Genomic DNA, 72,089 nt, shown 5'->3' with positions numbered 1-72,089 from the left:
TGTGCGGGCAGGGACACTGAGGGGGGAGTCAGAGGGAGGTTGAGGTCAGAAACACTGAGGGAGAATTACAGGGAGGGTGCAGACAGGGACACTGAGGAGGAATTACGAGGAGGGTGTGGGCAGGGACACTGAGATGGAATTACGGGGAGGGTGCAGACAGGGATACTGAGGGGGAATTACAGGGAGGGTGCAGACAGGGACACTGAGGGGGAATTACAAGGTGGGTACAGACAGGGACACCGAGGGGATATACAGTATGCACACATACATAGAGTTAAAAACCCCTCTCTAGGTATGATTGCACTACATGTCCCAGCAAATCCAGTTGACAAGGTGTGCTGGGACTTGTAGTCTCAACACAGCTAAACAGGCAGTGACTGGTCTAGATACCTCTCCATACAGAGCTCTTTGTAAGCTGTGATCCAGACTGACAGGATAGACCATGCAGTGCAGCTACGGTACCCCCAGAAAATGTACAGGTAGTGGCTGGTGTTTGGTGACAGACCATGTGGGACCAATGAGATGGGGAGCGGATGAGGAAGAGGAGGTGCCTCGCCTCTCCCCATACCTGGAAGTGCCCCGCTCCCCGGCTATATTTACCATCATTGTGACTGTAGTCACAGAGAGTGTCAGAGTGCAATACGCTTCTGAGAGTCCGGCAGTGGATGAGCACTGCTAAGGGATGTACTCAGTGAGTACTAGTGATGTGCACCGGACATTTTTCGGGTTTTGTGTTTTGGTTTTGGATTCGGTTCCGCGGCCGTGTTTTGGATTCGGACGCATTTTGGCAAAACCTCCCTGAAATTTTTTTGTCGGATTCGGGTGTGTTTTGGATTTGGGTATTTTTTTACAAAAAAACCTCAAAAACAGCTTAAATCATAGAATTTGGGGGTCATTTTGATCCCATAGTATTATTAACCTCAATAACCATAATTTACACTCATTTTCAGTCTATTCTGAACACCTCACACCTCACAATATTATTTTTAGTCCTAAAATTTGCACCGAGGTCGCTGGATGGCTAAGCTAAGCGACACAAGTGGCCGACACAAACACCTGGCCCATCTATGAGTGGCACTGCAGAGTCAGGCAGGATGGCACTTCAAAAAAATAGTCCCCAAACAGCACATGATGCAAAGAAAAAAAGAGGCGCACCAAGGTCGCTGTGTGACTTAGCTAAGCGACGCAAGTGGTCGACACAAACACCTGGCCCATCTAGGAGTGGCACTGCAGTGTCAGGCAGGATGGCACTTCAAAAAAATAGTCCCCAAACAGCACATGATGCAATAAAAAAAGAGGCGCACTAAGGTCGCTGTGTGACTAAGCTAAGCGACACAAGTGGCCGACACAAACACCTGGCCCATCTAGGAGTGGCACTGCAGTGTCAGGCAGGATGGCACTTCAAAAAAATAGTCCCCAAACAGCACATGATGCAAAGAAAAAAAGAGGCGCACTAAGGTCGCTGTGTGACTAAGCTAAGCGACACAAGTGGCCGACACAAACACCTGGCCCATCTAGGAGTGGCACTGCAGTGTCAGGCAGGATGGCACTTCAAAAAAATAGTCCCCAAACAGCACATAATGCAAAGAAAAAAAGAGGCGCACTAAGGTCGCTGTGTGACTAAGCTAAGCGACACAAGTGGCCGACACAAACAACTGGCCCATCTAGGAGTGGCACTGCAGTGTCAGGCAGGATGGCACTTCAAAAAAATAGTCCCCAAACAGCACATGATGCAAATAAATAAAGAGGCGCACCAAGGTCGCTGTGTGACTAGGCTAAGCGACATAAGTGGCCAACACAAACACCTGGCCCATCTAGGAGTGGCACTGCAGTGTCAGGCAGGATGGCACTTCAAAAAAATAGTCCCCAAACAGCACATGATGCAAAGAAAAAAAGAGGCGCACTAAGGTCGCTGTGTGACTAAGCTAAGCGACACAAGTGGCCGACACAAACACCTGGCCCATCTAGGAGTGGCACTGCAGTGTCAGGCAGGATGGCACTTCAAAAAAATAGTCCCCAAACAGCACATGATGCAAAGAAAAAAAGAGGCGCACTAAGGTCGCTGTGTGACTAAGCTAAGCGACACAAGTGGCCGACACAAACAACTGGCCCATCTAGGAGTGGCACTGCAGTGTCAGGCAGGATGGCACTTCAAAAAAATAGTCCCCAAACAGCACATGATGCAAATAAATAAAGAGGCGCACCAAGGTCGCTGTGTGACTAGGCTAAGCGACATAAGTGGCCAACACAAACACCTGGCCCATCTAGGAGTGGCACTGCAGTGTCAGGCAGGATGGCACTTCAAAAAAATAGTCCCCAAACAGCACATGATGCAAAGAAAAAAAGAGGCGCACCAAGGTTGCTGTGTGACTAAGCTAAGTGACACAAGTGGCCGACAAAAACACCTGGCCCATCTAGGAGTGGCACTGCAGTGTCAGGCAGGATGGCACTTCAAAAAAATAGTCCCCAAACAGCACATGATGCAAAGAAAAAAATAGGCGCACCAAGGCCGCTGTGTGACTAAGCTAAGCGACACAAGTGGCCGACACAAACACCTGGCCCATCTAGGAGTGGCACTGCAGTGTCAGGCAGGATGGCACTTCAAAAAAATAGTCCCCAAACAGCGCATGATGCAAATAAAAACAGAGGCGCACCAAGGTCGCTGTGTGACAAAGCTAAGCGACACAAGTGGCCGACACAAACACCTGGCCCATCTAGGAGTGGCACTGCAGTGTCAGGCAGGATGGCACTTCAAAAAAATAGTCCCCAAACAGCACATGATGCAAAGAAAAAAAGAGGCACACCAAGGTCGCTGTGTGACTAAGCTAAGCGACACAAGTGGCCGACACAAACACCTGGCCCATCTAGGAGTGGCACTGCAGTGTCAGGCAGGATGGCACTTCAAAAAAATAGTCCCCAAACAGCACATGATGCAAAGAAAAAAAGAGGCGCACCAAGGTCGCTGTGTGACTAAGCTAAGCGACACAAGTGGCCGACACAAACACCTGGCCCATCTAGGAGTGGCACTGCAGTGTCAGGCAGGATGGCACTTCAAAAAATAGTCCCCAAACAGCACATGATGCAAAGAAAAAAAGAGGCGCACCAAGGTCGCTGTGTGACTAAGCTAAGCGACACAAGTGGCCGACACAAACACCTGGCCCATCTAGGAGTGGCACTGCAGTGTCAGGCAGGATGGCACTTCAAAAAAATAGTCCCCAAACAGCACATGATGCAAAGAAAAAAAGAGGCGCACCAAGGTCGCTGTGTGACTAAGCTAAGCAACACAAGTGGCCGACACAAACACCTGGCCCATCTAGGAGTGGCACTGCAGTGTCAGGCAGGATGGCACTTCAAAAAAATAGTCCCCAAACAGCACATGATGCAAAGAAAAAAAGAGGCGCACCAAGGTCGCTGTGTGACTAAGCTAAGCGACACAAGTGGCCGACACAAACACCTGGCCCATCTAGGAGTGGCACTGCAGTGTCAGGCAGGATGGCACTTCAAAAAAATAGTCCCCAAACAGCACATGATGCAAAGAAAAAAAGAGGCGCACCAAGGTCGCTGTGTGACTAAGCTAAGCGACACAAGTGGCCGACACAAACTCCTGGCCCATCTAAGAGTGGCACTGCAGTGTCAGGCAGGATGGCACTTCAAAAAAATAGTCCCCAAACAGCACATGATGCAAAGAAAAAAAGAGGCGCACTAAGGTCGCTCTGTGACTAAGCTAAGCGACACAAGTGGCCGACACAAACACCTGGCCCATCTAGGAGTGGCACTGCAGTGTCAGGCAGGATGGCACTTCAAAAAAATAGTCCCCAAACAGCACATGATGCAAAGAAAAAAAAGAGGCGCACCAAGGTCGCTGTGTGACTAAGCTAAGCGACACAAGTGGCCGACACAAACACCTGGCCCATCTAGGAGTGGCACTGCAGTGTCAGGCAGGATGGCACTTCAAAAAAATAGTCCCCAAACAGCACATGATGCAAAGAAAAAAAGAGGCGCACCAAGTTCGCTGTGTGACTAAGCTAAGCGACACAAGTGGCCGACACAAACACCTGGCCCATCTAGGAGTGGCACTGCAGTGTCAGGCAGGATGGCACTTCAAAAAAATAGTCCCCAAACAGCACATGATGCAAATAAAAAAAGAGGCGCACCAAGTTCGCTGTGTGACTAAGCTAAGCGACACAAGTGGCCGACACAAACACCTGGCCCATCTAGGAGTGGCACTGCAGTGTCAGGCAGGATGGCACTTCAAAAAAATAGTCCCCAAACAGCACATGATGCAAAGAAAAAAAGAGGCGCACCAAGGTCGCTGTGTGACTAAGCTAAGCGACACAAGTGGCCGACACAAACACCTGGCCCATCTAGGAGTGGCACTGCAGTGTCAGGCAGGATGGCACTTCAAAAAAATAGTCCCCAAACAGCACATGATGCAAAGAAAAAAAGAGGCGCACCAAGGTCGCTGTGTGACTAAGCTAAGCGACACAAGTGGCCGACACAAACACCTGGCCCATCTAGGAGTGGCACTGCAGTATCAGGCAGGATAGCACTTCAAAAAAATAGTCCCCAAACAGCACATGATGCAAATAAAAAAAGAGGCGCACCAAGGTCGCTGTGTGACTAAGCTAAGCGACACAAGTGGCCGACACAAACACCTGGCCCATCTAGGAGTGGCACTGCAGTGTCGGGCAGGATGGCACTTCAAAAAAATAGTCCCCAAACAGCACATGATGCAAAGAAAAAAAGAGGCGCACCAAGTTCGCTGTGTGACTAAGCTAAGCGACACAAGTGGTCGACACAAACACCTGGCCCATCTAGGAGTGGCACTGCAGTGTCAGGCAGGATGGCACTTCAAAAAAATAGTCCCCAAACAGCACATGATGCAAAGAAAAAAAGAGGCACACCAAGGTCGCTGTGTGACTAAGCTAAGCGACACAAGTGGCCGACACAAACACCTGGCCCATCTAGGAGTGGCACTGCAGTGTCAGGCAGGATAGCACTTCAAAAAAATAGTCCCCAAACAGCACATGATGCAAATAAAAAAAGAGGCGCACCAAGGTCGCTGTGTGACTAAGCTAAGCGACACAAGTGGCCGACACAAACACCTGGCCCATCTAGGAGTGGCACTGCAGTGTCGGGCAGGATGGCACTTCAAAAAAATAGTCCCCAAACAGCACATGATGCAAAGAAAAAAAGAGGCGCACCAAGTTCGCTGTGTGACTAAGCTAAGCGACACAAGTGGTCGACACAAACACCTGGCCCATCTAGGAGTGGCACTGCAGTGTCAGGCAGGATGGCACTTCAAAAAAAATAGTCCCCAAACAGCACATGATGCAAAGAAAAAAAGAGGCACACCAAGGTCGCTGTGTGACTAAGCTAAGCGACACAAGTGGCCGACACAAACACCTGGCCCATCTAGGAGTGGCACTGCAGTGTCAGGCAGGATGGCACTTCAAAAAAATAGTCCCCAAACAGCACATGATGCAAAGAAAAAAAGAGGCGCACCAAGGTCGCTGTGTGACTAAGCTAAGCGACACAAGTGGCCGACACAAACACCTGGCCCATCTAGGAGTGGCACTGCAGTGTCAGGCAGGATGGCACTTCAAAAAAATAGTCCCCAAACAGCACATGATGCAAAGAAAAAAAGAGGCGCACCAAGGTCGCTGTGTGACTAAGCTAAGCGACACAAGTGGCCGACACAAACACCTGGCCCATCTAGGAGTGGCACTGCAGTGTCAGGCAGGATGGCACTTCAAAAAAATAGTCCCCAAACAGCACATGATGCAAAGAAAAAAAGAGGCGCACCAAGGTCGCTGTGTGACTAAGCTAAGCAACACAAGTGGCCGACACAAACACCTGGCCCATCTAGGAGTGGCACTGCAGTGTCAGGCAGGATGGCACTTCAAAAAAATAGTCCCCAAACAGCACATGATGCAAAGAAAAAAAGAGGCGCACCAAGGTCGCTGTGTGACTAAGCTAAGCGACACAAGTGGCCGACACAAACACCTGGCCCATCTAGGAGTGGCACTGCAGTGTCAGGCAGGATGGCACTTCAAAAAAATAGTCCCCAAACAGCACATGATGCAAAGAAAAAAAAGAGGCGCACCAAGGTCGCTGTGTGACTAAGCTAAGCGACACAAGTGGCCGACACAAACACCTGGCCCATCTAGGAGTGGCACTGCAGTGTCAGGCAGGATGGCACTTCAAAAAAATAGTCCCCAAACAGCACATGATGCAAAGAAAAAAAGAGGCGCACCAAGTTCGCTGTGTGACTAAGCTAAGCGACACAAGTGGCCGACACAAACACCTGGCCCATCTAGGAGTGGCACTGCAGTGTCAGGCAGGATGGCACTTCAAAAAAATAGTCCCCAAACAGCACATGATGCAAATAAAAAAAGAGGCGCACCAAGTTCGCTGTGTGACTAAGCTAAGCGACACAAGTGGCCGACACAAACACCTGGCCCATCTAGGAGTGGCACTGCAGTGTCAGGCAGGATAGCACTTCAAAAAAATAGTCCCCAAACAGCACATGATGCAAAGAAAAAAAAGAGGCGCACCAAGGTCGCTGTGTGACTAAGCTAAGCGACACAAGTGGCCGACACAAACACCTGGCCCATCTAGGAGTGGCACTGCAGTGTCAGGCAGGATGGCACTTCAAAAAAATAGTCCCCAAACAGCACATGATGCAAAGAAAAAAAGAGGCGCACCAAGTTCGCTGTGTGACTAAGCTAAGCGACACAAGTGGCCGACACAAACACCTGGCCCATCTAGGAGTGGCACTGCAGTGTCAGGCAGGATGGCACTTCAAAAAAATAGTCCCCAAACAGCACATGATGCAAATAAAAAAAGAGGCGCACCAAGTTCGCTGTGTGACTAAGCTAAGCGACACAAGTGGCCGACACAAACACCTGGCCCATCTAGGAGTGGCACTGCAGTGTCAGGCAGGATAGCACTTCAAAAAAATAGTCCCCAAACAGCACATGATGCAAATAAAAAAAGAGGCGCACCAAGGTCGCTGTGTGACTAAGCTAAGCGACACAAGTGGCCGACACAAACACCTGGCCCATCTAGGAGTGGCACTGCAGTGTCGGGCAGGATGGCACTTCAAAAAAATAGTCCCCAAACAGCACATGATGCAAAGAAAAAAAGAGGCGCACCAAGTTCGCTGTGTGACTAAGCTAAGCGACACAAGTGGTCGACACAAACACCTGGCCCATCTAGGAGTGGCACTGCAGTGTCAGGCAGGATGGCACTTCAAAAAAATAGTCCCCAAACAGCACATGATGCAAAGAAAAAAAGAGGCACACCAAGGTCGCTGTGTGACTAAGCTAAGCGACACAAGTGGCCGACACAAACACCTGGCCCATCTAGGAGTGGCACTGCAGTGTCAGGCAGGATGGCACTTCAAAAAAATAGTCCCCAAACAGCACATGATGCAAAGAAAAAAAGAGGCGCACCAAGGTCGCTGTGTGACTAAGCTAAGCGACACAAGTGGCCGACACAAACACCTGGCCCATCTAGGAGTGGCACTGCAGTGTCAGGCAGGATGGCACTTCAAAAAAATAGTCCCCAAACAGCACATGATGCAAAGAAAAAAAGAGGCGCACCAAGGTCGCTGTGTGACTAAGCTAAGCGACACAAGTGGCCGACACAAACACCTGGCCCATCTAGGAGTGGCACTGCAGTGTCAGGCAGGATGGCACTTCAAAAAAATAGTCCCCAAACAGCACATGATGCAAAGAAAAAAAGAGGCGCACCAAGGTCGCTGTGTGACTAAGCTAAGCAACACAAGTGGCCGACACAAACACCTGGCCCATCTAGGAGTGGCACTGCAGTGTCAGGCAGGATGGCACTTCAAAAAAATAGTCCCCAAACAGCACATGATGCAAAGAAAAAAAGAGGCGCACCAAGGTCGCTGTGTGACTAAGCTAAGCGACACAAGTGGCCGACACAAACACCTGGCCCATCTAGGAGTGGCACTGCAGTGTCAGGCAGGATGGCACTTCAAAAAAATAGTCCCCAAACAGCACATGATGCAAAGAAAAAAAGAGGCGCACCAAGGTCGCTGTGTGACTAAGCTAAGCGACACAAGTGGCCGACACAAACACCTGGCCCATCTAAGAGTGGCACTGCAGTGTCAGGCAGGATGGCACTTCAAAAAAATAGTCCCCAAACAGCACATGATGCAAAGAAAAAAAGAGGCGCACTAAGGTCGCTCTGTGACTAAGCTAAGCGACACAAGTGGCCGACACAAACACCTGGCCCATCTAGGAGTGGCACTGCAGTGTCAGGCAGGATGGCACTTCAAAAAAATAGTCCCCAAACAGCACATGATGCAAAGAAAAAAAAGAGGCGCACCAAGGTCGCTGTGTGACTAAGCTAAGCGACACAAGTGGCCGACACAAACACCTGGCCCATCTAGGAGTGGCACTGCAGTGTCAGGCAGGATGGCACTTCAAAAAAATAGTCCCCAAACAGCACATGATGCAAAGAAAAAAAGAGGCGCACCAAGTTCGCTGTGTGACTAAGCTAAGCGACACAAGTGGCCGACACAAACACCTGGCCCATCTAGGAGTGGCACTGCAGTGTCAGGCAGGATGGCACTTCAAAAAAATAGTCCCCAAACAGCACATGATGCAAATAAAAAAAGAGGCGCACCAAGTTCGCTGTGTGACTAAGCTAAGCGACACAAGTGGCCGACACAAACACCTGGCCCATCTAGGAGTGGCACTGCAGTGTCAGGCAGGATGGCACTTCAAAAAAATAGTCCCCAAACAGCACATGATGCAAAGAAAAAAAGAGGCGCACCAAGGTCGCTGTGTGACTAAGCTAAGCGACACAAGTGGCCGACACAAACACCTGGCCCATCTAGGAGTGGCACTGCAGTGTCAGGCAGGATGGCACTTCAAAAAAATAGTCCCCAAACAGCACATGATGCAAAGAAAAAAAGAGGCGCACCAAGGTCGCTGTGTGACTAAGCTAAGCGACACAAGTGGCCGACACAAACACCTGGCCCATCTAGGAGTGGCACTGCAGTGTCAGGCAGGATAGCACTTCAAAAAAATAGTCCCCAAACAGCACATGATGCAAATAAAAAAAGAGGCGCACCAAGGTCGCTGTGTGACTAAGCTAAGCGACACAAGTGGCCGACACAAACACCTGGCCCATCTAGGAGTGGCACTGCAGTGTCGGGCAGGATGGCACTTCAAAAAAATAGTCCCCAAACAGCACATGATGCAAAGAAAAAAAGAGGCGCACCAAGTTCGCTGTGTGACTAAGCTAAGCGACACAAGTGGTCGACACAAACACCTGGCCCATCTAGGAGTGGCACTGCAGTGTCAGGCAGGATGGCACTTCAAAAAAATAGTCCCCAAACAGCACATGATGCAAAGAAAAAAAGAGGAGCACCAAGTTCGCTGTGTGACTAAGCTAAGCGACACAAGTGGCCGACACAAACACCTGGCCCATCTAGGAGTGGCACTGCAGTGTCAGGCAGGATGGCACTTCAAAAAAATAGTCCCCAAACAGCACATGATGCAAATAAAAAAAGAGGCGCACCAAGGTCGCTGTGTGACTAAGCTAAGCGACACAAGTGGCCGACACAAACACCTGGCCCATCTAGGAGTGGCACTGCAGTGTCAGGCAGGATGGCACTTCAAAAAAATTGTCCCCAAACAGCACATGATGCAAAGAAAAATGAAAGAAAAAAGAGGTGCAAGATGGAATTGTCCTCGGGCCCTCCCACCCACCCTTATGTTGTATAAACAGGACATGCACACTTTAACGAACCAATCATTTCAGTGACAGGGTCTGCCACACGACTGTGACTGAAATGACTGGTTGGTTTGGGCCCCCACCAAAAAAAGAAGCAATCAATCTCTCCTTGCACAAACTGGCTCTACAGAGGCAAGATGTCCACCTCATCATCATCCTCCGATTCCTCACCCCTTTCAATGTGTACATCCCCCTCCTCACAGATTATTAATTTGTCCCCACTGGAATCCACCATCTCAGATCCCTGTGTACTTTCTGGAGGCAATTGCCGGTGAATGTCTCCATGGAGGAATTGATTATAATTCATTTTGATGAACATCATCTTCTCCACATTTTCTGGAAGTAACCTCATACGCCGATTGCTGACAAGTGAGCGGCTGCACTAAACACTCTTTCGGAGTACACACTGGAGGGAGGGCAACTTAGGGAGAATAAAGCAAGTTTGTGCAAGGGCCTCCAAATTGCCTCTTTTTCCTGCCAGTATACGTACGGACTGTCTGACGTGCCTACTTGGATGCGGTCACTCATATAATCCTCCACCATTCTTTCAATGGTGACAGAATCATATACAGTGACAGTAGACGACATGTCAGTAATCGTTGCCAGGTCCTTCAGTCCGGACCAGATGTCAGCACTCGCTCCAGACTGCCCTGCATCACCGCCAGCGGGTGGGCTCGGAATTCTTAGCCTTTTCCTCGCACCCCCAGTTGCGGGAGAATGTGAAGGAGGAGCTGTTGACGGGTCACGTTCCGCTTGACTTGACAATTTTCTCACCAGCAGGTCTTTGAACCTCTGCAGACTTGTGTCTGCCGGAAAAAGAGATACAACGTATGTTTTAAATCTAGGATCGAGCACGGTGTCCAAAATGTAGTGCTCTGATTTCAACAGATTGACCACCCGTGAATCCTGGTTAAGCGAATTAAGGGCTCCATCCACAAGTCCCACATGCCTTGCGGAATCTCTCTTTTTTAGCTCCTCCTTCAATGTCTCCAGCTTCTTCTGCAAAAGCCTGATGAGGGGAATGACCTGACTCAGGCTGGCAGTGTCTGAACTGACTTCACGTGTGGCAAGTTCAAAGGGTTGCAGAACCTTGCACAACGTTGAAATCATTCTCCACTGCGCTTGAGTCAGGTGCATTCCCCCTCCTTTGCCTATATCGTGGGCAAATGTATAGGCTTGAATGGCCTTTTGCTGCTCCTCCATCCTCTGAAGCATATAGAGGGTTGAATTCCACCTCGTTACCACCTCTTGCTTCAGATGATGGCAGGGCAGGTTCAGGAATGTTTGGTGGTGCTCCAGTCTTCGGCAAGCGGTGGCTGAATGCCGAAAGTGGCCCGCAATTCTTCGGGCCACCGACAGCATCTCTTGCACGCCCCTGTCGTTTTTTAAATAATTCTGCACCACCAAATTCAATGTATGTGCAAAACATGGGACGTGCTGGAATTTGCCCAGATGTAATGCACGCACAATATTGGTGGCGTTGTCCGATGTCACAAATCCCCAGGAGAGTCCAATTGGGGTAAGCCATTCTGCGATGATGTTCCTCAGTTTCCGTAAGAGGTTGTCAGCTGTGTGCCTCTTATGGAAAGTGGTGATACAAAGCGTAGCCTGCCTAGGAACGAGTTGGCGTTTGCGAGATGCTGCTACTGGTGCCGACGCTGCTGTTCTCGACCAGCATACCGGTGCCGGGAGCCCGACCGCCGGCTTACCGACAGTGTGGCGAGCGCAAATGAGCCCCTTGCGGGCTCGCTGCGCTCGCCACGCTACGGGCACGGTGGCGCGCTACGCGCGCCACACTATTTTATTCTCCCTCTATGGGGGTCGTGGACCCCCACGAGGGAAAATAAGTGTCGGTATGCCGGCTGTCGGGCTCCCGGCGCCGGTATACTGAGCGCCGGGAGCCCGACCGCCGGTATACAGAAGACCACCCCCAGCAACACCCATATCCTCATCCTGGTGTACTTCAACAGTGACATCTTCAATTTGACTATCAGGAACTGGACTGCGGGTGCTCCTTCCAGCACTTGCAGATGGCGTGCAAATGGTGGAAGGCGCAAGCTCTTCCCGTCCAGTGTTGGGAAGGTCAGGCATCGCAACAGACACAATTGGACTCTCCTTGGGGATTTGTGATTTAGAAGAACGCACAGTTCTTTGCTGTGCTTTTGCCAGCTTAAGTCTTTTCATTTTTCTAGCGAGAGGATGAGTGCTTCCATCCTCATGTGAATCTGAACCACTAGCCATGAACATAGGCCAGGGCCTCAGCCGTTCCTTGCCACTCCGTGTAGTAAATGGCATATTGGCAAGTTTACGCTTCTCATCAGACGCTTTCAATTTTGATTTTTGGGTCATTTTACTGAACTTTTGTTTTTTGGATTTTACATGGTCTCTACTATGACATTGGGCATCGGCCTTGGCAGACGACGTTGATGGCATTTCATCGTCTCGGCCATGATTAGTGGCAGCAGCTTCAGCACGAGGTGGAAGTGGATCTTAATCTTTCCCTATTTTAACCTCCACATTTTGTTCTCCATTTTTTAATGTGTGGAATTATATGCCAGTATCAATAGCAATGGCCTACTACTAGATATACTGCGCACAACTGAAATGCACCACAGGTATGGATGGATAGTATACTTGACGACACAGAGGTAGGTACAGCAGTGGCCTACTGTACCGTAATGCTATATATTATATACTGGTGGTCAGCAAACTGTGCAAAACTGAAATGCACCACAGGTATGGATGGATAGTATACTTGACGACACAGAGGTAGGTACAGAGTGGCCTACTGTACCGTACTGCTATATATTATATACTGGTGGTCAGCAGACTGTGCAAAACTGAAATGCACCACAGGTATGGATGGATAGTATACTTGACGACACAGAGGTAGGTACAGCAGTGGCCTACTGTACCGTACTGCTATATATTATATACTGGTGGTCAGCAAACTGTGCAAAACTGAAATGCACCACAGGTATGGATGGATAGTATACTTGACGACACAGAGGTAGGTACAGCAGTGGCCTACTGTACCGTAATACTATATATTATATACTGGTGGTCAGCAAACTGTGCAAAACTGAAATGCACCACAGGTATGGATGGATAGTATACTTGACGACACAGAGGTAGGTACAGCATTGGCCTACTGTACCGTAATGCTATATATTATATACTGGTGGTCAGCAAACTGTGCAAAACTGAAATACACCACAGGTATGGATGGATAGTATACTTGACGACACAGAGGTAGGTACAGCAGTGGCCTACTGTACCGTACTGCTATATATTATATACTGGTGGTCAGCAAACTGTGCAAAACTGAAATGCACCACAGGTATGGATGGATAGTATACTTGATGACACAGAGGTAGGTACAGCAGTGGCCTACTGTACCGTACTGCTATATATTATATACTGGTGGTCAGCAAACTGTGCAAAACTGAAATGCACCACAGGTATGGATGGATAGTATACTTGACGACACAGAGGTAGGTACAGCAGTGGCCTACTGTACCGTACTGCTATATATTATATACTGGTGGTCAGCAAACTGTGCAAAACTGAAATGCACCACAGGTATGGATGGATAGTATACTTGACGACACAGAGGTAGGTACAGCAGTGGCCTTCTGTACCGTACTCCTATATATTATATAGTGGTGGTCAGCAAAATTATGCACTGTACTCCTACTATATACTGTCTACAATGCAGCACAGATATGGAGTGTTTTTCAGACAGACAACGTATACTGGTGGTCACTGGTCAGCAAAACTCTGCACTGTACTCCTCCTATATAATATTACACTGGTGGTCCCCAGTCCCCACAATAAAGCAGCACACTGAGCACGGATATGGAGTGTTTTTCAGGCAGACAATGTATACTGGTGGTCACTGTCAGCAAAACTCTGCACTGTACTCCTGCTATATAATACAGCTGCTCCCCAGTCCCCACAATTAAGCAGTGTGAGCACAGATATATGCAGCACACTGAGCACAGATAAGGAGCGTTTTTTTCAGGCAGAGAACGGATAAAACTGGTGGTCACTGATCAGCAAAACTCTGCACTGTAGTCCTCCTATATTAATATACAGCTGCTCCCCAGTCCCCACAATTAAGATATAACTAAGCAAGCACAATTATTGCATCAACAATGAATAAACGGAGAGGACGCCAGCCACGTCCTCTCCCTAACATTTCCAATGCACGAGTGAAAATGGCGGCGACACGCGGCTGCTTATATAGAATCCGAATCTCGTGAGAATCCGACAGCGGGATGATGACGTTCGGGCGCGCTCGGGTTAACCGAGCCATACGGGAGAATCCGAGTATGCCTCGGACCCGTGTAAAAAGGGTGAAGTTCGGGGGGGTTCGGTTTCCGAGAAACCGAACCCGCTCATCACTAGTGAGTACTATGTCATTCTACCCCCTGGCAGAGCCGGCCTTAGGCATATGCAAACTAGGCAATTGCCTAGGGTATCTGGTATGCCTAGGGGCACAAGCAGCTTCTGCTGATTAAAATGATATGCGGCATGCCTATATTCTGTGCGCAGCACTTTGTATGTAGATACAGCCACAGTCGCACACAGTATATAGGCATGCTGCATATCATTTTAATCAGCAGAAGCTGCTTGTGCATCCTAGCCACATAGCAGTGCAAATAAGATGCATTTTCATAAAAAATAGGCACCCGACGTTAGCAGAGCTGCTAGATGACTCACGCCAGGAACTATATGTGTCATTATTTGTATAAGGGCATTAATAATGTGTAACATGTGTAAGGGGCACTATGTGTGTCATTATGTGTATAAGGGCACCAATAATGTGCGGCATATGTGTAAGTGACATTATGTGTGTCATTATGTGTATAAGGGCATTAACAATGTGCGGCATATATGTAAGGGAAATTATGCGTATAAGGGCATTAATAAGGGTTGGCATAATGTGTAAGGTGCACTATGTTTATAAGGACATTAATAATGTGTGTCATATGTGTAAGGGGAATTATTGTGTGGTATTATATGTATAAATGCATAACCAATGTGTAGCATTATGTGTATAAGGTGCTCTACTGTGTGGCGTAACGTATAGAAAGGGCACTACTGTGTGGTCTAATGTGAATAAAGAGCAATATGTTGTGGTGTAATGTGAATAAGCAATATGGTGTGGTGTAATGAGAATAAAGAGCAATATGGTGTGGTGTAATGCGAATAAGGAACAATTCAGTATGATGTTATGTAAATGAGGGGTACTACTGTGAGGAGTAACGTATATAAGGTAAATTGGTACTACTGTGTGATGTAATGTGAATAAGGGACACTATCGTATGATAAATTGTGAATAAAGTTGCACTACTGTGAGGCATAATTTGAATTGGGGGTACTATTGTGTGGCCATGCCCCTTGCCAGCAAAACACATACCTTTTTGGTCTGTGCGCCGAATGTGCACACTGTTCTTATTTAAATTACAGCGAGTAGGAAAACAAAAAATGGGCTGCTATGGGTGGGGGGTGATGGTGCTGGGAAAGGGGTGCAGGGTCAGAGACGGAACTAGCGGTGGTGCTAGGGGGCACCAGCCAAAAGCTTGCCTAGGGCATCATATTGGTTAGGGCCGGCTCTGCTCCCTGGCACGGGTGGCACTGCCGGGCGGTGCCCCCCCTCATGGCCAGTGCCCCTGGCAAGTGCCATCCTGGCCAGTAGGAAGATACACCCCTGATCAGAATGACAGTTTTTATTCAGAAGCTCAGTCCAGCAGTCCGTTATAACATTCCTAGAAATTCCCAGTGCCCTGCCCCCTTTCATGGTCTTAACTCTGAATACAAATCATTATTCCCACAAGGAGAGAATGCAGCAACAGGAAGAAATATTTCTCCTAGTGCCGTCAATAAAATGAATCTGTTCTAGTGCAGACTAAAATAGTTATTTGGTCTCAGAGATTACTAATTTAATAATTTGGAAATCCCATTTCAGTTATGCAAGCAACAGAGGTGCACTGTACTGACCAAATTGCAGAAGTATCATGACTTTCAGCTTCTGGAAAAACTGAATTTTCAACCTGTTGACACATCCCCCTCTGCTGATTCACAGATGTAGGAGCTTTATATAGAGGGTGGGGAGCAAAACTTCTCTCAGTCTGTATATCTACAACACAGAGCAAGTACTACAGCATACTCCGCAACCAGGGTAGGTGACATCTGGATTTAATCATGCTGATAATATAACAATAACAAAATCTGTACACTTCAGCAATGTTCTAACTGGACTGTATATATCTTTTATGTAGAAGTCTCTAATATGTTCACAGTGAAAATATTTAAGTTAAATTAAACCAGGTTTTCTTGTACATTACATAGTACAGTAAGTCATTTCTGTATTTGTTTTAAATTTGTTGCGTTTTGAATTACTGTTTTAATTGCTTACATTTACAAACTGTTAAATAAGTTTAAATTAATGGTGTATTGAGCATAGGTATATATATATATATATATATATACTGTGTGTGTGTGTGTGTGTGTGTGTGTGTATATATATATCTATATATATATATATATATAGTGTGTGTGTGTATATATATATATATATATATATATATATATATATATAAAAATAATTATTATTATTGCTGTTTTAGGAACCTTCCCATTCATTATCATGTGTCTCTGTCTTTACTATGTTTACTAGTTCTTTATAATTCACAAAACACGGTAATAAGAGATTTAGGAAAACACTTCTGCTAGAAAATAGTTTTACAGTGTGTAGCCTTACATTTGGAAAGATATTTTTCCTGTCATGCTATTTGTTCCAAAAATAAAAGTAATATGTTAGAGATGAATCTTTGTCCACACAAGGCTTGTAATGTAACATTTACAGTATTATGTGCATAGGAGCCAAATCCATCAATACCCCACATGTGCTGTTCTTGACGTGTCGAGATTTCAGACCTGGAAGAGATGCTCTGGACTACTTCCAATAAAATGACGTTATGTTTGGAAAGATACAATGCATATAATACACAATATTGGGACCACATGAAAACGTTTGTCAGGAAATCCTTCTACAAGAAATAGACAATGTTTTGGCTGTTCACAATGTGTCTCCAGGACAAAATGCAGCTTGTCTACTTCATATAGAGAGATATACAGAGCCAAGGTCTTTATACAAAAAGAAAAAAAAAGGAAAATTTTATTATATAATATATTGCTCCTTTTAAAATGAAAAAGCTGGAAATGATAGTGATAGAACGCAGCTTGTTTGTAAAACATCCATAAGGCTAGATTGCATGGAACAGCATATAGTCAATGTAGCCCTTTAGGGTGGAGCTCATAGTACATTAAGACTGTGGGGGAGATTTATCAAAGCTTGGGAAGAGATAAAGTGGAGAGAGATAAAGTACTGACTATGCAGCTACTTTGTTACAAGCTGTGTATGAAAAATGACAGTATGGAGTAGATTTGTTGGCACTTTTTATCTCTCTCCAAGCCTTGATACATCTCTCCCTGTAACATTTTTATATTCTGACCATACACTTTGTGATTTTGGCACCGAACATTTAATTACTACTATGAACAGTTTACTTAGTGTAAAGTTACCTACAGCTTAAATGACTGTACCAGCACATGAGTTGGACAGCATTTGCCATTTGAGAAGTCTTTTACCAGTGTTTCCTTCAGGATAGTCACTAAAGGTCCACGTTTACATATGTATGCTGTGTATCTTAAGCTGGGTATACACTATACAATTATCTGGCAGATCTGGTTGGTTGGGATGAAATGTGGTAATAGATGAGAGCAGATGACAATCATCCATTTCCTCTCAAGCACTGGAAAATGGACAAAACCTGTCGTTGAGGCAAATTGGTTAAATCCGTGATTTAACCAATTTGCATGAACAACAGTTTTTGTGCGTTTTCCAGTGTTTTAGAGCAAATGGTTGATTGTCATCTGCTCTCATCTATTACCAGATTTCATTCCAACCAACCAGATCTGCCAGATAATTGTATAGTGTATGCCCAGCTTTATATTTGTTTCACTCCACTTAAATAATCAGGCAACCTGTGATCATATTAATCTAGTAGCAAATTAGCAGCAAATTAAAACTTAAAAAACAACTTTGGGCAATTACATTTTATCTGATCATTACTTTATTATCCAAAAGAAAATACTGTTTCTAATAAATATTTTTATTTTTAAAAAGCGCATTAAATAATGGGGCAGCTGTGTACTGGATACAGCTTTCCTCATGTGGTATTTCATCAGTTCCGGGGCTATATTTACTTGTAGAAAGTGCATCTTTCAGACTCTCACTTTAATTTTGCTTGACCTCAGCAGTTTTCTAGGTATGTGGGTGTTTTCATATCCTTGTAACAAAAACAGTGTGCCAATCAATGGCCTCATTTAGGGTTGGACATTACATTTATTGCATAATATACACATTTGTTTACTGCACGTGTTCCTGTAATTGTACCATATATGGAGTGCTGGCGCAACAATACACAATGATGATGATTACCATCCCTCCGCACTGTCTGGCTACTTCCAATTAGCTGAATGTGTATTGATGATAGTACTTTGTTATATCAAAGCTTTCTATTCACGTTACTTAAAACGGATATTTATATTTGCACTACTGCATGAATGAAACTTTTTAAAAAGGAAAATCCATACATGTGGAACTGTTTTTATTTAATTACATTTTATAAGGACTTTGACATTTATTAATAAGTGTCTTGTCTGCGTTTCAATTCATTAGGTTCTATTTTGTATAAATAGGGTAATATGACTAGCATTTCCTACTAGTGCTAATTCACATCCCGAAGGATATGCATTCTGAGGCGCAAAGTACTGTACAGATGCTTGTTACTTTGCGCAGGATCCGTTCTGCACATGTGTGAATGGGTCCTGGATACAGAACGCAGCACAGCATCAGACTGTAAGTGATTGACAGTCTGAGACCGTTTTGGAGCAGGGAAGGAGCGGCGTCAGCCTCCGTTTGTGGAAACTGAGGTGTGTCACCGCCGTTTAGGGAGGGGGAAGAGACCAGGATTTCTTATGAGGATCTGCAACAGGCGGCTTGCAAGACCTCATGGATGCCTCAAGCCACCCAATGGTGTCGCAATTATCCGATGCTCCGTCCTACTGTAGGACGCAGCTGGGATCACTACTGCAGCAATAGGTGTGTACTTGTAATAGATGCCTCCTGCTGCATTTACACACAGGGCTATCGCTGCTGCTTCCTAGTAATGGCTACTCTAACCACATCTGGATTGGCCCCACTATCAGGTCACATCTCTATGCTCTGTACACATAGTTACAGGTCTGACAAATGGTGTGATAACTGTTTCTGATCTAGGTGTAACCTATTTGCATGCATCTTTCTCTTCGTAAGTTCAGTGGCCAAATCTATTCAACTCTAGATGAACCTCAAATGTGTAATTTTCCACTTTACTCCACACATGCCACAGTCCATTAAATTACAGGATGAACATACACGCACTGCAATTTTGGCCATTTTGTGGGCACAAAAACAGTATACACCTATATAAGGTGTTCCCTTTGGAATAGGTTTGATTATATGTAAAAAAAAATACTGTATGTCAGTATAGCAGGTTAACCTATAGCCCATTGGGCAAATACCAATGCTAGTTTAGTCCAGTACTCAAAAATACTACAGTAGAGAAGTATATGCACATTTTTGGCTTAAATGCTCACTTGTTTGGTTATTGGGTGCTCCTCGGGTTTGTGGAATGAACACTTCTCAAACAGGTGGTCAAACGCACATAAAATCTATTATAGTTTTTAAAATCTAACAGAAGCATTAAAGATTAGCAAGAGATTGCAGAGCCATTTGTCTCTCTGTGTCTCACATTCTTTACATGATTGCCAAATGTGCCTAATTCCCAGGGACAGTCCATAGTTTTGATCTTTTGTATATGGAATTACCACTGATGTCTAACTGCAAAATAACATGTATCTTTCTTTTATTATTACATGCAATTTTCACCAGCTATTCTTATTTTCCAATAATAATAATAATAATAATAATAATAATAATAATAGAAAATGAGTATTTAAGAGGTATCAAAGTCAGTAAGCATTACTGTAGTGTACATGACGCTGCCGGTATTGCATATAACATGTGTAGAAGTACATTCTTGGATACTGGAGCAAAATAGCATTTTACCCACTATCATCAATTTCAGGCAGTTGTTCTCTTTAAAGCTAGTACCCTGCATGTATAGCATTCTTAAAACCATTGATTCCAATGACCTCATATCCACTCCCAGTATTACTCATGTACAGGAGTGCAGTGCCAGCAGTGTGGTTATCTGAGTACTGCCTAGTAAAAGAGCCACATTAGCATTTCATATGCTGTTTCACTGGCATTCCAACTTACAATTATAAATGAAATCAAGTACCATTGGTTACAGAAGGAACACAGAGAATATGATTTTTGTGGTTTACAATTCCTCTAAAGCAAGTTATACAGTGACAGATAAAACATATATCTCATGTCCTAGCAATGGCCTTAATTCAGAGATGTACACAAATGCATTCACAGCTGCAAATGTATACACAGCGGCTGTGCAACAACAAGCTAATGTCATAGCCAGCGGCTATACCCATAATCCATACTGGCCTACTCTCCCAGAATGGCTGGGAGGCTCCTGAAAGGGTGTGATTCATTGGGTCAACACTAACTAGGTCGACCACTTTTGGTCGACAGTGACTAGGTTGGCACCTGAAATAGGTTGACACGGTCATCAGGTCGACATAATAAAGCCAACATGGAAAAAGTCGACATGACTTTAAAAAAAAAAAATGGTGTCGGTTTCTTCATACAGTGACCGGGAACCCCAGTTGGTGAACCGTATCCCATTGCATAGCTCGCTTTGCTCACCATGCTTCGGGCAAGGTCCTTGCTCCACTGCCGCTGCACTCAGCACAGGTTACTATTCCCAATCGTAGTCCACGTGGATCGTAAAGTATGAAAAAGTTTAAAAAAATGAAAAAATTGTGAAAAACTCATTTCGACTTTTTCATGTGTCGACCTATACCACGTTGACCTAACGACCATGTTGACCTAAAGCATGTCGACCAATAGAGGTCAACCTAATTACTGTCGTCCTAAAGACCGGGGGGTATATTCAATTAAAGTCGGATCCATTCCGACATGTATTTGTCGGAATGGATCCGACAACCCCTATTCAATCCGATCTAAAATTCGACTTTTTCAACTCGAATTTAGATGGGTCCCAGAGTAGGAGAGGGGGGCGAGCCGTGGGGGGATAGCCGGCGGGCATACAGGGAATATCAGCGCTACAGTAGCGCTGCAGCAGGATGTCACTCAGCCGCCCAACCTCACGGCAGCTTCCACCCGGCTCCAGCAGCGTGCTGTAGCGCTGACCTCCCTGTATGCCCGTCGGCTGGCCCCCCGTCTCCCTGCGGCTCCCCCTCCCCTCGCCTCCTCTGGGTCCGCATCTCAGTCCGACATCATTTTGATGTCCGACATCAACCACGTGCTTTTCGACTAGTCGAATTTATCGACTTGTCGAAAAATTTAGCAAAATATTGAATAGGTCGAATCAGGATTCGACCTTAAAAAGTCGAAAACTGCCGTCTTTTCGACAGACGGCAGTTTTCGACTTCAATTGAATATACCCCCGGATGCCTCCTGAAATTGGGTGGCGCTCCCGGACTTCTGGAAATATGATTCCCAGAGCTGGCCGCTGCCAGGTCCCTGTGCCGACCTGGCTGCCCTCTCCCAGAGGGGGTAGCCAGAAAGTCTGCAAATATGCCATAATCTGTTTCTGATCAGACATTTGCAATAGGACGCACATCAGGCAAGCATCAATCATCTCCGTAGCCCTGTGGTCCCCGGACGCAAGTTGTAACACCCCCCCAAAATGGTCCGGACATGCCTGAGTTTTTGCTACGATCTCCGTTACAGCCCCCAAATAGTCGCCGACTGTTAATCACTTTGTGGACAAATCCTCTCTGCAACCGCTGATGTAAGACCATTTCGGTACATGCTCAGTGCGAGTTAGACCACCGATAATTGCTCAAATCAAGTTGGCGTATATCTATGAATCAGGCCCAATGTTCAATGAAGCACAATGGACAGTGACAAATGATATCTTGTATTTCTCAATGCAAAAATTTAAATATTAGCTGCTATACTGTTTGCGGCAAAAACTGAATATCTGTATACACTCTAGAATATTGCCACCTGATATTACTAACCATATTATACCTTCGGAATGGGACACATAGTCATGAAATATGAAAGCTATATAATCAGGATTGCTTCTAAGAACAATTGTGTGGTGTTCTGTTTCTCAGTACTAATATATGTATACATCTACTGTAGAAAGAAGCAGTAGTACCCTTGATACAATTTGTACATCAGTGGCGTCACTGGTTCCAGACTTTTAATTTGTTGTTCAGTTCTGTTTCTGTGATATATATCAAATTGCACAGTACCGTATGTACTATACACAGTCTGACTAGTTGTGTACCTTCAACTGCTGAATACAGTCATGTTTAGAGAGGAAACAAAAGACCATTTTGAATTGATTAGTTCAGCAGTATGTAACTAATAAGTAGTTGGATTTATTGTAGCTGGAGATCAATGTTTAGTTTGACTACTCGTTTGTTATTTACTTTGGGAACATATAATACTTTGTTCAGTGTCCCTGGAGCTGAGACTACAAGGCACCATACTCACTGGTGTTATTACCCACTAGTACAATAACACATGCAGACTGGTCTAATGCCACCATACCCACTTGAGGTTTTACCTTGGATTGGGTGTGTTACAATAGTGCAGTGTAACTCTTGAGTGACCCTCAGTGACCTCTCGTGCACGAGTAAAAGGTTGTTAAAAAGCACATTTTATTTGATTTTTTAAAACCGAAAAGCCAGTGTGTACATGAGGCAGTGACTTTTTCTGTAGTACAGATGAAACATCATGTATTGCAGTTAAATGTGCACCAGGGCAGTGAAAACTTTTTGCAGATAACTAGAATGTCCTGGGCCAAACAGAGCTCCACAATTCACAGATCCCTGAACAAGATAACATAAATAATCTTTCACTTAATCCTTGGCTATGGTGCACTAGCTAACTGCCACAAGTACTGTTTCTGGCATAGATGTCAGTTTCTGATGCAAAACACAGGCATGCCTAGAGCGGGAGATCTTTCTAATATTGCAGACTCAGGAAGTGTACATGAAACTGGACCGTTAGGATGGGAGGGCAGATGGGGATAAGGGGCTGCTATCTGAATTCTTCTGTTCCGATAAGCACTGTGTTTACAGCTTTCTGCAAATATACACCCTAGAGTTGTGACTTTGTAAGCTCAGAAATAAATGCAATGTGCTGTCTGTACAGCAATATGTTCATTGTACAAGAGAACTCTCAGTTTATAACACTATTAATTTGCTGCAATCAACTCACTGGCTCACATACCAAAAGCATACAGTATGGTAAACAATAACATACATGCAATAGAAGCAAGGGCATAGCTACCATAGGTACAGGGAATGCAGCTGCTATAGGGCCTACAGCTGAGTGGGGCCACCTTCCCTGTCACAGTTACATGTTTTATAAACAAGGGTGCAGCTACCATAAGTGTAGGGAGAGCAGCTACTATGGGGCCCACCTTCCCTGTCACAGTTGCATGTGTTATATACAAGGGTGTAGCTACCATAAGTGCACCCATTTTTTGGCGTTTATATATGTATGTGCCACTTTACTGGGGCATTATATGTATTTGGCACTGTACAACATGACTAAAACCGGGACTATGACACAAGGTCATACTCCTATAAACTTCATAACGAAAGGTGTGCGCACAAAAATGGGGTGTGGCTTTGTGACAACTAGGCCACGCCTCCATTTTTGCACGCTCACCTTCGGCGTGCGCATGATAGTGGCTCTTGCCCTTTGACATACAGATCTTTTCTGGCTCTTTGCCTTTGACTGGTTGGCCACCCCTGCTCTATACACCTTGGCGCTGCTATAAAAAGTATTCAATGGGCATTGTGAATCAGGACACAAGTCTTCATATGCAGAGCAGCAGAACAGTTCCCTAAATTCCTGACAGTCTCTCCTAAATTGGAACATACTATACAGGGAGGAAGTGTAGGAACCCGTGAATTGCAGGCATCAGCGAGATCCCATTGAGTGTGGCCAATGTTTTAGAGGGGAAATCATTTAAAAGGCAAAGGGGCCATTTATCATTGATTGCAATGTGATCTGGGTATGATAGTAGCACTCAGGATGTTTAAAAAGGGAATAGATACATTTCTAATTGAAAGAAATATCCAAGGATATAGCATTGAGTGTATTTTAGAAAAGCATGATTTTCAGTGTTAGTTAAACATAATAATTGAACTTCATCTGGGTCAGTATAGGTAAATAGTGTTAAACACAGATTAGTGTAAGAATGATAAAAAAGGTTGAACTAGATGGACATTTTGTCTTTTTTCAACCTGAATTACTATGTTACTATGATCACATTGCGAATGCGACAACATCAGCCAGATGTATCATCTGGCACAGGCAGGAACAGGGGCTCCAATAGGAGCTCATCCCTGTGATGTGCCGAGTGTGCTGTAGGGGTTGCTGCGCATGCTTGGTCCATACTGACTGCACTTGCAGAGCGACCAACCCTCTGCCGCTGCATATGCAGTGTGTAGCCCATTGACTACAATGGCCTACCGCCATCTCCAGATGGTGGTAGCTGTGGGGGCCAGTATCGGGAATGCTTTGCATACCGAATATTATATATATATATTAGTGATGAGCGGGTTCGGTTTCTCGGAAACCGAACCCCCCCGAACTTCACCCATTTTACACGGGTCCGAGGCATACTCGGATTCTCCCGTATGGCTCGGTTAACCCGAGCGCGCCCGAACGTCATCATCCCGCTGTCGGATTCTCGCGAGATTCGAATTCTATATAAGCAGCCGCGCGTCACCGCCATTTTCACTCGTGCATTGGAAATGTTAGGGAGAGGACGTGGCTGGCGTCCTCTCCGTTATTGTTGAATTTGATTGTGCACTATTGCTTAATTGTGGGGAGGGCTGGGGAGCAGCTGTATAATATAGGAGGAGTACAGTGCAGAGTTTTGCTGATCAGTGACCACCAGTTATCCGTTCTCTGCCTGAAAAAAACGCTCCTTATCTGTGCTCAGTGTGCTGCATATATCTGTGCTCACACTGCTTAATTGTGGGGACTGGGGAGCAGCTGTATTATATAGCAGGAGTACAGTGCAGAGTTTTGCTGACAGTGACCACCAGTATACGTTGTCTGCCTGAAAAACACTCCATATCTGTGCTCAGTGTGCTGCTTTATTGTGGGGACTGGGGACCACCAGTATAATATTATATAGGAGGAGTACAGTGCAGAGTTTTGCTGACCAGTGACCACCAGTATATAATATATAGCATTACGGTACAGTAGGCCACTGCTGTACCTACCTCTGTGTCGTCATTAAGTATACTATCCATCTACATTCTATACCTGTGGTGCATTTTAGTTTTGCAGTTTGCTGACACAGTGACCACCAGTATACTATATATAGCAGTACGGAAGGCCACTGCTGTACCTACCTCTGTGTCGTCATTAAGTATACTATCTATCTACATTCTATACCTGTGGTGCATTTTAGTTTTGCAGATTGCTGACAGTGACCACCAGTATATATAGCAGTACAGTACGGAAGGCTACTGCTCTACCTACCTCTGTGTCGTCAAGTATACTATCCATCCATACCTGTGGTGCATTTCAGTTGTGCGCAGTATATATAGTAGTAGGCCATTGCTATTGATAGTTACTGGCATATAATTCCACACATTAAAAAATGGAGAACAAAAATGTGGAGGTTAAAATAGGGAAAGATCAAGATCCACTTCCACCTCATGCTGAAGCTGCTGCCACTAGTCATGGCCGAGACGATGAAATGCCATCAACGTCGTCTGCCAAGGCCGATGCCCAATGTCATAGTAGAGAGCATGTAAAATCCAAAAAACAAAAGTTCAGTAAAATGACCCAAAAATCAAAATTAAAAGCGTCTGAGGAGAAGCGTAAACTTGCCAATATGCCATTTACGACACGGAGTGGCAAGGAACGGCTGAGGCCCTGGCCTATGTTCATGGCTAGTGGTTCAGCTTCACATGAGGATGGAAGCACTCATCCTCTCGCTAGAAAAATGAAAAGACTTAAGCTGGCAAAAGCACAGCAAAGAACTGTGCGTTCTTCTAAATCACAAATCCCCAAGGAGAGTCCAATTGTGTCGGTTGCGATGCCTGACCTTCCCAACATTGGACGGGAAGAGCTTGCGCCTTCCACCATTTGCACGCCCCCTGCAAGTGCTGGAAGGAGCACCCGCAGTCCAGTTCCTGATAGTCAAATTGAAGATGTCACTGTTGAAGTACACCAGGATGAGGATATGGGTGTTGCTGGCGCTGGGGAGGAAATTGACAAGGAGGATTCTGATGGTGAGGTGGTTTGTTTAAGTCAGGCACCCGGGGAGACACCTGTTGTCCGTGGGATGAATATGGCCATTAACATGCCTGGTCAAAATACAAAAAAAAATCAGCTTTTCGGTGTGGAATTATTTAAACACAAATGCGGACAACAGGTGTCAAGCCATGTGTTGCCTTTGTCAAGCTGTAATAAGTAGGGGTAAGGACGTTAACCACCTCGGAACATCCTCCCTTATACGTCACCTGCAGCGCATTCATCATAAGTCAGTGACAAGTTCAAAAACTTTGGGTGACAGCGGAACCAGTCCACTGACCACTAAATCCCTTCCTCTTGTAACCAAGCTCCTACAAACCACACCACCAACTCCCTCAGTGTCAATTTCCTCCTTACCCAGGAAAGCCAATAGTCCTGCAGGCCATGTCACTGGCAAGTCTGACGAGTCCTCTCCTGCCTGGGATTCCTCCGATGCATCCTTGAGTGTAACGCCTACTGCTGCTGGAGCTGCTGTTGTAGCTGCTGGGAGTCGATCGTTATCCCAGAGGGGAAGTCGGAAGACCACTTGTACTACTTACAGTAAGCAATTGACTGTCCAACAGTCCTTTGCGAGGAAGATGAAATATCACAGCAGTCATCCTGCTGCAAAGCAGATAACTCAGGCCTTGGCAGCCTGGGCGGTGAGAAACGTGGTTCCGGTATCCACCGTTAATTCAGAGGCAACTAGAGACTTGATTGAGGTACTGTGTCCCCGGTACCAAATACCATCTAGGTTCCATTTCTCTAGGCAGGCGATACCGAAAATGTACACAGACCTCAGAAAAAGAGTCACCAGTGTCCTAAAAAATGCAGTTGTACCCAATGTCCACTTAACCACGGACATGTGGACAAGTGGAGCAGGGCAGACTCAGGACTATATGACTGTGACAGCCCACTGGGTAGATGTATTGCCTCCCGCAGCAAGAACAGCAGCGGCGGCACCAGTAGCAGCATCTCGCAAATGCCAACTCGTTCCTAGGCAGGCTACGCTTTGTATCACCGCTTTCCAGAAGAGGCACACAGCTGACAACCTCTTACGGAAACTGAGGAACATCATCGCAGAATGGCTTACCCCAATTGGACTCTCCTGGGGATTTGTGACATCGGACAACGCCAGCAATATTGTGCGTGCATTACATCTGGGCAAATTCCAGCACGTCCCATGTTTTGCACATACATTGAATTTGGTGATGCAGAATTATTTAAAAACGACAGGGGCGTGCAAGAAATGCTGTCGGTGGCCCGAAGAATTGCGGGCCACTTTCGGCATTCAGCCACCGCGTACAGAAGACTGGAGCACCACCAAACATTCCTGAACCTGCCCTGCCATCATCTAAAGCAAGAGGTGGTAACGAGGTGGAATTCAACCCTCTATATGCTTCAGAGGATGGAGGAGCAGCAAAAAGGCCATTCAAGCCTATACATCTGCCCACGATATAGGCAAAGGAGGGGGAATGCACCTGACTCAAGCGCAGTGGAGAATGATTTCAACGTTGTGCAAGGTTCTGCAACCCTTTGAACTTGCCACACGTGAAGTCAGTTCAGACACTGCCAGCCTGAGTCAGGTCATTCCCTCATCAGGCTTTTGCAGAAGAAGCTGGAGACATTGAAGGAGGAGCTAAAACAGAGCGATTCCGCTAGGCATGTGGGACTTGTGGATGGAGCCCTTAATTCGCTTAACCAGGATTCACGGGTGGTCAATCTGTTGAAATCAGAGCACTACATTTTGGCCACCGTGCTCGATCCTAGATTTAAAACCTACAGTACGTTGTATCTCTCTTTCCGGCAGACACAAGTCTGCAGAGGTTCAAAGACCTGCTGGTGAGAAAATTGTCAAGTCAAGCGGAACGTGACCCGTCAACATCTCCTCCTTCACATTCTCCCGCAACTGGGGGTGCGAGGAAAAGGCTAAGAATTCCGAGCCCACCCGCTGGCGGTGATGCAGGGCAGTCTGGAGCGAGTGCTGACATCTGGTCCGGACTGAAGGACCTGCCAACGATTACTGACATGTCGTCTACTGTCACTTCATATGATTCTCTCACCATTGAAAGAATGGTGGAGGATTATATGAGTGACCGCATCCAAGTAGGCACGTCAGACAGTCCGTACGTATACTGGCAGGAAAAAGAGGCAATTTGGAGGCCCTTGCACAAACTGGCTTTATTCTACCTAAGTTGCCCTCCCTCCAGTGTGTACTCCGAAAGAGTGTTTAGTGCAGCCACTCACCTTGTCAGCAATCGGCGTACGAGGTTTCTTCCAGAAAATGTGGAGAAGATGATGTTCATCAAAATGAATTATAATCAATTCCTCCGTGGAGACATTCACCAGCAGCAATTGCCTCCACAAAGTACACAGGGACCTGAGATGGTGGATTCCAGTGGGGACAAATTAATAATCTGTGAGGAGGGGGATGTACACAGTGAAAGGGGTGAGGAATCAGAGGATGATGATGAGGTGGACATCTTGCCTCTGTAGAGCCAGTTTGTGCAAGGAGAGATTGATTGCTTCTTTTTTTGGTGGGGGCCCAAACCAACCAGTCATTTCAGTCACAGTCGTGTGGCAGACCCTGTCGCTGAAATGATGGGTTCGTTAAAGTGTGCATGTCCTGTTTATACAACATAAGGGTGGGTGGGAGGGCCCAAGGACAATTCCATCTTGCACCTCTTTTTTCTTTCATTTTTCTTTGCATCATGTGCTGTTTGGGGACAATTTTTTTGAAGTGCCATCTTGCCTGACACTGCAGTGCTACTCCTAGATGGGCCAGGTGTTTGTGTCGGCCACTTGTGTCGCTTAGCTTAGTCACACAGCGACCTTGGTGCGCCTCTTTTTTTCTTTGCATCATGTGCTGTTTGGGGACAATTTTTTTGAAGTGCCATCCTGCCTGACACTGCAGTGCCACTCCTAGATGGGCCAGGTGTTTGTGTCGGCCACTTGTGTCGCTTAGCTTAGTCACACAGCGACCTTGGTGCACCTCTTTTTTTCTTTGCATCATTTGCTGTTTGGGGACAATTTTTTTTAAGTGCCATCCTGCCTGACACTGCAGTGCCACTCCTAGATAGGCCAGGTGTTTGTGTCGGCCACTTGTGTCGCTTAGCTTAGCCATCCAGCGACCTCGGTGCAAATTTTAGGACTAAAAATAATATTGTGAGGTGTGAGGTGTTCAGAATAGACTGGAAATGAGTGGAAATTATGGTTATTGAGGTTAATAAAACTATGGGATCAAAATGACCCCCAAATTCTATGATTTAAGCTGTTTTTTAGGGTTTTTTGTAAAAAACACCCGAATCCAAAACACACCCGAATCCGACAAAAAATTTTCGGTAAGGTTTTGCCAAAACGCTTCCGAATCCAAAACACGGCCGCGGAACCGAATCCAAAACCAAAACACAAAACCCGAAAAATGTCCGGTGGACATCACTAATATATATATATATATATATATATATATATAAGCTTTGTGTTTGTCTTCTATTATACAGTATATGGAGAATACCTAATCACTGACTATTTCTCCAGACAATATAATTGAAGAAAGTCTCGTTTCCTTATAGCATAGGCTGCAAGATGCTATGCATCTTTGCCAGCCATAATTAAATCAGAGCGCACACTTGAAATCAAGTTGCTGGTCCTTTAAATATCCAAGGACATCCTGTACCTAGGAAAGCAGAGGTGACGTTTCCAGCCTGCTTTCAGACTGTTCCAAACCAGGCAGATTTTACTTGCTGCTAAATAGCAGGATTAAATTAAAACCTTACGTTTGGCAGTTGGTAACTCAAATGTCTGAACCGCTAATCTTGGTAATTCAGAAACACTGTGCGAATGGAAATCTTTGCTGTGGAAAACTTTTCATTGTTATATACATACGAGTCTGTGAAACGATATCTATGCCATGGTAAACACAAAGATGGTAAAAACAAAGTTTTTTATTTTACAAAAAATTGAGAATAGTACTGGTAGACTGGACCCGTGCATTCAAGATACTATCCACTACCTACTATAATGAAGGGTAAGGCATAAGAACCAAAATTCTTTTACAGTGGTATCATTCAAGTGGAGAAATTTGTTCTACCTATGCTATAGTATAAGGGTACATCCAGATGGATATATTTTTCCAAGCTTGTCTGAAGAATACTTGCCTACACTCCTGGAATGTCCTGGAGACTCCTAAGATTTTTAGAGATCCCTTGGGAGAATAGGCAGTCCTCCAGCTTCCCACCCACTTCTTCAGTGCAGTGAGCAGAATGGAGCTATAATGACACTGTTTGCTTCAAACTTTGACCCTGCCTCATAGCAGCAAAATACCATATATTGCAGCATTTTGCAGAAGATGCCGGCAATCATGATGTGATTTACAGGGCAATGCCACCACTGTTGCCCTGGGACCTCCCCAGGGGCGTATCTAGAGTAGGGATGTCCATCGACCATTGATGAGTCAAAGTCATTGATGGTCCATGGACATTTCACCATCGATGGTAACTGCTTGCCCGATAGTCTCCGCCATCCCACATGCCATTTTCAGTCATATTGTTACGGGGCTACTGGGCTGTCCCGCCGCTTACACTGTGGGCGGTACCCTATTAGAGGCGATTATTGCAGTATCCAATAAGTGTCCACTTTGATCGACCAAAATTGGACCCTCGATCACCCGAAAAAACATGGGATCAGGCATAAGTCCCCGATCCCATGTGTTATTGCGGCTCCTTATCGCGGATTATGCTTCGGTTGCCTGAGGCACCTGAAGCATAATCTCTTATAAGTGCCAGCATCAGGAGAAAGCAATGCCAGCATCGTGACTAATAGGATCGCTCCCGGCAATCTTATTAGCCGCGGTAAAGTACTGCTGCTAATAGGATACGACCCACATGTGTGAAAGCCGGGAATGGGAAGTCCTGGCTCTTGCATAGACTGAGCTGTCACTCACAGCTCAGCCCCGTCCCGGCTTCACACTCAAACAGCGGTAGCCTCCGCTCATGTGCATAATCAATGAGAACCATTGATGATAATGCACAGAATAGTTGCTTGACATCGATGGTAACCATCAATGGAGGCAACACCGATGGCCATCTCTGATCAAGAGAGTAGGAGACCCGTGTGCAGCCTCCATCAGGGTGGGCCCCCTCCTCTCCAGCCAGCAGCAGCAGCGTAGTTCTAGTGCGCATGTGCAGATCTCTGGGGAAATGGTGTCACGGCCATTTTTCTGGTGACTTATGAAGAGCTGCTGCTACCGACAGGGGACTCGGAGAGGTATTTAAGAAATGGGTGCACTGCACACACTCACGCATTATAGATATGCCACTGGACCTCCCCCTCAGGATCTTATGGGATTCCCAAAAAGTTGGCATCTACAGTATGATCTAAATACCCTAGATATTGTAATAGGCTGCCCCTTTATTCACTTGGATAGAATTCTAAAAACAAAGGTGCGCATAAAAGCCTATGAGCTTTTACTACAGAACACACCAGGTACAGGCTGTATGAGGGGAAAAGAGTAAATATTCACCTGGTTGTTCCCTTATATGTCACTGTGGGTTCTATTTATTAAACACTGCTAACATTTGTCTGAAAACCTGTAGCATTCAGTCGCCGTAGTGTGACTCCTTACAGTGGTGCCAAGTGGGATGGGGAGCGGGTGCTAATTACACAAGCCCCTTCCGTTACCTGTCAGCCAGCCACAGCCTCTCTCTCTAGCCCAGCACATGCTGCGGTGGGTTCAGGGAGTCTCCTCTGCCTGCAGGGGGGGTTAGCATGACTACACCCCCGTGATTAGTGCCCCTCAAACCTTACTGGGGCACGGGCAATCTCTCTATGGTCATAATGAACTAAGAATATATTACAATGCTAAGTTATATTTAATAATAACCAACATTTGAAAATGTATCTTTTGCACAAACAAGGGCACCATGCTAGGCATAAATGATATACTGTAGGTGCTGCTTGAGAGATATGGACTAAACCTGTGATTAGTGCTGGATTGGGATCTGAATCCTGATTCCAGTACAGTACAACAGCAAATAGGGAATAACAGAGGGAGATTTGTATGAATGAGGTATACATAACACTGCACATAAGGACAACTAATCTGTATCACATGTTACACACTGGCTGATCTGCATTCTATTTTTATCATGAAAGAATAGGGATGTCTGTATTAAAAGCTGGAAGCTCAAGCTACAGAAACATGTGGCCTGAATTAACAGTGTTTTAAATTTTTCCGCCTTGTCCTGGCTTGCTTGACATGACAGAGACAGCATAACTACAGTATTCTAGACATAGCCACTTGTACTAATACTGTGGATAAAGCGCAGCTTGAGAGTCCTTCTGTTTGGAATGTTATAGTGGAATTTTATATTGCTATGCCTTTCTTTACAGCTAATGTTGCTGACAATAAAATGCTGTCATGTCCTCACAGTGCTGCAGCCATGAACCCTGTCCCAATATGGAATCTCCCAATGCTGCAGCCATGACTTTTGTTCCAATATAAAATCCAGAGCCGTAACTAGACATTTTGGTGCCCTGTGCCAGAAGGGGAATTGGTGACCCCCCCCCTCCCTTATACTCAAACTAGGTGCACTTGGTTTCATGGGGAAGGGGTGTTGCCGCATAATAGTACCAATTCACATTACACCATACAGTAGTGCCACTTGTACACATTGCGCCAGGAAGAGCCCCTTAGACACACTGCGCCAGGTAGAGAGAGAGTAAGAGAGGGGTGTCAGTGTGTGTCTAATTACCTTGCAGGAAGAACCCAGAGCATCACAGTGGGGGAGCCGCCACACTTCAGGATACAGCAACTCGGCGCCTCAGCGGGGGAATACACGGTTGGAGTGCCACAGCAGGGGAGATAATCTGTACAGCCTTACGGCCTCTAAGTACATACTGCAACCTACTCTGTATATATGGTAACATCAGAAAGTGCAACTTCAGGACTTACAAGATGCACACAGAGCATATATCTCACGTGGATCGCCATCACTTCAGTGCCAATACACCCACCACTCCGCCAACCAGGCCACTTGGGTCAGCTGATATGCCTAGTAAACTCATTAGCTCACCCCACTTATTAGACACCATGGCCATCCAGCACAAGCCCTTCCTCCACAGAGCAGCAGCAGGTACCCCCATCCCCTCCCCCATCAGTACTGCAGCGACCGGCTTCTCCCGCCTACCCCACTCCCCCCATTAGGGGATTACCACAGCCGGCTTCCTTCCCCTCCTTGCTCCCTCCATCAGTGGAGTACGGCGGCTGGCTGCAGATCCCTGTCATCCGGCTGCAGGGCAGTTAAGAAGGAGCCTCGAGATGTGGAAGCTGACCATGGAGGAGTCGTCGTCAGGGGACAATGCTGCTGCTGCACTGCTAGCCCAGCTAGTAACTTTTGTCAAAGCTGCAGACAGGCAAATAAGTACGGCATTAAGAAGTGTGCACATGCCTATGTATGTCACATGTGCGTGCCAGCGTATGCGCTGTGTGCAATGCACCACTGCCACACACCTAGTTACGGTCCTGATGGAATCTCTCAAAGCTGGAGCCATGACCTCTGTCCAAATTTGGAATCTCCCAAAGCTGGAGCCATGACCTCTGTTCCAATATGGAATATCCCAATGCTGGGACATATTTGGGTGCGACTATGTTAACTAGTAGTAAGCAGCAAGCTAAACAACCGCAGCTTCCTGTTGGTCTGTACTGTCAGTCCCCACATGTCTTGCTGCTAGCTAGTATTGCCACTTTGTGGGGCGGAAGGGGGTAGGGTTGCGATTAGTTGGTAAATGCACTTATTTATGTATCGACCATGGGGTGGTTTCCCTGCTGATAGTTTGGCTCTACCCCAGGTGTTTCCTGCATGCCTGATGCTGTCCCACAAAGATGTTCCATTCAGAAGAAACAAAGCTTTGTATCTGCTGCATGAAACAAGATCAGGCCAACAGACTGTCTCTTGCACTCTCTTCACTCCACTTGACCCTATCTCTTTTCATTCAGTGTGTCAGTCAGTGCAGAGACCAGTCCTTTGGGCAGAATATATCAGGGGTAGGTATGACCATCGAACATCAATTATTTGAAATCATCGCAGGTCTATGACTAATGGTAACTACTTTAACAATCGATGGTGGAGAACCAGATTGTTGCCCACCATTGATGATACAGAGCCACCAACACCTGTGAAGCCCTGCCCCCAGGCTCAGATTGGCCAGTAACTCTTTGAACATTAAAGCAAGGGTGACCATCAGTTGGTGAAACCATCGATAGTTCCCATAATGATGGTTTCACACCATCGAGGTTATCCATGAATGATGACTATCAATGGATAACTCACCGATGGCCATCCCTAGTCAGGGAACATCTTGAATGCTAGGAATGAGTAATCTTTTGCTTTGGCTTCATACAGAGATATTACAGCCAAAGCTGAATTTTCTATTTTGCGTGGAATGATCCTCTAAAACAGGGGTTTAATTTTCACTATATTTGAACCATTTTGCATAGAGAGATCCTTAATTCACTGCATAGTTGCATTTACTAACATGAGTGAGAGGTGAGGTGTCATATTGCTTCCTCATGTAATGACGTATCAGCCTTAAAGGGTCTTTCTCAAAGCTGTAAAAATGTGTTTCTATAGATAGGCTTAACACGCCAAGCTGGAGTTAGTTATGGGGATACAAAACATTTCTCCATCTGATGGGTAGAGCTGGGTAGATCAAACATTCCTTATTGAATGTGGCTAGGTGCAGAAATGTGCCTTGTATTAGGACCAGGTGCACAAATTCAGTGCATGCTGCAAGATGAGTGATTTAGATGGGCATCAAGGGGTGGGGGTTGCATTTGATTTGGGCAAATTGTTTGCAGCTACTAAGCTACTGTACCTCGATGGGGCTTGATTAATAATAATAATATTTCTATTTATATAGCGCTCTTTCTCCAACAGGACTCAAGGCGCTTTAAAGACATCAAAAACAGTGCACATAGGAGCTAATTCAGTAAGGATAGCAAATTCTGCTAAGCAGCAGAATGTGCTATCCTTTGGATCGCATGCTGGGGGCTGCCCATTGCTGGGTTAAGGCTGACCAGCATGCTGACCGGCGCCTCTCCCCCTTGATGAAGCAGAAATTGCGATCGCCTCGCAATTTCTGCTTCATTGTAAAAATTCTTGATGCCTCCTGCTACGGCTGCATGAGACCCAGCGCCATCTTACCCATCGAGGCGGCTGCGTGTGATGTCATGCAGCCGCCACAATCACGCCCCGACATGCCCCCCGTTCGCGGTGCACCGCCCACTATTCGCATCGCTCTGCCCCACGCAACGCTCAGTCTCCCTGGAAACGGAGCGTTGCTGGCCCCCCCTCCTGCCCCCGAGACCGCCTCTGTCTGATTGACAGACAGGGGCAATCGCATTTTCTGCGGCCCCCCGCAGAAAGTGCAGGCGCATGCACAGTACGGGCGCTGCGGGTGCGCCCGCAGGCTGACCACAAAAATTCTGGTTGGATCGCGATTTGCAAGCCAACCTGAATTAGCCCCATAATACAGAAGATTTAAGTAATACCCCTTTTCCAATGACATGAAAATCCCAGGTTTTTGAACATGAATGCGCATCAATCTGGGATTTTTGTCAGTGGAAATGGCTACAAGGCAAAAATCCCAGGTAAAGTGACCTGGGATTTTTACCCTGGTAACAAGCAGGGTTTCTAGCAGATCTTTCAATGCAGGATTGGCATAGGCGTTTTAGGTATTAACTACCACGGGTTGTGTAGTTCACCCTAACAGGTACTAGGTGAGGCAGTGATCTTTGGAACACTGTGTAGGATTACCCTGGGTGGAATAGTCTGTCCCTAGAAGAGATGACACAAAATGGGGTGATTGCTCACAAAACTATCAGATCCATGTATTTTTCATCCCATCCACAAGCGTACCAGATGAGACAGCCATGTTGGGCGCACTAAGAAGGTTTCACCGTGGGAGATGAGTTATACAAGGGCCCAATGCATATATGGGAAAACTGACACTTGTGTAGTAGTATGATATATACCCTGTATGGAAAGATCCACGTGAAGTACACCCTGCCTACGGAGGAACCATCATAGACAACCATTTGTGGTGCACTGCGCAAGCTGCTGGCAGGGTGTGCAATCAGTGGCAGGACACAATACAGGAATAGCACATGGTGGGGTGGAAGTATGCTATAAAAAAAACCAACATGGTAAGAACACATGTGCAGGTAACCAACAGAAGGGGGTAAAATTGGGGTAAAATTATTTTGATAATGTTTTTATATGTTCTCATGTGAACAGTGCTGTACCTCATTACATGAGACAAGAAAATGCAGATATTCACCCAAAAGCGTCTATGCAAGTGCAATGCCCATGTCCATAAGCTTGGTTTAATAGCAGTCATCATTATCAATGCCAACTCGCCCAAATCCATCCTAAACAGACAGATCTCTGAGTACTTACAACACTACACAGCCCACCATTCCACTAATGTTAAACTTAAGGTCCATACACACTGATCGTTGACATCGCTGGGCTGAAAAGCGCTCAGTGCATACACACTGAGCACTTTTCCCCCCTGCCCAGCGATGTCAGCGGGGGTGAACGGCTTTCCATAGCAGGACTCTATGGAAAGCCGCTCACCCTGCCGGTAATACCAGATGCCAGCGATGAAATGAAGTGGGAGCGCGCATCAGCGCTCATCGTTTAAGCATACACACTGGGCGGCTTTGAGGTGAAAGCAACTCAACACACCAAAAGTGATCTGCTTTCAGCTCAAAATCGCCCAGTGTGTATGGGCCTTTAGCCTACTTGTTAATGCCCAATGACCAGCCAGTTACACCTATCAGTCACAAAAGGAGATGTGACTGAGTTATGTATGTCTCTGAATCAGGCATAGATATGTGTGATCAGCTACAGGGCTCGATAGGTAAGACACACAAGATAGGAAGGCAAAACTGATTTGTGCGGAACGTTGCTGCAGCCCCTAGATCACCACTGGTACAGTGCATAAGATGATAAAGAAGGATACGTCATTAACTTTACATAATTATGTCAGTTTTATGTTCTTCAGAACATATTGCTTTTAAAGGTACAGTATGGGTGATGGTAGTTCATAGTATTAATAAAATAAGCCAGATAGCAGCTCTGAATCATGGGTTTAATTTATAACCTTCACTCTACCTGGGGATTTTCACTGCGGAATAGCTATAGTTGCTCATGAATTCACTTCTTTTCTGGCCAAAGTCTGAATTGTCTACTATGTGTCTTTTACCATCTGTTATTGTAACCCTAATGAAGGGTTAGGAAGATATAGACCAACTATCACTGCTTACACTAAAACTGTTGGGGGATTACATATATATAGAGCCACCCAACTGAGCTGAAAAACACCATTGTTTTTATACTGAAAATCCTGAACAAACAAGGAGCAAGTGTCTTATCACTTCCATTCTGGCCCGGAGATTCTATCTATTTACCTATATGGAGAGAGTGACTTTCTTCTGCAGGAACTAACATATATTCTGTAGTGACTTGCTTTCTAACCCTTTAACAATTGAAACCACAGACAACTGACTTCAGCACTAACACTTGAGATATCGCTACTATTGTATATAGTATGGTTGCTTTGGCTCAACTGTGATTGAAATAACAGCATATTGTACTTCTAGATTGCCTTGGTTCCTTTATACAATAGTGATCAGTATAGCCACTTGAATGGTTTTTTTTTCCTGCAGGTACCTGTAGATGTGAATAAGCAGATGTCTTTGTTTTAGCCTTTGAAGATTTCAAATTGATTTGTATGTACTTTTTATTGATTGTAATAAATGTTATTATACTGACTGCTACTAGGCAGTACCTCTCCTTTTCTTGTTGGTACTATTATAATTAGAGTGATGTGAAGTGGCGTGGCAAGGGTCAGGGTATTCTTGGTACTTCAGGTGCCCCCTGTCATTCATTCATTCAGTGTTTTTGGTGCTCAAGGCACCCACTTATGTTTGAGTAAAGGTGGCGTTGCTTCTGAGTGTGGCATGCCTCGATAGCAGTAACTATTCAAATGTTCACTTTAGAATTACAGCAATTTTCACAAATAGAATTTCCAGGACTTTATACTGTAAAGTGCAATAAGGAGTTATCCCCAGCAGAAATGACATGTGTGTCTACTTATTCATGTGACCAGTGTTCTGTTCCATCTGCTTACTAGTCACGCTTTACTGCAATAACACTACAGGCCCTAATACATTTTTGTTTTTAGTTACACAGGGGCCCACGTCTTCCCTGACTATGTTCTTTTGGCTACAACACAAGTTAAACAGTATGATATATAGAAGCACTATTGCAGTAGTCTATAGAAAGTTATGTAACCGCTACTAAGCATAATTAATGTACAGAGTTCTTCTGTATACAAATCTTAGGTTCCAGGTACGGCCAGAGATAAAGAAATGTATGGTTATATGTCAGACAGTACCTCAGTATATGAGCCTAGAAATTTTTCTGAGCAGCTGACCTACAAATCAGTCAAAGGTCCTTCCTGCCAATATCACATTCATTCTGGGATCGTAAAAGTTAATAGTAAATATTTATGGAAATAGTTATGCATGCTTTGTGGGGTTTTTAGAAGTATGATTTTCCAGTTGGTATACAGAGAACAGCAGTCTTAGGTTGCTGTGAAGGTAGAATTTAACCAGTTGAATTTCAATATTTGCTTATACTGAATAGTCAACCCTTTATATGCACTGTGTTAGTAATATAGCAACATTTGTATAACAGCAAATACAGACTGGTGAAGTAATATGTTTCTTTTTGTCTTTTCCATGGACTGCTGTAAATCTAACTGCTTTGTTTCCCTTCCCTCTAGACATTATGACGCGGATTTATCATCTAATTGGAATCTTAGTTTCCCTTATGATCCATTTGACTCATAGCCAGTGCCCTAAGGACTGCAAATGTCTTCGTGCTGGCCAAGTGGACTGTTTTGGAGCAGACATTGTTGAAATTCCACGTACTTTTCCTCAGAACATCAGAACACTTCAAATAATAAGCACTGAGGTGACAGAACTAGAAAATGGTATTTTGGAAAACATGACATCTTTATTGATTTTGCGGATTGAAAAAAGTGAACTGTCTACCATAGGATCAAATGCATTTAACAACCTCATATCCCTGCGTTATCTAAGCTTGTCTAACAATAAACTGCAAGAATTACCTGTAGGTTTATTTAATGACCTAGAAAAATTGGAAACTCTTATGCTCTCAAACAACTTGCTTGGTCAGATTCAGCCATCATTATTTGCTTCATTAATTAACGTAAAAGAACTCAGTTTGTTAGGAAACAGCCTCCGTTCCATACCAAGAGGGGCTTTTGACCAGATGGGTGGACTCCTTAAATTGAATTTAGCCAAAAATAATCTCACACGTCTGCATCCCAAAACTCTGGATAAGGTCACTAAACTGCAGACTCTACGGCTGTATGAAAATCAGCTAAAGGAAATCCCAGAAGGACTCTTGAAAACGCTGACCAGTCTGCAAGAAGTTGGATTACAAAGTAACCAGATCAGCCAAATATCTGCTGATGCATTCTCTAACAATCCCGATTTACAAAAATTGTACTTATCAAATAACAAGATCGCATTGTTACCACAGGGTTTATTTCTAAATCAGCCTGAGCTCTCCAAACTTACATTATTTGAAAATGCAATAAAACACATCTCTATAGGAGTGTTTGGTACAATGCCAAAACTAAAGGAACTCTGGCTATATGATAACCAACTTGAGGCTCTCGTAGATAATGTCTTTTTCAACCTAACCCAAATACAGTTACTAATTATATCCAGAAATCAAATTCACTCCATCTCTGCAGCTGCTTTCAATGGCTTGGATGAGCTCCTGGAACTCTCACTGCATACCAATGCACTTTCCACTTTAAATGAAAATGTTCTCCAGAGTCTTTCCAAGCTGCAGAATATATCTCTCCACAGTAATAGGATTGAACATCTGCCTACAGGTGTCTTTAGAAACATGGACACTATAATGACCATACAACTGCAAAATAACTCGCTCGAGAATCTACCTGAGGGTATTTTTGACTCTCTTGTGAATTTAAATGAAGTAAAACTTAATAATAATCCATGGAAATGTGACCTTCAACTTCTCCCTCTCAAGACCTGGATTGACCATAATAAACACAAACTTGGGAACAACAGCCAGCTTGTGTGCACCAACCCACCTTATGCAGGCACACCTATAGCTGAGATAGATGAAAAACAATTAGTATCTTTGACTTCTCAAATAGCACCAGGAGTGTTCCACACTTCTACAATAGCACCAGAAGTGCTACACACTTCTACAGTGGCTCCAGAAGTGTTCCACACAACAAACCAAGATACAACTGTCCAGTTTATATCAACAACACTATCTGAGAATTCAGCAGATTCATCCACTGAGGAAACCAAAGAAGATGACATTTCTGATGAGTATCCAACAGACATTCCCCCTGATAACAGATTGCCTGGTGGAAACAAGCTGGTGGGTGTAGTTGTTGCAATAATAGTCCTGTGCTGTATAGCAATTGTTTGCACAGTTATTGCTTGTGTATTATATAACAGAAAGAAAAAGAACCATGTCATTGCCATGAGAATGAAGCAGCAAAGTGAAGCATGAAGGAACTATTGTGTAACTTACAATCACTGAAAAACTTTTCCAACAATAATGTTTCTGGGGTTTGTACAGAAGCACTGTTATATGACTGTATAGTCTATCAGACTTTGCCTGGAGATAACAAGACTTGGCACCCTGCATCTTACATAGCTGAGTCTTTACTCTTATCCATTCAGAAGCGGTCCTAAAAAGACGCAATAAAGGGGATATCATAATATTTTCTTAAGCGGAGGAGTGGATCCACTCAATATTTTTCTCAACCACATAACACTACTACTTATCTGTATATATCTATGCACCACATGCGTATTTTATTCTTATGCTTAAACAAAAGAATACTATCCCCTTATGGTCACAGCTGGTACTGCATATGCATTTTTTTCTGCGGTATACTCTCACAACCCAAGGCTGTATTCATGTTTTCCTGGGGGTTTTTTTGTGGGAGGATTTATTACATTTTGTCCCGACAAGACTGACCATTATGAATGTACAATTAACTTCTCACCACAACATTTGCAAATTTGAGTATGTTATTTTTTTTATATAGTCACACTGACCAAAATAATTATTTTGTATATAATTGTAATTGATAGTCTTCTCCATGGACTGTTAATTGCTTTTTATTGATTTAAGTGCATAAATGGCATAATAGGTGTAAAAAATAAATAAAAAACATTTCCATGCTAATTTGTAGGCATAATAACATCTTTTAAGAAATCTTGTGTACTGTTATAAGAGCACACAGTATTTGTACACACTTTTAAGAAGAAATGTAGATATTAAGGAGGGATTTCAATTATGTGCAAATGATTTCACATGGCCGAATCAGCGTGTCAGCAGCCGCACTTAACAGCAGCCCGATCTTGCACATAACTGTTCGCTACCTCATAGGGTAGCGAGCACTTTTGAATGAATTTGAAATTCGGCTAGGCGGGAAAAGGGTGAGAGATGGGGTGCTGTTGCCAGCATTGCAACATTATGGCAACGGCAATTCGCACCCTTAGACTGCAATTGAATTCCTCCTAAATCCATTATAAGTACATAATTATAGTATAACATTTCCATAGCTTAAAACGGTCTTGAGTATAACACACCTATTTGGATTAAATATGCACATCATCAGGACTTTATTCATAGGTTAAATTTACAAAGTATAGTAGTCTGTCATTCTTAGGTGAAATGAATAATTTGTATGTTTGACCAATGAAGAATAGCTTAGCACTTGTTGAATTTAAGTTTAAAAGCTAAGTTCTAGCCATTGATTTTTACCTAACAACATCACTCCCTACATGCAGCAGAACCATGGATCTCATGACAATGACCATAGCATTTGACAGACCCATCTTAATAGGGCACTGTCTAATTTGCACCTGTGTCACAAGCTGTTTGCCTTTGTCAACTCAGGGGCCTGAAACAATGTATACACAGGCAGACTTCTGTAAAACAGTAGCGGTAAGTGTCATGAGACCTCTGGGGTTAGGGTAGTTAGCATGAGGGGGCTGTTACTGTTTAGGTGGAGTTAGCCTTTAAGGGGTAACAGCTGGTCAGCAGTGCTTTTATTTAGTTGTGCATAGACTTTCTGTGTTGGTATTAGGTTTGTTGTAAATATAACCAACCACTATAACTTTGCTTTATTATAAAGTTTGAATATCTTTGTGGAGGAATTTGACACATATTTATTACTGTGACTGTACTTACTATAGTACCTTGCTTCTAGTATCAGGGTATAATAAAGATACAGCCACAAATTTACCACATAAATCATTAAGCCCATAGTAGTTCCTAGAACGTGGTATCAGTGCCTTTTTGTTTTTATCCGAGAACTGTTGACAAACAGGAGCCAAAGTATCTTTTACAGACTCTTGTGTCATAAACAGGATGCAGTTATAATGCTGGCTGTCGGGATCCCGGCGTTCAGGAGCCCGATACTGGAATCCTGACAGGCGACATATTACCAGCTGTCGGAATGCCGACACCCGTCCGTAATTCCCACTCAGTTGGTGAGTCCATGCCACCAACCAAGTGGGAATAGAACCTGTTAGCCCATATGGTCCGAACTGTGGTGAGCGTAGCAAGCCCATGAGGGTACTTTCTGCCTGTATGCCGGCAGATGGGATGCCGCTGTCGGTATACTGATAGTCAGAATCCCGTCAGCCGGTATATCATCCCCATTCCGTCATAAACAACCTTGAGAGTAGTTTATAAACAGTAGTTTACCTGTGGAAGCAGTTCTATGGACACCTGTACAGCCTCCGAGCAAAAAGGTATAGTAAGTTAGTGCCTCATTACACCCACCCACACATACTGTAGGGGGGAAATCAATGGTGCCTGATAAGTTTTGAGGCAAAAAAAAAATGGTCTGTTATCATGATTTTTGCCCAATGGTGGTCAACAAGTAATGCAATTGCAGCCCGTTTTTTTCACCCAAAATTTAAATTTTTGGGTGAAAACACATGGACCGGGATATGATTGTGAAAACGGGTCAGTTATTGGGGATTTTTCCTGAAGTTGCAGCTCATTGAATTCCCCCCATGGGCCTGATTCTGAGGTAGGAGTAAAGCAGGAGCAAGTAACTTTTCACCTTAGCAAAACCATGCTGGACTGCAGGTGGGGCAGATATAAAATGTGTAGAAAGATTTTGATATGAGAGGGGCATGTCCAACCTTAAATCTAAATTAATGTGTTAAAAAAACAGCTGTCTAGCATTTGTAGGCTACATGCAAAGGCAGCCAGTATTTGCCAAGCATGCAAAAATTAGAAAATAAATGTATTTGCACACTTTATTATTTATTACGTTTCTTATTTAGCGCAGCAAATTCCGTTGCACATTACAAATTGTACACAAAACTGGATAATTACAAACAGTCATAGATGTAGGAAGGTCCTGCTTGCAAGCTTACAATCTTTGCCTTGCAACGTGGTTTGTCCAGGTGAACAGTTACTTGCTTGTTTTTGCATTACTCCCACCTCAGACTCAGGGCCACTACATAGACCTTGACTTAGGGGGTCATTCTGACCCGTTCGCTCGCTTTTTATTGCAGCCAAGCAAACAGGTGCCCACTGCGCATGCGCCAGCGCCGTAGTGATTGACAGGCAGAGGCGGTCGCTGGGCGGGAGGGGACAGAACGGTGGCATTTGGCTGCCGTTTTGTGGGTGCAGTCTGGCCAATGCAGGCGTGGCCGGACCGTGCGGGGAGTGGCCCGCAGCGGCTGCGTGATGTCATACGCCGCCACTGCGGGCCGGGTAGCGACGAGTAGCTCCCGGCCAGCACGCAAAAGCTGCGCTGGTCGGGAGCTACTCTTGAAGTGCAAAGGCATCGCCGCTGTGCAATGCCTTTGCACTTCTGCAGAGGGGGACGGCACTGACATGCGGGGCGGGCTAGCCCTGTGCTGGGCGTCCCCCCGCATGTCAGTGTGAATTTAACTCGGAATGACCCCCTTAGTCAATTCAGTTACATGGACAGTGCCAGTGTTTCTGCTTTTAATAGTGCATTTCTGCCTTCTGAGTTCCCTGAAGCGGCACAATCTGGCTTTTGGCACTAGGTAAAGATAAGGTAAGGGGGAGGGATCATCACGTACTGTAGTTAAAGGCTATGCTGGGGAAGGTTCTAAAAACAAGCCCCTCTAAATGAACCCTGTTAGATTCAAATGTAATTTTCTTACTCTAAAGTGAAACTAAAGGAATAATTTTAATTCAATTTAAACACACAAAGTAAATATTAGTGTTAAAATGAAAACATTTTATTTAATATACAGTAACCTTAATGTCACCTGTGTGGAGTCATTTTACTGGTGGTCCGCTTCATTTCACTGCCCATTTTTGGGGTAATATTGAACCTGCTCCTCCAACTGCAAAATGCTTAAACAGAGTATCTATGGATAGATAGACAGCGAGTAGAGAAGGTATCTCAGTGCCTATTTTCATGGTAGTCCTCACATATGTGGTATCCCATTTTATGATTTAAATGATGCATTGTTATTTTTAAATATTTGTCTTTATTTTGTAATAAAAGTTCTACTTTGTAAAAAAAATCTGTTGACTTCTTTCATGCACTGCCCTTTGGTTGCTTGCCCCAGATACCGAATATTGGGCCTTATTTAGATCCTGAAGGACCTGCGGTGCATAGCACAAGGTACCAATTTTCAGTACTTTGCGCGTGTACATCAGATCCATATTGCACATGTACAGTACGGGTCTGTAAAGGCGGATACAAGGCAGCATCAGACTGTCAGTGATTGACAATCTGATGCCGTTTGGGGGTGGCGACGGCCTCAGTTTCTCAAAACGGAGGCATGTTGCCACTGTTGCGGGGGAGGGACAGGATCTCTGTCCAGGGACAGCCTCTTGGTAGCTCCTGCGGAAACCGGCTTGCGTAACCTCATGGGTCACACAGCCGGACAATGGTGCCGGGGAAGATACAATACTGCGTCTTTGGAGATCAGTAATGCAGCATTAACATATTAGTGCTATTGTTGCTGTTTCTGCATAAGCAGCAGTGATAGTACCTCCAACCACATCTGAATCAGGCGCATAATGTATAAATAATAATGAAAGTATGGTATTGCATAAAAGTGGTCCAAGAAGATGTATCTGCACACTGGAGTATTTATAATGGCACCCAGGGGGGCCCACACCGCACACCCATTATTTTCAATACTTACCCTCCGGAGTCCCGCAGCGCTGCAGAATTCACTAGGAAAATGGCTCTGCGGCTATTTTCCCAGTGTTTCGCACATGCACAGTAGGAAAATCCCTGGGAAAATGGCAGCCATGCCATTTTCCCGGAGACCTTCGCATATGCTCTAGACCCTGGGACAGCGCTAGGGTCCCCTAGTGACCCTAATGCCCAGAGTTGTAGCGCTGCTAGCTATAGAGGCGGGGGCCTGCACACGGGCCTCCTCCTCTCCAGATGCGCCCCTGATCTGCAACTCTATGAAGTCATACCTGTGTCTTACTGTGACATGAAAAAGAGTTATTTCTACTCTGAAGTAGGGGCGTAAGTTCATCCAAGTCGCCCGGAAATAAGTTGCACTTTGGTGCCACTCCCCTTGTGCCGGAGGGGTCCATTGGAAAAGCAGTAGTCACACTGGGATCCCATTGTGAACCACACAGGTGCTGCTGTACATGCAGGTGCCCCTTCAGGGCTTGGAGCCTGAAGGCAGGTGTCCCCAATGCCTCTGGGAGTTACACCTCTGCTCTGAAGCAACGCAGTAATTTGTACAGGAAAGGGTCTATTTTTACTACTATATTCCAATTTCTGGCATTTGTCTCTGGCTCATGGTTTGGAGCCTAGAAATAATATGTAATCACACTGCGATTTTATTTTTAATGGTAAGCTCAATGACAGACACATGACAATATATTTAGAGGGGTATTTATCAAACCTTGCCAAGAGATAAAATTGTGAGAGATATAGTACCAACCAATCAGCGCCTACTGTCATTTAAAGACAGTCGGTTAAATGTAAGACAGAAGCTGATTGGCTTGCACTTTATCTCTCACAATTTTATCTGTCTCCGAGCTTTAAAAAATACCCCCCTTAATAGGCTAACGGGTCATATTATAACAGAATGGCTGTAAATGCTGACAGGATTACATTTTAACCAGTTTTTAAGCACCGAGTTTGATTTTAAGCTCAGATTTCCCAATGGTGATGTCAGATATACCCAGATAACCTAGTGTTCTGCACCCAAGGGATTGATAACCAGTACAAAAGTTAAGGGTGAGAGAGGACTGCCCTGTCTTGTACCATTAAGGATCGCTAATGGGAAGGCTGGCAGAGCTCGGAAACATTTTTCTATTAACTGATTTGCAAGACAAAAACCATGTAGTGCTCCCAATAAATATACATCCATGCAGGGCCGGATTAAGGGCCACATGGGCCTGGAGCTGAACATTTTGAAGGGCCTATACCGTACCCTCCAACATTTTACACATAAAAATCGGTACAAAGTAGTAAAAAGGGGGCGTGTCCATGGGTAAAGGGCGTGGTCACGGGTAAAGGGGCGTGGTCACACCCCTTTTCCCATACTTTCAATGGGAGCTTAAAGAGCTAAAAATCGGTACAGACCATAAAAAAAGGTACTGTACCTATTAAAAAGGTACAGTTGGAGGGTATGCTATACTGAGAAGGAGAGGAGCTGTGACTATTGCTGTGTGGGTGTGGCCAGACCATATTGGTGACTGGTCATCATCCTGCTGCTAGCATGATGGGCCTATTTTAATGTGGAGGGGCTGGAGCTGGAGCTACCTCCGCCCCAGTGTTAATCTGGCCCTGCATCCATGCACAGATAGTAAGTATAATATATAATAGTTACATAAAATCTAAATGGTTTGCAAATAGGAGATCATTTTACCTACACATTAAAGCAGTATACAAGTACATATTTACCACAAATACACTTTGTAAAAAACAAATTAAATAAAAAGACTAAAAGGAAATAAAGAAGAGGTATGGGGAAAGTGTAAAAGGGGTGTGTGGTAGAAGGACCACAATTGCACTTGCATTAGGTGCATGCCAATAAATATGAATATTTTCCAATATGCAGTTATACGCTTTTATGCAGTCGCCCCTATCCATACACATGTGAAAGTAGCCATCATCACTATCAGTACATGCTTCCACAAACCCATTACTGGTGAAAGAGATATATCCGAAATCAGAGTAGTCTTTTTGAATGAAGCCTGCAATACTGCCTACAGGTCGATTACATGCCTTCTGTACAACTTAGACTACATGCGATTTCCCCATTAATATCCAGTTACATCTATTCAGATGCAAATGGAGATGCCACAGAGATACATAAGGCTTAACAGCTGCATATGCTTGAGCATGGAGCATGCACACTTCTAAAAATAACAAGCTCCTTCCAGAAAATAGTCTTGAGTGCAATTCTGCATCAGCCCCGGTATGTCAGGGACTGCAAATCTAGATACAATTTAAGTCATATAGATATTCATTGAAATATAGATACCCAAGTCCCTAACTTCTTCCCCAACATAGGTCAGAGGTTCCTAATTTTGTCAGAATTGTGTAGAATTGTATATTTTTGTTATCTTTCTTAACACTATTTAAAGAACACTCTGCTACGGTTTAAAAAAACAAAACAACATAAATCTAAGTCTTGCATTTCTCAGCATGCCAAAGAATTGAATAGATGATTCACATCAGGCCTGGGTCTGGGGAATGATCCTGATAAACAGGCCCGGCGACAGGGGGGAAGTCAAAGGGGACACCCATCCCGGGCCCCAAGGTTGTGAGGGGCCCCAAGGTCTGACGGCAGCTGCAACATGGATGGATGCCGTGATACAGATCGCGGCATCGCGCTGGCTGCCCGCTGTATAGTAGGTATTATTTGTACTATTACAGCGGCACCCCCAGCCCCAGGTCAGCTGTCCAGAACTCCCCATGTGCACTGACGTCATGCTATACGCGACGCTGCGTCCTGCCGTCTTCTCCTCCCTGCCCACCCTGTCTTTGCTGTGGGGCCAACCTAGAGGAGTGGGCGGCGGCACTGCAAGTCTGTGACAGGACTGTGAAGGAGACAGATTGCTGACAGTGAGTGCTGTATTTACCTGTGTCTTTATCTGTCCACAATCAATTTATGTCGGGGTGAGGTGTCTGCCAGTGTGCTGCTGCCAATGGAGCGCCACAATCACTGTGTGGGGAATTGGGGGAGATGGGGGGGGGGGTATGGGAGGTAAGGTGCCTGCGAGGTAGGTGGGAGGGGGTGGAGTGCACAGATGGAGGAGCAGCAGCACATCCACACGTGCCTGCTCTGGCGTAATGTGTATAATGGGTTGTACCTGGCGTAATATGTGTAAGCAGCTGTACCTGGCATAAGGGGCTGTACCTGGCGTAATGTGTGTGAGCGGCTGTACCTGGTGTAATATGTGTAAGTGGCTGCACCTGGCGTAATATGTATAAGCGGCTGTACCTGGCGTAAGTGGCTGTACCTGGTGTAATGTGTGTAAGCGGCTGTACCTGGCGTAATATGTGTAAGTGGCTGTACCTTGCATAATATGTGTAAGCGGCTGTACCTAGCGTAATATGTGTAAGCGGCTGTACCTAGCGTAATATGTGTAAGTGGCTGTACCTAGCGTAATATGTGTAAGCGGCTGTACCTAGCGTAATATGTGTAAGCGGCTGTAGCGTAATATGTGTAAGCGGCTGTACCTAGTGTAATATGTGTAAGTGGCTGTACCTTGCATAATATGTGTAAGCGGCTGTACCTGGTGTAATGTGCATAAGGGGCTGTACCTAGCATAATATGTGTAAGTGGCTGTACCTGGCATAATAAGTGTTAGCGGCTGTACCTGGCGTAATAAGTGTAAGCGGCTGTACCTGGTGTAATATGTGTAAGTGGCTGTACCTGGCGTAATGTATATAATCATGGGTTGTACCTGGTGTAATATGTATACCTGGTGTAATGTGTGTAAGCGCCCATTGACCCCAAAATTGTACATCTCCCTGTATTTGCACAATCATGGTATTACATGTCAAATATTTGTCAGTACATGTATTGGCACATACAGGGAGGGATGTGTGGGTTTGAAGTCAAGGTGGGGGTGGGTGTGGGGGGGGGGGGGGTGGCGAGTTATCAGTGTACCTGCTGATAAAGAAAGCTCCAAGATGGTATATTGACATGCCGGGAGTACATTCATGGGCAAGCAATGCCATTGTTTCTGGAGTTGAGCGATGCTCTTGCCATGCTGTTAGTAAAGATGTTTTTAATTTACAGGAAATTATTAAAAATGTCTCTGATTACTACAGTATGCCATGTTTAGAAAACGAGAGCACAGGAATCATTATTTCTCTTTGATGATTTCCCAACAAAACTGCATCTATTAATTTCAGCACCAGTACATTAAATATAAATGAATACGATACTTAACAAAAGAAAATATATAAATAATAATACATTTAAAAATATTCAAAACGTTCTACATATGGTGGATTTAATGTCACATATTTGGATTCACTATCCTATTACCTAAATTATGTATGCTTTTTGCGTCATCTTGAAGGAAGACATGTTTCTTAAAGACATTGGCCCTCATTCCGAGTTGTTCGCTCGTTCTTTTTCATCGCATCGCAGTGAAAATCCGCTTAGTACGCATGCGCAAAGTTCGCACTGCGACTGCGCCAAGTAACTTTACTATGAAGAAAGTATTTTTACTCACGGCTTTTTCTTCGCTCCGGCGATCGTAATGTGATTGACAGGAAATGGGTGTTACTGGGCGGAAACACGGCGTTTCAGGGGCGTGTGGCTGAAAACGCTACCGTTTCCGGAAAAAACGCAGGAGTGGCCGGAGAAACGGTGGGAGTGCCTGGGCGAACGCTGGGTGTGTTTGTGACGTCAACCAGGAACGACAAGCACTGAAATGATCGCACAGGCAGAGTAAGTCTGGAGCTACTCAGAAACTGCTAAGTAGTTAGTAATCGCAATATTGCGAATACATCGGTCGCAATTTTAAGAAGCTAAGATTCACTCCCAGTAGGCGGCGGCTTAGCGTGTGTAACTCTGCTAAATTCGCCTTGCGACCGATCAACTCGGAATGAGGGCCATTGTTTGGTTCTTACTTAATTTGGAAAAAAATCTAAGATGATTAAAAATAATTGCCAAATAAAGGTCATACTTAAATAGCAACTTTGTTTTATATCGTATTCCTGGCTATAACAATACAGGTTGAGTATCCCTTATCCAAAATGCTTGGGACCAGAAGTATTTTGGATATCGGATTTTTCCGTATTTTGGAATAATTGCATACCATAATGAGATATGGCGATGGGACCTAATTATAAGCACAGAATGCATTTATGTTTCATATACACCTTATACACACAGCCTGAAGGTCATTTTAGCCAATTTTTTTTTATAACTTTGTGTATTAAACAAAGTGTGTGTACATTCACACAATTCATTTTGTGTTTCATATATACCTTATACACACAGATTGGAGGTCATTTAATACAATACTTTTAATATTTTAATAACTTTGCATATTAAACAAAGTTTGTGTACATTGAGCCATCAGAAAACAAAGGTTTTACTATCTCACTCTCACTCAAAAAAGTCCGTATTTCAGAATATTCCGTATTTCGGAATATTTGGATATGGAATACTCAACCTGTATTATATACTGGTGGTCAGCAAACTGTGCAAAACTGAAATGCACCACTGGTATGGATGGATAGTATACTTGACGACACAGAGGTAGGTACAGCAGTGGCCTACTGTACCGTAATGCTATATATTATATACTGGTGGTCAGCAAACTGTGGATATGGGATACTCAACCTATACATTATTTCAACACAAAAGGTCAAGTTTCAATTATTGTATGTTAAGACAATGGGGGTAATTCCAAGTTGATCGCAGCAAGAATTTTGTTAGCAGTTGGACAAAACCATGTGCACTGCAGGGGAAGCAGATATAACATGTGTAGAGAGAGTTAGATTTGGGTGGGTTATTTTGTTTCTGTGCAGGGTAAATACTGGCTGCTTTATTTTTACACTGCAATTTAGATTGCAGATTGAACACACCACACCCAAATCTACCTCTCTCTGCACATGTTATATCTGCCCCCCCCCCCCCCCCCTGCAGAGCACATGGGCCCTCATTCCGAGTTGTTCGCTCGCTAGCAGATTTTAGCAGCATTGCACACGCTAGGCCGCCGCCCTCTGGGAGTGTATCTTAGCATAGCAGAATTGCGAACAAAAGATTAGCAGAATTGCGAATAGAAAATTCTTAGCAGTTTCTGAGTAGCTCGAGACTTACTCCTACACTGCGATCAGCTCAGCCCATTTCGTTCCTGGTTTGACGTCACAAACACGCCCTGCGTTCGGCCAGCCACTCCCCCGTTTTATCCTGGCATGCCTGCGTTTTTCCGCACACTCCCAGAAAACGGTCAGTTTACGCCCAGAAACACCCACTTCCTGTCAATCACACTCCGATCACTTCAACAATGAAAATTCTTCGTTCAGACTTGAGTAAATCTACTAAGTTTTGTGCTAAAATACTTAGCGCATACGCACTGCGTACCATGCGCATGCGCATTTTTGCCTTAATCACTCCGTTGCGAAAATCGGCAACGAGCGAACAACTTGGAATGACCCCCATGGTTTTGCCCAACAGCTAACAAAATTCCTGCTGCGATCAATTTGGAATTACCCCGAATGATAGAAAAAGATAACTCTGATTTGCTTTATATGATTTTAGTGCAAAAGCGTTATATGTTTGCCATTGCTTGCGTAAATCATTCCTTAAGCTATTGGGATGCGGTTAATTTACCTACAACCAAAATCCCGTCAGTCAAAATCCAGACAAGCATTGACTGACGGTCAAAATCCCGACAGGTTCAAAATCCCTACATGGTCAAAATACCGACATTTAAAATACCGTCAAGGTCAAAATACCAACATTTAGAAAAATTTTTTTTATTGAAACCGATTTGTTTATACTTTACCATCCCCGTGGACCTGGAGGGGGAATATAACCATGGCCGAAGCATGGCGAGTGTAGCGAGCCATGTGAGAGGACGCGGTACACTTATACAGTGTCCATGTCAACCTATGTCGACATAAACACCAAAATACAATTAAAAACTCATGTCAACTTTTTGACCTGTCAACATTTTAAATATCTGTATTTTGACCTTGTCGGAATTTTAAATGATGGTATTTTGACCTTGTCGGGATTTTGACCGTTTGTCAATTGTTGTCGGGATTTTTATTGTAGGTATTTCATACTGATCCTGTTTATATAATAAACTTCAGCTGGAAATATGTTTACAAGTGCATGAGCCCTGATAAATGATCCCTCATCTTTAGCAAATAAGAAACCACCAAGATCTAATACAGGTAGACAGGGGTGTCGACAGCTCTGTTGGGCTCCTGTATTGGGAGGGGTGTGGTCAATGCAGGGAAGTGTGGCCATATTTGACCTTATTAAAAAAAATATTAAAAAGGCAGCTTATGTGCAGCCCTGATGCGAGCACGCACGCCACACAGAGGGGCACTGGTGCAAGATTAGGTGGGTGGTGGAGTTTGCGATTGCTCCCCCCCCCTGCATAACATCAGGGAGAAAGAGGACTGACTGCTTCTGAAGCTATCTGCCTCTCTCTCTCTTATCCCAGCACACAGCAGCGTGTGCCGTGTGTTTGATTGGGGAGAGAGGTTGCTGCAGAAGCAGCCAGTCCTCTCTCTTCCTGACTGAAGTGCCGCTGTCTGCAATGGTAAAGGGGGACATCATGACTGGGCCTCCGCTGGCCCCCTCAAGTGAAGAATAGCCTCTCCTACCCCTCCTGGCATCACTGCAAATAGGGTCAAAGGAACGTTCTAGTAGTTAGTGAAGCCCATGGTTTCATACCAAGAAATCAACTATCTAATACCTCACGTTTCAGTTCATGAATTTTTTTTTTCTTTTTCAGTATTTTTCTCTATAGCAAAATGGTCTGTCAGATTGCAAAGTTTCTTGGTGGGCTGTCTGATGTGATCACACAACAATGTTGGCCAGGTGTCAGGAGGATGGGAAAGTGAAAAAATAGAAACTATGCAAAGTGTGATTGAAGCACTGGGAAAGTGATAAACAGGCATTTTACCCCATTTGTTTGTGGTTGCTCTACTGAGAGCTTTTGGTAAAAGGCGGATAAGGGTTCCAGGGGTGTAAATGTGTAATAGAAGGGAGGGCTTCATCCTCAAGGCCCATTTCAGGTCTTTAGACCTTCAGCCTGAGATGAGGCTAATTAGTACCTGCACCTGTAAGAGGCTGATGGAAGTTGCGTCAGGGCTTGGCTCAGAGCTCACTACCTGGGGAAACAGGCAGTAGGCCTGTGAGGAGTCACTGATTTACTGATTGTAAGTACTGTGCATATGCCTGTGTTTGTGGTAGGGGCTTCTATTATGGGGTAAAGGGATTCTATTACACTCAGTTAGTGCCCAGACTGGCAGGGATTTATTTTTATGTTTTGTTTTATACTGCACAATAAACCTAGTCACAGCTAGATTGCAGGAAATCCCTAAACTGGTGTGCTGTGTTCCTGGCTTGCCATGTATTTGGAGGAGAGGGCACCTCTATCCTGATCTCCTCACAGAGGATATGTGTGGACCCGGGGTTAAAGTGAGCCAGAATGGGGCGGAACTGCGTTCTGTCAGTTCCACTTGGAGACGGAACGAAGTTCCGCCTCCTCCAGCTCACCTAACCCACTGTCTGCAGCGCTGGAGGGAGATGCCGGGCGCCCGCTGAGATTGCGTTACCAGCGGGCGCCCGGCGACAGCCGTAGGCAGGAGCTCAGTACTGAGCTCCGGCTTCTGGCGCTGTCACTGTGCGCTATGGGAGAGACATCAGGGCTCAGTAAGTATTATGATTGTTTTCTTCCTTAGCGGCGCATCTACGAGGGGCATCTAGTGGAAGGAACTACTGGGGGTCATCTATTATTATTATTAGCAGTTTCTTATATAGCGCAGCATATTCCGTTGCGCTTTACAATTAGAACAACAGTTATAGAACAAAACTGGGCAAAGACAGACATAGAGGTAGGAAGGCCCTGCTCGCAAGCTTACAATCTATAGGGAAATAGGCATTGATACACAAGGATAGATGCAACCTGTTACATAATGGTTCCCCAGATTGCTAGGTTCTTAGTGGGTTGTATGATATGATCACCCAGCAATGTTGGAAGACAAAATGTGAGGTTATGGGGACTGTACAGAGGGGATGTAACTGGATAGGGAAGCATTGAAGGTTATGTGTGTGGGTCAGGAATTTGGTAGGCTTGTCTGAAGAGATGAGTTTTCAGGGAACGTTTAAAGGTTTGGAGACTAGTGGAGAGTCTTATTGCGCGTGGGAGGGCATTCCACAGAGTGGGTGAAGCCCGGGTAAAGTCCTGTAATTTTGAGTGGGAACAGGTAATACATCTGGATGAGAGACGCAGATCTTGTGCAGAGCGGAGGAGTCTGGTAGGGAGATATTTTGAGATGAGTGAGGAGATGTATGATGGTGCAGTTTGGTTAATAGCCTTGTATGTAAGTAAAAGTATTTTATATTTGACATGGTAGAATACCGGTAACCAATGGAGGGACTGACAGAGCGGATCAGCAGATGAAGAACGTCTGGCGAGGTAGATTAGCCTCGCAGCTGCATTTAAAATGGATTGAAGTGGTGAGAGCCTATGTTTGGGAAGACCAGTAAGGAGACTATTACAATAATTGATGCGGGAGATGATGAGTGCATGGATTAGAGTTTTTGCAGTGTCTTGTGTAAGATAAGGGTGTATTTTGGATATGTTTTTAAGGTGCATGTAACATGATTTAGAGACAGATTGAATGTGTGGAACAAACGACAGTTCAGAGTCCAGGATGGCACCTAGGCAGCGAGCTTGTGGGGTAGGGTGGATAGTTGCATTGTCAACAGTTATGGCAATATCAGGTTGGTAACTACACTTAGCTGGTGGGAAAATAATTAATTCTGTTTTGGAAATGTTGAGTTTGAGGTGGCGAGATGACATCCAAGATGAAATGGCAGACAGGCATCCAGTGACACGAGCCAATACAGATGGTGATAAATCTGGGGAGGATAGGTAGATTTGAGTATCATCAGCGTACAAATGATACTGAAATCCGAAGGAGCTGATTAGTTTACCAAGAGAGGAGGTATAGATTGAGAAAAGCAGAGGACCTAAGACTGAGCCTTGCGGTACTTCAACCAGTGGGGGATTTAGGGGGGGGGGGCACTCGGGCCCGTGCCCCCCTGTCATTTGTGACACCCCCCCCCCCCGGTGCCGCCGCCGCCGCATAGGGAGATGACGGGTGCCCGCTGAGATTGTGTTACCAGCGGGCGCCCGTCTCCCTGCACAGCGGCAGCCGGAGGCAGGAGCTCAGTACTGAGCTCCGGCTTCCGGCGCTGTCACTGTGCGCTATGGGAGAGACGTCAGTCATGACGTCTCTCTCATAGTGCTGAGTGACTGAGGAGCGGACGCCAGGAGGAGGAGGACTGCAGCGGCGCGGGAACGGGGCTCGGTAAGTATGCATTTTTCTTCCTTAATGCATCTACTGGGGGCTAACTATGGGGGACATTACTACTGGGGGGCATCAACAAGGGGCATTACTACTGGGGGGTCAAACTGCTGGGGGCATTATAACTGGGGCATCTACTGGGGGCATCACTACTGAGGGGTCATCTATTGGGGGCAGCTACTGGGGGCCATATTTACTGGGGGCCATCTACTGGGGGCATTACTACAGGGGGGTCATCTATTGGGGCAAACTCGTAGGGGGGCATTATTACTGGGGGGTCATCTATTGGGGGCAGCTACTGGGGCATTATTACTGGGGGGCATCTACGGGGGGCATTACTACTGGGGGGGTCATCTATTGGGGACAGCTACTGGGGCATTATTACTGGGGGGCATCTACTGGGGGCATTACTACTGGGGGGTCATCTATTGGGGGCAGCTACTGGGGGACATTTTTCCTGGGGGGCATCTACTGGGGGCATTATTACTGGGGGGCATCTACTGGGGGCATTACTACTGGCGGGTCGTCTATTGGGGGCAAACTCCTAAGGGGCATTACTACTGGGGGCAAACTACTGGAGGACATTATTACTAGGGGGCATCTACTGGGGGCAAACTGCTGGGGGACATTATTACTGGGGGGGCATCTACTGGGGGCAAACTACTGGAGGACTATTACTGGGGGCCAACTACAAAGGTGCTAACTACTGGCGGTGTAACTACAGGGGCATTACTACTGGCGGCTTAACTACAGGGGCATTACTACTTGGGGGCTAAACTAAAGGGGGGGTAAACTACTGGGGTCATGACTGCAGGGGAATTACCACTGGGGGCATAATGACTGGGGGCATTACTACAGGCAACATTACTACTGGGGGCAATACGGGCATTGCATAAGGGGCACCACTACTATGGGGTCTATATAAGGGGCACTACCAGTACAGTGGACATTGCATAATGAGCGCTACAACTGTGGGCATTGTATAAGAAGCGCCACCTCACATGCACCGAAGCCGCACGCAAATGTACTTGCCCCTTCCATGGTGCCCCCCCTATCATTTTCTTCTGGATCCGCCCCTGACTCCAACTGATAGAGGTAGAGAAGAGGAGGTAGAATCAGAGAAGTGAACACTGAAAGATCGATTAGATAGGTAGGATGCGAACCAAGTAAGGGCTGTGTCCTGAAGACCTAGGGACTCTTGTGTTTGTATGAGAAGAGAGTGGTCAACAGTGTCAAAAACAGCAGAGAGATCTAGAAGAATAAGTAGTGTGTAATGGCCTTTTGATCTAGCAGTGACCAGATCATTCACTACTTTGGTCAGTGCCGTCTCCGTGGAGTGTTGGGCACGAAAGCCTGACTGAAGTGGGTCCAGTAAGTTGTGGGAGTTAAGAAAGTGTGTAAGGCGAGTGTAGGCAAGTCTCTCAAGTAGCTTGGAGGGACTGGGTAGCTGAGAAATGGGATGGTAGTTAGAGAGTGTGTTTGGGTCAGAGTTGTGTTTTTTCAGAATGGGAGTAATCACTGCATGTTTAAACAGAGATGGAAAGATGCCAGTAGAGAGAGAGAGAGAGAGAGAGAGAGAGAGAGAGAGAGATTACATATTTTAGTTAAGGTTGGGATAAGCACAGGAGACACACTTTTACTGATCTGTGAAGGTATAGGATCAAGAGGAGAGGTAGTGGAGTAGGAGGATGAAAAGAGTGTTGGTACTTCATCTTCACTTGTGGGATCAAATGAAGAGAAAGTGCCAGAGGGTTCAGATAGGGATTTAAGCCGGTCACTGGCTGAGTTAGAGCATACCATTTCATCTCGGATTTTATCAATCTTATCCTTGAGGTAGGAAGCAAGTTCTTGTGCACTGATAGTAGCTAGTGGGGGAGGTGAGGGAGGGTAAAGAAGTGATTTAAATGTATTAAAAAGTCGTTTGGGGTTGGTGGCATGATAAGAGATGAGAGATTGGAAATATGTTTGTTTGGCAGTGTCCAGGGCCTGACGATAGGAGTGGTAGGTAGTCTTATATATGAGAAAGTCACTTGGATTCTGCGATTTCCGCCACTGACGTTCTAACTTCCGTACAGTTTTTGTAGGTGTCTTGTTGATTTAGAGTGCCATGGTTGGCATCTAAGCCTACATGGAGTGTAATGGGTAGCTGGAGCAACTTCATCAAGGGCCCTCTCTAGGGTCTGGTGCAGGTGGGATACAGCAGTGTCAGGTGTGGTGAATGTAGAGATTGGTGAGAGACGTTGTTGCATAGAAGTGGAAAGTTGTTGAAAATTTATATTGTTAGTATTTCTGCGTGTTAGAGGAGGCTTGCTTGGTTTTAGTGTCCTAGAATTTAAAGTAATAGAAGAGATTGTGAAGGTGATCAGGTTGTGATCAGAGAGAGGGAAAGGAGTGTTAATGAGTTGGGAAACTGAGCAGAGCCTGGTGAACACAAGATCAAGGCAGTGGTCCTCCTGGTGAGTAGAGGAGTCGGACCATTGGGTTAGGCCAAGATAGGAGGTTAAAGAGAGGAGTTTGGATGCATGAACAGATTGTGGACTACAGGGGGCAAACTACTGGGGGGGATCTTCTGGGGACAAACTACTGGGGGGGGGCATCTACAGGGGGCAAACTACTGAAGGGTTCTACTGGGTTCTACTGGGGGCATCTACTGGGGCATTACTACTGGGGGGTATCTACTGGGGGACATTATTACTGGGGGCCAACTACAAGGGGGCAAGCTACTGGGGGTAAACTACAAGGGGGCAAGCTTCTGGGGGCAAACTGCAAAGGGGCTAACTACTGGGGGCAAACTACAGGAGGGCATTACTACTGGGGGGGCATCTACTGGGGGACCTTATTACTGGGGGCTAACTACAAGGGGGCATACTACAAGGGGGCAAGCTTCTGGGGGCAAACTACAAAGTGGCTAACTACTGGGGGCAAACTACAGGAGGGCATTACTACTGGGGCGAACTACAGGAGGGCATTACTAATGGGGGGGCATCTACTGAGGGACATTATTACTGGGGGCTAACTACAAGGGGGCAAGCTACTGGGGGCAAACTGCAAGGGGGCAAGCTTCTGGGGCAAACTACAAAGGGGCTAACTACTGGGGCAAACTAAAAGGAGGGCATTACTACTGGGGGGCATCTACTGGGGGACATTACTGGGGGCCAACTACAAGGGGCAAGCTACTGGGGGCAAACTACAAGGGGGCAAGCTTCTGGGGGCAAACCACAAAGGGCCTAACTACTGGGGGCAAACTACAGGAGGGCATTACTACTGGGGGCAAACTACAGGAGGGCATTACCACTGGGGGGACATCTACTGGGGGACATTATTACTGGGGGCTAACTACAAGGGGGCAAGCTACTGGGGCAAACTACAAGGGGGCAAGCTTCGGGGGGCAAACTACAAAGGGGCTAACTACTGAGGGCAAACTACAGGAGGGCATTACTACGGGGGGGGGGGGGCAAACTACAGGAGGGCATTACTACGGGGGGCATAACTACAGGAGGGCATTACTACTGGGGACATAACTACAGGTGCATTACTACTGGGGGCGTAACTACAGGGGCATTACTAATAGGGGGCATTACTACTGGGGCTAAACTACAAGCTGGGCATAACTACAGGGGCTAAACTGCAAGGGGGCAAACTACAAGGGGGCATTATTGCTGGCGGCTAAACCACAAGCAGACAAACTACTGGGGCTAAACTACTGGGGGGCTTTACCACTGGGAGGCTAAACTAAAGGGGGGTAAACTACTGGGGTCATATCTGCAGGGGCATTACCACTGGGGGCATAACTACTAGGGCTAAACTACAGGGGGCTAAATGACTGGGGGCATTAGTACAGGCAACATTACTACTGGGGGCAATACTACACAGGGGCATTACCATTAAGGGCATTACTACTGGGGGCCCTTCTAAGAGGGCATTGTAAAGAGGGCACTTTATAAGGGGCATCACTCCTGGGGACATAAGGGGCACTACTATTGCGGGCATTGCATAAGGAACACCATCTATATAAGGGGCACTACCACTGTGAGCACTACTAGTACAGTGGACATTGCATAAGGAGCGCTACTACTGTGGGCATTGTATAAGAAGCGCTACTGCGGTGGGCATTATGTGTATTACGGGGTGCTACTACTGTGGGCATTATTACTATTCTGTGACCATGCCCCTTTCTTTTTGAGACCACGCCCATTTTTGCGCGCGCGCGCAATACCGTTGTTACATGAGCACCGTAGGGTAGGGGGTGAGTTCCACCAACTCTGTAGGACCACTTTAAGCACTGGTGTGGACTGTACAGTGGGGATGTACAGATGTAGTCATACTCATCCATCCCATGATGCGCAAGCATCGTGGCATTAATGGCACAACTAGTGTGCCTGCATAAGCATGCGCATGCAATAGACATCTATGAAGTGAACGCCAGTTGTGACTAGCCACAGCACAGCACACCCTGCAGCTTGCCGCAATGCGTATGCCTGAGTTGAGGAGGACACCTAGGCAGCGAGTTTGTGGGGTAGGGTTGATTGTTGAGTTCTCAACAGTGATAGAGATATCGGGTTGGTCATAAGCGCCCTACACACTGGGCGATGTTGCAGGGCGATATGAACGATATAGTTCAGAAATGAACGATATATCATTCCTATCGATTAGTGTGTAGGCACCAACGATAAACGATGCATGTCCCCGCGGTCTTTCATCGCTGGTTTCCTGTCGTTTTACAATGCAAAACAATTTGGACGATAACAATTATCATTCAGATCGTTCATCGTCCAAATATGCTGCCAAGTGTGTAGACTACACAACTAATATTCAATGTCTATCACTCTCCTGGTTTTCAATTTTCCAGTGGCATTGTAATGAGAAAAAATAAATGTATTATATATTTAAACATGTTGTAAAGATCATGTATACACATATATACTGTATACTACTATCATCTCATGTATTGGATACAAATTATCAGGCCCGGCGACAGGGGGGTTCAAAGGGGACACCCATCCCAGGCCCCAACGTTGTGAGGGGCCCCAAGGTCCACGCCCGCTGTGTAGTAGGTATTTGTACTACTACAGCGGCCCCCCCAGCCCCAGGTCAGCTGTCCGGAACTCCCCGTGTGCACTGACATCATGCTGTGCGCGACGCTGCGTCCTCCCATCTTCTCCTCCCTGCCCACCCTGTCTTTGCTGTGGGGCCAACCTAGAGGAGCGGGCGGCGGCACTGTAAGTCTGTGAGAGGACTGTGAAGGAGACAGATTGCAGACAGTGAGTGCTGTATTTACCTGTGTCTTTATCTGTCCACAATCAATTTGTGTCGGGGTGGGGTGGGGGTGTATGGGAGGTAAGGTGTCTGCCAGTGTGCTGCTGCCAATGGAACTCCACAATCAGTGTGTGTGGGATTGGGGGAGGGGGTTATTGGTGGTAAGGTGCCTGCCGGGGAGGTGGGGGGGTGGAGTGCACAGATGGAGGAGCAGCAGCACATCCACACGTGCCTGCTCTGGCATAATGTGTATAATGGGTTGTACCTGGTGTAATATGTGTAAGCGGCTGTACTTTGCATAACATGTGTAAGCGATTGTACCTGGTGTAATGTGCGTAAGGGGCTGTACCTGGTGTAATATGTGTAAGCTGCTATACCTAGCGTAATATGTGTAAGTGGCTGTACCTGGCATAATGTGTATAATGGGTTGTACCTGGCATAAGGGGCTGTACCTGGCATAATGTGTGTAAGTGGCTGTACCTGGTGTAATACGTGTAAGTGGCTGTACCTGGCGTAATGTGTATAATCATGGGTTGTACCTGGCATAATATGTGTAAACGGCTGTACCTGGCGTAAGGGGCTGTACCTGGTGTAATATGTGTTTGCGCCTGTACCTAGAGTTCTGGTCACATAAATCTTCAAAGCCCTGACTACATCCAGGGAATCGGAATCCTCCAAGTCCCGTGTAGCCACAGGCACGACAATAGGTTGGTTCACATGAAAAGATGAGACCACTTTTGGCAGAAAGTGAGGGCGAGTCCTCAACTCTGCCCTATCCACGTGAAAAACCAAGTATGGGCTTTTATGTGACAAAGCCGCCAATTCGGAAACACGTCTTGCCGAAGCTAACGCCAACAACATGACCACTTTCCACGTGAGGTATTTCAACTCCACAGTTTTGAGTGGTTCAAACCAAGGTGACTTGAGGAAACGTAACACCACGTTAAGATCCCAAGGCGCCACCGGAGGCACAAAGGGAGGCTGAATATGCAGCACTCCCTTCACAAAGGTCTGTACTTCAGGAATAGAGGCCAATTCTCTTTGACAGAAAATGGATAAGGCCGAAATCTGGACCTTTATGGACCCTAATTTTAGGCCCAAAGTCACTCCTGTTTGAAGGAAGTGAAGTAGACGGCCCAAATGGAACTCCTCCGTAGGAGCAGCTCTGGCCTCACACCAAGAAACAAATTTCCGCCATATATACGGTGATAATGTTTTAACGTCACGTCTTTCCTAGTCCTGATCAGGGTAGCAATGACTTCCTCCGGAATCCCTTTATCCGCTAGGATCCGGCGTTTAACCGCCATGCCGTCAAACGCAGCCGCGGTAAGTCTTGGAACAGACAGGGCCCCTGCCGCAGCAGGTCCTGTCTTAGAGGAAGAGGCCACGGATCCCCTGCGAGCAACTCTTGCAGCTCCGGATACCAAGTCCTCCGTGGCCAATCCGGAACAATGAGTATTGTTCTGACCCTGCTTCTTCGTATTATTCTCAACACCTTGGGTATGAGAAGAAGAGGAGGAAACACATAGACCGATCTGAACACCCAAGGTGTCACCAGAGCGTCTACCGCTACCGCCTGAGGGTCCCTTGACCTGGCGCAATACCGCTTTAGCTTTTTGTTGAGACGGGATGCCATCATGTCGATTTGAGGCAGTCCCCAAAGATCCGTGATCTGTGCGAAGACTTCTTGATGAAGTCCCCACTCTCCTGGATGCAGGTCGTGCCTGCTGAGGAAGTCCGCCTCCCAGTTGTCCACTCCCGGGATGAACACAGCTGACAGCGCGCTTACATGGCCTTCCACCCAGCGTAGAATCCTGGTCGCTTCTGCCATGGCCATTCTGCTCCTTGTTCCGCCTTGGCGGTTTATATGAGCCACTGCCGTGACATTGTCTGACTGAATCAGAATCGGTTTTCTCCGAAGCAATTCCTCCGCTTGACGCAGGGCGTTGTATATGGCCCTCAACTCCAGGACGTTGATGTGGAGACAAGACTCTAGGCTTGACCAGAGACCTTGGAAATTTCTTCCCAGTGTCACTGCTCCCCAGCCTCGAAGGCTTGCGTCCATGGTCACCAGGACCCAGTCCTGAATGCCGAACCTGCGACCTTCTAGTAGGTGAGCACTGTTCAGCCACCACAGGAGAGATACCCTGGTCCTGGGAGACAGTGTGATCCTTTGATGCATTTGTAAATGGGACCCGGACCACTTGTCCAAGAGGTCCCATTGAAAAGTCCTCGCATGGAACCTGCCGAAAGGGATGGCCTCGTAGGAAGCCACCATCTTCCCCAGGACCCGCGTGCAATGATGCACTGAAACCTTTTTTGGTTTTAATAGGTTCCTAACCATGGCTATGAGTTTCTGAACCTTTTCGATCGGAAGAAAAACCTTTTCCTGGTCTGTGTCTAGAATCAGCCCCAAAAAGGTCAGACGCGTTGTAGGGACTAGCTGGGACTACGGTATATTGAGAATCCAGCCGTGTATCTGCAACGTCTTCATGGACAGAGACACGCTGTCCAGCAACCTCTCCCGAGATCTCGCCTTTATGAGGAGATCGTCCAAGTATGGGATAATTGTGACCCCCTGCCTGCGCAGGAGCACCATCATTTCCGCCATTACCTTGGTGAAAATTCTCGGGGCCGTGGAAAGCCCAAACGGCAACGTCTGAAATTGGTAGTGACAGTCCTGCACTGCAAATCTCAGGAAAGCCTGATGCGGGGGGAATATCGGAACATGAAGGTAAGCATCCTTTATGTCCAGGGACACCATCCAATCCCCCCCCCCCTCCAGGCTGGCGATGACCGCCCTGAGTGATTCCATTTTGAACTTGAACCTCTTCAAGTACAGGTTCAGAGATTTCAGGTTTAAAATGGGTCTGACCGAACCATCCGGTTTCGGGACCAAAAACAGGGTTGAGTAATATCCCTCTCCTTGCTGGAGATGAGGAACTGTGACAATCACCTGTTGAATATACAATTTTTGGATTGCTGCCAACACTAGCTCCCTCTCTGATGGGGAAGCCGGCAGATCCGATTTGAAAAATCGTCGAGGAGGCAGGTCTTCGAATTCCAGCCTGTATCCCTGAGAAACAATCTCTAATGCCCAGGGATCCACCTGTGAGTGAACCCAGACGTGGCTGAAAAATCGAAGACGAGCCCCCACCAGATCTGCCTCCCCTCGGAAAGCCCCAGCGTCATGCAGTGGACTTTGCAGACGCAGGGGAGGACTTCTGCTCTTGGGAACTAGCTGTGTGCAGCTTTTTTCCCCCTGCCTTTCCCTCTGGCAACAAAGGATGATCCACGTACCTTCTTGTTTTTATTGGAACGAAAGGACTGCATTTGATAATGAGGTGCCTTTTTTGTATGCTGCGGGGGGACATAAGGTAAGAAATTTGACTTACCAACCGTAGCCGTAGAGACAAGATCCGAGAGGCCGTCTCCAAACAACTCCACCCCTTTGTAAGGCAAGGACTCCATATGCCACTTTGAATCGGCATCTCCCGTCCACTGTCGGGTCCACAAGAGCCGCCTAGCAGAAATAGACATACATTTATTCTGGATCTTAATAAACAAATGTCTCTCTGAGCATCCCTCATATACAAGGCAGCATCTCTGATATGCTCTATGGTCATTTGAATGGCGTCCCTATCTAAGGTGTCAATTTCCGTAGATAAGGAATCTGCCCATGCCACAACCGCACTACAAACCCAGGCCGACGCCATAGCCGGTCGAGCAATAGTACCGGAATGATTGTAAATGTGCTTTAAGGTAATTTCCTGCCTGCGATCAGCAGGTTCCTTGAGGGAAGCCGTATCCTGAGAAGGCAGTGCCACCTTTTTGGACAAACGTGTCAGCGCCTTGTCAACTTTTGGCGAAGATTCCCAGCGTATCCTATCAGTTTGTGGAAAAGGATACGCCATGAGAATCCTTTTGGGAACTTGTGGTCTCCTATCCGGAGATTCCCAAGCCTTTTCGCACAAGTCACTTAATTCAAATGAGGATGGAAAAGTAACTTCAGGCTTTTTCCCTTTATACCTGTGTACCCTCGTGTCAGGGACAAGGGGTTCCTCAGTAATATGCAAAACCTCTTTAATGGCAATAATCATGTACCGTATATCCTTAGCCACCTTTGGCTGTAATTTTGCATCTTCATAGTCGACACTAGAGTCAGTATCTGTGTCGGTATCTGTGTCATCGATCTGGGATATGGTGCGCTTCTGAGACCCCGAAGGACCTGGCGCCCCAGGGACAGGCATGGACTGGCTACCTGACTGATCCCTAGCTTCTGCCTTGTCTAATCTTTTATGCAATAGATTGACATTTGCATTCAAGACATTCAGTATATCCACCCATTCCGGTGTCGGCATTGCCGACGGCGACCTGACATTCAAGCACTCCCCCTCCACATTAAGCGAGCCTTCCTCGTCAAACATGTCGACACACGCATACCGACACACTTCACACACACACAGGGAACCCCTTTCCTGAAGACAGTATCCCTGTCAAGGCCCTTTGGAGAGACAGAGAGAGAGAGTATGCCAGCACACACCCCAGCGCAATAACCCTGGAGACCAACACAAAATGTTTTGACCCAGCAGCGCTGTATAATATGTAAACCGCCAATTATGTGCCCCCCCCCCCTCTCTTTTAAGCACCCTTTCACCGTGTGTAAGCAGGGGAGAGTCTGGGGAGCTTCCTCTCAGCAGTGCTGTGGAGAGAAAATTGCGCTGGTGAGTGCTGAGGGAGAAGCCCCGCCCCCTCGGCGGCGGGCTTCTGTCCCGCTCAAACTTAGTAAAATATGGCAGGGGCTCTTTTATATACATGTACAGAGCCCACCTGTACATGTATATAGTCTTCTTGCCATGCAGAGGTTTATATTGCTGCCCAGGGCGCCCCCCCCCCCCCCCCCCGCCTGCGCCCTGCACCCTTACAGTGACCGGAGTATGTGAGGTGTATGGGAGCAATGACGCACAGCTGCAGTGCTGTGCGTTACCTCAGTGAAGCTGAAGGCTTCTGCCGCCTGACGACTTCTGTCTTCTGTACTTCTAGCTCTGTGAGGAGAACGGCGGCGCGGCTCCGGGGGTGGACGCCCAGTAAGAACCTGCGTTCACCCCCTCTGGAGCTAATGGTGTCCAGTAGCCGAGGAAGCAGAGCCTATCTTTGACAAGAAGGTCTGCTCCTCTCTCCTCAGTCCCTTGATGCAGGGAGCCTGTTGCCAGCAGTGCTCCCTGTGAAAAAGTAGTAAAAGGTAGAAAAAAAAATCCAAACAAAAATGCTTCTAGGCAGAGAACTCTGGAGAGCTCTCTGCAGTGCACCCATCTTGCTCTGGGCAAAGTGTAAAACTGAGGTCTGGAGGAGGGGCATGGAGGGAGGAGCCAGTGCACACCCAGAGTCCAAAGCTTTCTTAATGTGCCCTATCTCCTGCGGAGCCCGTCTAATCCCCATGGTCCTTACGGAGTCCCAGCATCCTCAAGGACGTTAGAGAAAATGGGTTGTACCTGATGTAATATGTGTAAGCGGCTGTACCTGGCGTAATAAGTGTAAGCGGCTGTACCTGGTGTAATGTGTGTAAGTGGCTGTACCTGGCGTAATGTGTATAATCATGGGTTGTACCTTGCATAATCTGAGTAAGCGTGTACCTGGTGTAAGGGGCTGTACCTAGCGTAATATGTGTATGCGGCTGTACCTGGCATAATGTGTATAATGGGTTGTACCTGACGTAATATGTGTAAGCAGCTGTACCTGGCATAATAAGTGTAAGTGGCTGTACCTGGTGTAATGTGTGTAAGTGGCTGTACCTGGCGTAATGTGTATAATCATGGGTTGTACCTGGCGTAATATGAGTAGGCGGCTGTACCTGGCGTAATGTGTGTAAGCGGCTGTACCTGGCATAATGTGTGTAAGTGGCTGTACCTGGCGTAATGTGCATAAGGGACTGTACCTGGTGTAATGTGCGTAAGGGCCCATTGACCCCAAAATTGTACATCTCACTGTATTTGCACAATCATGGAATTACAGTGTCAAATATTTGTTAGTACATTTATTGGCACATACAGGGAGGGATGTGTTGTGGGTCTGAAGTCAAGGTGTGGTGGTGGTGTGTGTGTGTGTGTGTGTGTGTGGGGGGGGGGGGGGCACCAAGTTATCAGTGTACTGGGCCCCAAGATTTCTGATGCCAACCCTGCAAATTATATACAAATGTGATTTAGTAAGGTCCAATTAAAACTGATTTTCTATAAAACTTCTGAAATTGTATTGAATTAGACATACTGTAACTTCTGATTGTCTGACTGTTGGCTATGAGAATGCTGGGTACTGGAGTTTACAGACAGCTGGTAACCTATGAGCTGCGGGAGCTTTATATGACTAGTTCTAATGTCAGTGTTCACTGGAAGGTAGAAATGTGACCGCACCTCCACCTTCCTTATTGTAGTTATAGGGCATATTTCCTTCTGCTTTCTTCTTTCAAGTTCTACTTTTCCCATAGCCTTAGCAATACTTATTACACAAGAAAAACATTACGCAAACATACAACATATCCATGCAACGTATCTATGCATGAGTCAATGGAATGTCTAGATTAGCTGCATGAGGTTTGACAGTGGCCTGATTTAGTAGATGGTTTACATAAGGGGTGGGCCTATGGCGGCCCTCAAATACTCCAATGAGTATTCGAGGGCCGCCATAAGCACGCGCCAAAAATATAGGGGTGTGGCTTAATGGGGAAGGGGCATGGCCACAAAATAATACAGATTCATATTAGGCTGCACAATAGTCTCTATTATTCAAATTACACTGCACAGTATCGCCACTTACACAGATTACTCCAGGTAGAGCCCTCTTTTACACAGTACGGCAGGTAGAGTCCCCTTTTACATATTACGGAAGGCAGAGCTCCCTCTTACACATTATGGCAAGCAGAGGTCCCTTTTACACATTACGGCAGGTAGAGCTCCCTTTTACACATTACGGCAGGCAGGTTCCCCTTTTATACAGCAGGCAGAGTCCCCTTTTAAACATTACGGCTGGTAGAGCTCCCTTTCACACATTCTGGACCCCTCCCCCCTGGACCCATATAGCAGTCACTATCACCCACTCCCTTCCCTGGACCCATATAGCAGTCACTCCCCCCTCCTCTGAACCTATATAGCAGTCACTATCCCCCCTCCCCAGTACCCATATAGCAGTCTCTATCCTCCCCTGAACCCATATAGCAGTCTCTACCCCCCTTCCCCCCTCACCACTGGACCCATATAGCAGCTTTTAAACAGATTCGGACACAGATCCCTTTACCAACCTTTGGTGTCTTTTTTTTATTTTTACAATGGCAGATTTGCTGCCTGTTTTGTTCATATGTTTGTAAATCCAGTCATCAGGACACAGAGACATGTGAGTTCACTGCTGTACTGTTTATTCCATCACCAACTCCAGGCACACTGCACACTGGACCACCCACTTTCCAGCATCCCCCTGGTCCCAGGGACCATCACTGAACATTCAGGCTTACACAGATTAGTAAGGGAATGTCTACAAATATTAAGCATTCTAATACACTAACATCACATCCTCTTTTCTTTAAAGATAAGCCCTGTACGCTTCAATGCAACAATTAACAACATCATATTAAGAACATCATCTAACACGTTTCAATGAGTCTCTCAGGTCTGCGTATTTCCCTTTTGGATCTTTCATACACAGTCTGTGTTTTATCTACCATGTTGGACTTTTCTAGAATTGTGGTTTGTTCACCATTATGAGGATCATCATACATGTCAGATGAAGGGTATTCTTCAGTCATGTTGTCTTCATTATGGTTAGGTTGAGATCTTAAATCCACCCGATTTCTTCTTACTTCCGTTCCATGCTCTGTACGTATAGTATAAGATCTTAGTGCTACTTGTGCTTGCACAATACCTTTCTGCACCCAAATACCTTTCTCGTGATCTCTGAGACGGACTTGGTCACCCAATTTTAGATCAGATAAGCTTTTTGCTCGCCTGTCATGGAACAGTTTCTGTTTCGCCTGTTGACGTTCCTTACTTAGTCTGACCAACGCTGAGTTATGTGTATTAAGCAGTTCATCATGTATCGGGAGATTTGCTCTAATCCTCCTTCCCATCAGCATTTGTGCAGGAGAAAGTCCATTCTGTAAAGGTGTACTGCGGTAGATTAAAAGACTTTTGTAGAAATCTTCTTTACCTTCTTGAGCTTTTTTCATGAGACTCTTTACAGTTTTTACTGAACTTTCCACCAACCCATTTGAGCGTGGATAGTAGGGACTTGACGTAGTATGGACAAATTCCCACTCATCAGCAAATTGTCTAAATTCAGCACTGGAAAACTGAGGACCATTGTCAGTGAACACTTCCATAGGAACACCATGCCTTGCAAAGATTGACTTCATGCAATTGATTACGGCTTTACTACTAGTTGTATGTAGTGTCTTCACCTCAGGGTAGTTAGAGTAATAATCAGTCACGACAATGTATGTTTTCCCATTACAATCAAACAAATCTGCGCCAACTTTCTGGTACGGTCTCTCTGGCACTGCGTGAGGACTCAGTGGCTCGACTTGTTGTTTCGATCTATACGTAAGACATAATTCACATGTAGCTGTAGTCTGTGCTATGTCTTGGTTCATTCTTGGCCAATACATAACTTCACGCGCTCTCCGCTTACATTTTTCTTCTCCTAAGTGGCCTTCATGTATCTTGCACAGCATAGTTTTTCTTAGTCGTGCAGGTATAACAAACCTATTGCCTTTGTAAATAATACCATCGACAACTGTAAGGTCACTGTGGTACATCCAATAATCATGGATAGACAGCGGGCACGCATGTTTTTCTGCTGGCCAACCTTTCAGAACGATATCTTTCAACACTTTCATTGTGTCATCTGTCTCAGTTTCTTTCCTAATCTGTTTTTGTCTTGCAAGAGACACTGGTAGAGAAGCTACGATCAAATTAACATAGGCTTCTATCTCTTCATCCATCAGACTTTTGGAACCTTCACTTTTATCCACAGCACGAGAAAGTGTATCAGCAATGTACATGTATTTGCCGGGACAGTACAGCAAGTGTACATCATATTTCTGTAGTCTGATAAGCATTCGTTGAATTCTCATGGGACAGTCATGTAATGATTTAGTCATGATAGCTACCAATGGCTTGTGGTCAGTTTCCACTGTAAATGTTTGACCATACACAAACTGATGAAATCGCTCACATGCATATGTGATCGCTAGAAGTTCTTTTTCTATTGAGCATACCTTGTTTCAGCACTTGTCAGTGCTCTTGATGCATAGATTACTGGTTGCCATTGTCAAAGTCAGAAAAATATCATGATGCACACTGCCATATTTGCACCGCACATGTGTCCTCGCTGCGCATGCGTGTGCTCTCCCGTGCGTGCGCATACCCGCCGTTACGTGCACCCGCAGGCACACGGTATGCGCATTTACGGTAGAGTTTATGTGCGCCTAGCGTGCGACTCAATCGTTACATATTTTCACCATATAATGTATTTTGTAGATTATGGTCCCTTTGATAGAATCTGAAAGTTTAGTTAATGTAGCATGTTCATGGACAGAGAGATCCCTCTTTGTTTGATACGAAGGGTCAGACAAGGGTTATACAGTGGTGTTTAGTATTCATCGGAAGAGTATTTAATTAGCAATATTCCGGTGTTGGTTTGAAGCGGATTAATCGCTCGTGCGAATAGTTATGGACATAAGAAGTTTATGGACTTTTACTATATTTGCACTTTATTATCCATGCGGCGGGAAACCTAGTTTCCCACCCACCTGAGCAGTTGGAAATAGTCACAGCCCACCTGTATGAATCAACCTATGACCTTTTGTTATAATGCGAAGAGGAATTCCTGTGTCCAATGAACAATAAGAATATAGGACCATTGTACTGTATTATGTGTAGGGTATAAAAGGACAAGCCGACCTGATCCAGCTCTCTATTCTCTTCAACGGTTCTCATTGCTGATAATCGGGAGCTGGATATCCAGAGGCGCATGCGATTGTTTCCCTTGAGCGTAAGTTTTCTCCGCAATCATATTGTCTTTCTTGTTATTGTGAGCCATATCTCTCTCTCTCTCTCTCCTCTTTCTCTCTCGTTTCTCTTATATAGTTATTGTACTGCTATTGTATTTTATGTGTAGTTATCTGGTTAGGTAGTCTATGTTATATTGGTAGTGTATGACTTGTATTGTATTATTCTTTTTGAACGTTCATTAATTTCCTTAAAAGGCGTTAGACCCTTAGACCGGTATTGTGTGTGTTCATTATATTGCAGTGGGTAATAGGAGCGTCTCTATCGCTCAAACAGCTTTAGTGTAAACCCGCTTACACAGTGTTGCATTCTCATCTTATCACTACGCAAGGGTTTACAGTATAAGTACATTGTTTATGGTATAGTTATAAAGGTTTAACATTGTGAGCGTCTGCGCCGCTGGTGATCTCCTCGTGGTCCCGAGCGTCAGCTACGCTAATAGCGTATCATTACGTTAGTCGGCAGCCAATAGCGTGCCTGCCTGTGATCTCTTGGCCGTAAGCGAACGTGATGCTCGAGCGTCTCGACTACGGCTAAGTGATTGTTACGCAACGTGCGTACCCTTACGGTATACCATACGTAAATAGCGTACTGTGTTCTTTGACCTCTTAAAGGGTTTTAAGTAAGATAAATATTCAGCTTTATCAATTGTCGGCTCGTCCGTCCTTCACATATCTGCACTAGGTAATTTCAGCAGACATTATCCATCAGCAAAGGGCGGGAGGTCATATTCCTCGTAGTGCTGTCTGGATAAGCGTCTGCTTCGCTTAGTAAAGGGTGCTGAAGGAATCCGGAACCGGAGGTAAGAACAACACGCTAGTGTCTTTTAAAAC

At 45.6% G+C, this 72,089-nt stretch overlaps 1 protein-coding gene across 1 annotated transcript; it reads left to right on the top strand.

Annotated features, from left to right (window-relative positions):
* The first annotated feature begins 15,735 nt into the window (after window positions 1-15,735).
* Window positions 15,736-44,960, top strand: LOC134909492 (leucine-rich repeat-containing protein 15-like). Its single transcript, XM_063916417.1, has 2 exons — window positions 15,736-15,961; window positions 39,131-44,960. Exon 2 carries the CDS (start codon window positions 39,136-39,138, stop codon window positions 40,930-40,932), a length of 1,797 nt encoding a protein of 598 aa, XP_063772487.1. The 5' UTR covers window positions 15,736-15,961; window positions 39,131-39,135; the 3' UTR covers window positions 40,933-44,960.
* Window positions 44,961-72,089: the final 27,129 nt, after the last annotated feature.

This window comes from Pseudophryne corroboree, chromosome 4 (assembly GCF_028390025.1).
Source record: "Pseudophryne corroboree isolate aPseCor3 chromosome 4, aPseCor3.hap2, whole genome shotgun sequence".
In the NCBI taxonomy this organism is placed as follows: Eukaryota; Metazoa; Chordata; class Amphibia; order Anura; family Myobatrachidae; genus Pseudophryne; species Pseudophryne corroboree.
The sequence above is the reverse complement of the archived record's forward strand: the minus strand, read 5'-3'. Positions and strand labels throughout refer to the sequence as shown.

What these genes read in the sequence shown, in the direction of transcription:
- LOC134909492 (XM_063916417.1), top strand. Translation starts at nt 39,136, where the DNA reads ATGACGCGGATTTATCATCTAATTGGAATCTTAGTTTCCCTTATGATC.